The following is a 71,508-nucleotide window of genomic DNA, read 5'->3' as shown; positions in this document are numbered from 1 at the left end:
ATATTTGATTTTCGTTTGGAAAGTAGCCGTTGACATGACATGTAAAATTTATCCAATATAGTATCCGAATATTCTTTATAATCCAATCGAGACGAGCCACCTTTTGGAAGTCATGATTTCTCTCTCATGCCTGGCTATGCACGAGGCAGAGATCTGCTCCATGAGTAAGATCACAGCGCAGGAGCATTCCGACAGGAGAAAATATTTTAAAGCAGGAATCCAGGAACATATTCTGATCATATGTAGCTTGCCACGGGTAGGGAGAGAGAGATGGTACTTGCATGCATGGAATGAACGACCGATGAATTACTCGCCTCAATATTAGCTGCGTTGCTAGCGTTTTAGGCAAAAAATATCAAAACAAAATTATAAACTTATTATATTCTTATCAATTCAATCATAAATCTTTATATTATAACAATTGAGTCCTAAATAATTTGACTATATATTCTCTCTTGACAATATTGGCCATAAATCGCTAACATGAATGCCAATCATTCAATATAACACGATTAACACTGAAGTGGACAATTTTTACAATTTTCTTAATTTTTCTGATTTTTTTTTTTTTTTTTCATTTTTCTTTTCTTTTCTTATTCCAACTTTGAACCAGTGACCTCATCAACCATAGGTGATGTTTGTGCGAGGGCCTCCACCCCTCATCAGCCACGGGCAACAGCCTCCACCTCCTCGTTCGCCATAGGCAAGGACATTGGGCCCTCATCCAAATCAAGAAAGGGGGTTGCAACCCTCATCTGTTGCAACACCCTTGATTGGTCTAGATGAGAGCATGGAGGCCCTCGCCCGTGGTCTGCGATTGCATCGACCCTCACTTGGATCTTGGCGAGGACATGATGCCCTTGCCTATGGCCAATGACAGTCACGACGCCTTGCCCAGACCAGGCGATGGTTGGCTATCAACCTCGCAAGCATAGAATTGTTTTAAAAAAAAAAAAAAGGGAAAAGAAAAATCATAAAAATTGAGAAAAAATATCTAAAATATTTAAAATTTATTCACATCGATACTAGGCGTACCATATAGGATGGCCATCATTTATGTTAGCAATTCTGCCCAAAATTGGTCAAGTAGTTTATATTAATGAATTGTCAAAAAATTTAGGACGAATTGATATAAGTATAGTATATTTAGAACTTTGTTAGTACCCCCTAGTTTTGTTCCTGATTTGTCTTAGAATAATATTTAGAGTTTGTTTGTTTTAGAAAAAAAACTGTTAAGGGAAATTGTTTTCTAACTTTCCGATATATGGATGACAGAAAACTAATTGATCTACATGATGTTTCCTTGGATTACAAACAATACCTAGATTCAGGGCAAATGAGTTCCCTTTCTAGCAATAAGAAAACCACTTCTCCTTGATGTGTTTTTTTTTTCATTGGAGAACTACATGAAAATGAAAAATATTTTCAATAGACATTAATTATTTTTTTTTTGGTGACCCAGGATCCGCCGAACCCGACTTTCGCTTACACTAATTGCTAGCCCACGGCCTGTATAGTGGGCGGCGCACCTCGGATTAAACGTCAATACTTGAAGGGAAGCTAGTACAGGACCCCACCACCATGACTCCCCACTTAAGACGTGTTAACAGCTACAGAGTTTTGACCTTATGACCTCTATGATGAAGTGCCCAAAGCTAAACCAACTCAGTTGCCTACCGATGGGTTAATTAGTTTTTATTTGTTTAGTGATTTAGGGGAAAAATTTTCTTCTCACCAAAAGGAGAAGTTGTTTTCCTCAATCTAAACTTATTGTTATTAGCCAATACGTTTTGCATAGATCAATTAGTTTGTATCATTCAAATATTGGAAAGTTGAATAATTTTCCAAAACTGGTTTTTCTTCAAATAATCGAGCCTTTTTGTAGTTCATTTTGGGCAAGAAGATTACTATGATTTTTTTAATAAAAAAATATGCAAATAAAATTTTGTAATAATAGGAGAATTGTTTAAAAAAATTCTAATCCTATTACATTTTCGCTAATTTAATTATAAACCTTTTAATATTGTTAACTGAGTCATAAATATTTTTATGTTTTGCCAATTAAGTCTATCCGCCCAATTTTGATTGTAAATCACTGGCATGAATGCTAGTCATCCTATTTGGTACGATCGGCATTGAAGTGGACAAATTTTAATAATATTTTAATATTTTTTGAATTTTAAAATTTTCTTTTCTTTTTAGTTTCCTTTTCTTTTCCTTCTTCACTACTTTCTTACTATGGCTGAAGCAAAGAGTGCCATTGAGGCGAAGCAAGCATGCATGGCTGCTTGGGCGTGACCTCTTGTTAATGGTGATTAAGTTAGATAACTGGCAAGGAGCGCCATTTCCCTCTTTTGATTTCTTTGTTTTGGCTAACTTAATTAAATTTTACAAAGTGGTGTCGCCATATGACCGAAGCTCGAGCACGTTTTGCAGTTTTCAGGCCATTCGCACTCACTCCCCGAAGCCACAGCTACTGGATGGATCGTATTTCGCGCGTCAGTAGTGCCATGAGTCGTGTACCTCTCAATTTTCAAAGGGCAAAGGCATATCATATCACCCTTACCGAAAAAGAAAAAAAGGCATACCATATCATGATGAATGTACTGAAAAAAGGCCACAGGTCATAACGCACTCTTCGTACCACAAATCCACTTTAAAGTTGACTTATTCGCCCGGCCAATCCGCGCAATGGGTGCGAAATAATTGGATCCAAATCACCGGGGGATAGCCCGGTACAGGAGTCAATGATTGGAGGGCATGGTGATGATCATGCTGATCTTCTCTATATATTAGAAATTTACGTTAGAGATTTTTTTCTATGAAAAATGCTTGCTAACCAGACCGTTACTCTTGGCAGAGTAAAGGTGTATAAAATACAATATTTTGCCAAAAGTAAGCTTAAAGGGAAAAAGTTCAGAAAATTGCAAATAAAATGATATTTAGTGGATTTAATTTTCTATTACATTTTAAGGTGATTTATCTTTCACGTCAATCTTCAATCATATTTTAAAGAATTATACTTTCATTACTATTTTCCTTTTATACAATTTTAAAAATCTAAGTTAGTAATCCATTGTTTCAACTACGTTGAACCAATTGAACAGTAATTATGATTTTAATAGAACTAATTAAGAACTTACTGAAAACGGTCATAGAACCAAGTTCCAAATATGATTGTTTGTGTTATACAAACATGCTGTGGTGTATCAGGTTACACGCAAGAACTACAGTCATTCTTTCTATTGCAAGTATTGAAGGCTATTTTCTTTTATTAAGTTTTTTTATTGTCTATGTCAATTAAATCGCAAGAACACGGTGGTGAATTAGTTTCAGACATGTGACAAGAGTATGATTTATTTTTTATTTTTGAGGCTATTAAATGAATTTTAGATTATATGACAAGAGTTACTTAGTTCGATCGTGTGCAAGATAGTGTTCCTTGTTTGTTGCAAGAACTGTCATAGACAAAAAAAAATTCATATAAATGCAAAAAATTTAGAGACTAAAATATCAATTCTCAAATTTCACAAAATTGTTACAAAATTAACCAAAATTTAATTTGATGGAATTATGGATGTAATATTCTTCATATTGAAATAACTGCATATATTTCTTTTGATTTACTAGTAAAAAGCCTTAAGTCCAGGTAGTGATCAAACTTTGTCATCTGTAGTTTATACGAAACTAGTGAAAGATGTTTGCAAATGAAAATCAGTATATATAGAAAGCTAATTACATTATTTAAATGTTGCCGGTTCCCATCATTTGGAAAGGAGTGTTGGTAGCCCAAAATGCACCGTGGTTCTCCTGGAGTAACAGTGCCGTTATCTTAACATAACCAATTTCTTATTAATTAAATTGAACTCTATTTCATCCCCCCACTCCCTCAATCATGCCTCCAATTCCAAAGTTTTAGCTTTTAACTTTCCTCTTTCCTTTTTCTTTTTCTTTTCATTTTCATTAATCAAGGGGAACATGTACCGAGATCAGACAACCCGGAGGTTCATGAAACACCCAGCAAGCTTAATAACGTCGTTGCCTTGTTTTACCTCAACCAAAGATCACTCGCGACGTCATTCCCTTTTCTCAAGGGCGTGGACACCGTGGACAGCTTCATGAAGGTCTCCATGGGCTGGAACGCTCTCAGTTCGTGGCCTTGAATGGCATCGCATCCTAAGAGCTCAGGTCTTCCATGGCGTATCGACCTCAACTCCAAGTCAGAATACTAGGGCTTCTTTATCAAGGAATGGCAATTTGATCATTTCAGTTTTGTCAGGGTAGGACTGAAGTTTGAAGCCTGGTTAGGGGATGCAAAAATGGCGAAGCCGGGAAAAGAGGGGCGTCTTGATATTTAAATCGTATGGGAACCTGGCCAGATTCGGCCTTATTAACATGACTTCTGCTCGAGATTAATTAGACTTGGGCTAATACTAGAGAGATGAGCCCATGGACTAAGCCCAACTAAGAGCACTACAGGGCGCAGAAGATAAGTGATGAAAGCCCAAAATCTTGAAAAAAAAATAAAATAATGCAACTAAAATACTATTTAAGTTTATTTACTCCGCGTCATTTTCCCTTAATGATCCGGGATGCTTTAAACCACATGGGCATATTTGAGGTTTGATTGAAAGTTGAGATTTTTTTTTGACATAATAAAGCCCATGATAGAATCGAAATTGTACTTAGGTTGAGTGCTTAAAAAGAATCAAGTCACATAAAATCTAAGTTTGGACTGTTTCAAGGTCTACTCCAAAAATCATAAGAGGTTGAAAACTTGTTCAATCACAAGAACCAACAAGTGCTATGAAAATAAGGAGAAACCAACAGAAAGTTTTTGAGAGTTTCAATAGTCGACACGCAGCCAATCACTCAACCGCCGCTCAGTCGAAAATCTCGTGGAGGTCCGAAAGCAAGCCGCGACCCGACTCCGGTTCGGGCCGAAGCTCCGTTAGGAGAGGCCCACATTCCATTCGGGTCGAATCCGGACGATCCGTCGGGCCGGGTCGTGGGGGTGGGAGGAGAGCGCAATCCCCAACCCGCCCGGAATTTCAAAAACGGAGCGGCATTCATCTCCCTCCCTCCCTCCCTCTGCATCATACGAGGCTGCAGAGATGGAAGAGGCTACGGAGATCGAGACGACCGCGGACTCCATCGACGGCCCCCTCATCTTCCACCTCGTCGCCGACCTCCTCGGCTTCGTCCTCTACATGCACCAGCAGATCCCCTCGTGAGTAGCCCCTCTCTCCGACGATCCAACCCTTGCTTCTTCTTTTTTTCGCTTCCTTCTTTTGATAATCGTTTTCATTCTTTGAGTTGCACTGTCCGTTTCGCGTTGGGTTTCTAATCGCTCGTCGAAATTGCTGCCGAGTCGATGCTCGATGTTGGATGCTGCAGTAGTTCAGCTTCGTTCCTGGATTGATCGAGTTCCGCCGCGAAGAATTCGTGCGAAATTAGTTTTATTCTGCCGATAACTCATGCTGGGTATCTGTAAATGGCAGGATTTTGCAGGACATGAGCCTCGAATTCGATTCGATGCGTAGCGAATACGCGGAGATGGTACGTGAGGATGAACACCGACTCTTTGCCCTTCGACCCTTTTCAGCCTCGGTTAGTGATTTCCCCTAAGCAAGTTCGATTTGTAGGAGGCCGAGCTAGCGCGGAGCGGAATGAGAGCGTCGTTTAGGAGGAAACATAGCGGAAGGATGAGGGAACTCAAGCGGGGATTTAGGAGCTCGGAGAAGCTGATGAGCGCCATCTCGAGTCTCCAGGATGCCTTGCGGCTCGTGATTAGCGAAAGCCCCCACGTCCGGGAAATTCTTCTGATTCTCGGAGGTAGTCCGTTGAGGCCTCGGTATGTCTACCGATTGTGCTTTTCGCATGGGAAGATGGTTTCGAGAGACGCGAGTGATTTCACCAAGAACAGGGCGGCGGAAGTGCTTTCGAGAAAGGTTGAGCTTTAGCTTCTTCTTAAGTTCATCTTGTACTTGGACAGGACTTAATGTCGTATACTTAATTGAACAGGCTATTCGGGCATTGGTCTCTGGAGGTGCAGGGTCTGGTGGCTACCCAGGTAGATAGGTGACCATGATCAGTCCATCAAAGTCTGGTTGAGGTGATGATGCTGCATCTGAAGAATCTTTTCTTTTCCTCAATTTGAATAGGTCCAACGAAGTTGTTCCTCTTGGTCAAAGCTCCGACTTCTTTTAATCAACCTTCGTATTTTCTTCCAAAACGTGACTTCAGATACAACAAGAAGGTTAGTGTAATGGGCACTCATCTGCTTTCTCCTTTCATGCTGTGGCATTTGAGGTCGGGTTTTGAGCTTTGATGAGTTTTCTTCTTCTCTGCTCCTTACCCTGTTTTGGCCTTTCCAGAAATTGGCAATGCCTAGAACGCCAAATTGAATATTGCAACATAGATGGGTCCTGCTATGGTTGTATTGCAACCAAATAACCTCTTTCTTTATCTGATATATAGCATCTTTATTGATTTTATCTTTCCATCTGATAAATTAATAGCGTCTCATGCCTATATGCCATGGAAGATGAACATAGTCAAACAATGTTTGTATTAGCTTTAAAGTGGGTTTCTCCACTCATAAATTTGCTGCTCAAAGCATTGGTGTTGTCATTGCCATGCAGTGTTCCGTGTCCTTTGCTGCTTCTCTCATGTTTTCATTCTTTATTTAGGTTTCTTTTTATTGACACAATTTTATGGGTGATCCATTTACAAATACCGGTTGGTTTTGGCAGATTGTACCATTTTGCCTACGAATTAAGTGCAAAAGCCAACAGCAGGAGAGAACTGAGATTAATGAAGATCCTCAGACAGGCATGAGTGTTAGCTTGAAGGATTGCAGGTCCGACGATTTGATTTGGTACGTGATAGTTAAGTATGTTAGAAGTGACACAAGTTTTTTTAATTAATAAAATATTTTACTCTTTTTTATCAAAAGTTATGGTGATCCAATGTGCTTCAAAGTTTGAAAAGTGGTGATGGAATAAAAAGGGGAAGAGAAGGCTGAGGCAATGATCTCATCAATGAGTATCTAGAACTTGGCTTGAAAATGTCTCTGTGTCTGGCTTTATATCAAGCCCAATAATGGACTTTAGTCGTCAAATAACTCAGGCCCTATTTTTTAAATCCTAAAGCTTTGGTGCTTGTGAATAAAATATGTAGCTGTTTAGTTAAGTCAGCCCAAGTTAATGGTTCTCACTGCTTCAATTTCTTCAGGGGGCATGAGCGAGCAACATGACCTAATACATTATTATTTGGCTTAACATGGTAGTTGCTCCTAGTTTAGTCTAGCAAATTTGCAATGGGAATAAAAATGAAGGAGCAGAAATGGGAAGACGAGATACTTTAGTTTGGATTTTTAGGGGAAGTGTGCTGTTCTATGAACAAGAGTGTCCACATTCTTGTATTCGAAGGAGCACCTTACCTTGTGATTCTTTTATGTGTGCATTGCAGGTTCCAATGCCGGCATGTTATAAAGGGTCTCGCGTCCACGGTACCATCGGCAGAAGAATGATACAACTTATATTGAGAAATGTTGTCCATACATGTCAGTCCTTCTTCAGGGCCTCTTTAGTATAGGCCTGTTTTACCTTGATGATTGTCATGACCCATATCTGGTATTAATTACTTCTACACCCATTTTTGGTGTCTGTGGTAATCTGGCTTGGCATGATATTGAGCTTCTTCCTCTTTTTTAATTTATTGCCTAGTAGATAGCTTTGTACAAATCCTCATCTTCGGTGTTAGTTTCACCCTGAATTCCATTTCTTAGCTATGCAAGTTTGTTCGATTCTTGATTTCTGCAGTAGACTGCCTCTTCTTCTTTTCCTTTCTATCGTGTTTAAGAATCAAGAGCGCAACCAACCAATCATCAAATGTGCAAATCCTCAGGCGAGCAAATCATCACTTAGAGCCCGTACTTGTATCTCATGTTGAGACGTAAGTGACTTGGACTGGAATGAGGCCGCTCCAATTCATTTAAGGTGTTCAAGCAGCAGCGTGGCCAAACAGGATAGAGTTCCTGTCTTGCTTGCTAGATGCTCAACTTGGTTAGAGTTACCTGAAGTAATCAGTTTCTCCACTTGACAATGGCTCATGAGTTTTAAGGAAACCTTACCGAGATCCTGATCAAATACTGTTGGGGTACTTTATGCACAGTTCTCTTTTTCTGGTTTTTGTAGCTTCGAAATTTTTCATGCTGATATGATAAAAGTTTGCCCGGCTTCTTGACCATTTTCTTTGGGCATGCATCTTTCTTTTATTTTCCTCTTCTTTGTAGTTGAAGATTCAGTTAATTATGGCAGAGCATAGTGGTGGTTGCATTTCGTAGCTGGTATGTTCCCATTAGCTTCCTCATGGTTTTGCCGTTACAAACAAACACTGGCGCATACCGTGGAATCACATGGGGTCACGAGTAGGAACCGTCGAAGCCAAAAGAAGAAAAGCTATTGTTATTTTATCCCGCATGTTTTGGTGAAAATTTTATGCGTGCTGCGTCATTACTATGTTAGATTACATTTCGCGAATACTACTTGATCTGTCAGAAGGTACTTATGTTGTACATGCCTACACAGAAATCGTCCGAAATGGTCAGTTCTTGGTGCATTTTTGCCTGATACATGACACCTGATGTAATTAGGAGTCTGTGTGGGGAATGAGCTGTTGAATTGCTCTCTTTACCTCAACAATACTCGCCTTCTTCCCATTGACATTTTCCTTTACCTGGAGTCATGGACAGAATGATCAGGAGCCATTCAAGACCGAAAGAGCCAATCAAAACCTAGAACTCTGAAAATGTAAGAGGGCATTACCTTGGCTCTCAATTCGGCCACGAAGAACCCGTTTGTCAACGAGGATTGGACCGCCGTCGTCTCGATCCTCAGATCTCGGAGCATTTGCATTAGGTCGAGCAACAACCCTTCTCTATGCGGGCATTGGAGCTCCAACAGTGCATCGCTCTCGATGATCGACACTTGCACGCTAGTCTCGGATGTCGGGGGTGGGAGAGGAGGTGGCGGCGACTCCACGGCCTTGGGCTTGGCCCCGCTGCCGCCCTCGACGATCCTCATTTTCCTCTTGTCAGACCCAGACCCAGGCAAGCTTGCTCGGGAGGACCGTTCTACTGACGAGGCCGCGCTTCGTAGATCCTTCAAACTAGTCGTCCTCTGCAACTCTCCTTCCTTTGTCCTGTGGTCAGCCTCCATTTGTCGATTCCTCGCCTCGAGATCTTGGATCTTCTTCCTAAGTTGCTTCACATATTCTATGGTATCCCCCAATATGGAGGCCTTATCCATTTTGGTCACGAACGGCACCAGTGACCTCAGTATAATGAACCTCTCGTTGAGCTTCTCGCGGCGGCGGCGCTCCGCCAGGACATGGTTGGCGCTGAGCTCGTCCTGCGGGTTCCCTTTGCGGAACCGCGAGCTGGAGTCGCCGTCCCGGGACTTGGGCGAGTTCTCGTCGCGGTACTTGGTGTGCAGGAACGGTATGGTGAACAGGATGTACTTCAGGAGCCACTGGGAGGTGCCCTCGGCCGGGACGTGGAGGAGGTGGTCGGAGCGGCTTGTCCACTTGGAGAACGCCGATTGGGTGGAGTAGGAGACGTAGCTGGTGGAGTCGGCCCACCGCGGCTGGTTCTGGAGGATGGTCGAGACGGTCTGGGAGTAGTGGGTGTCCTCCTGCGACAGCTCGTCTAGCGCCGGAGGAACTGCGCATCCATAAAAAAAGCATGAGAAACGACACTCGATCTAAAAGAAATGCTAACGGCGGGTAGATTTCAGAGAAATTTTCGCAGGCATTACGAACAAATCGTGATTAATTTTTTCATGATTAGCGTTGTTGGTACCCAAACTCGTTTCCCACCGACCGACGTGAAGTTATTATTTTAATGATCAGCTTGACAATCCAATGCGAAAAGTGAGATCCTCTTGAGGTCAGTGGGCCACTGGAAAGTGACCCACGATCTCTCCACCTTCTCTTCCGGTGGGATTAGGTGGAGTTTCGCTGGTAATAATTAAAGCAGAGAAACTTAGGTAAACCGTGCACGTGTCACGAGGATCGATTCATCCTTGTACGAAAACGATTTGATTTTTTCCCCTTTGTCCCAGAAATTAGATTTAAGAATGTTGGATTGGCGCATGAATCAGTACTCGCGCATTGAGCGTAGGGACATTGGCGTAGGACGCGGAAGTACATGGGACGAGGCCATTTAATACAGGATGATGAACCATGTGGACTTGCCATATCTAGGTTATTTAAAAATTATAAATGTTGAAAATGCATAAACCATAATAAATGCAGCATTTGGGTCTACTTAAGTTTTGAAAATTAGATTGGTGCAATGTTCCATACTCCACATGGGAACTTGCACTTCATTAAAAAAAAATTATCTTGTTTTACCTAAAATTGTACGGGGTTGCAAAAAAATAAAATGGAAAGATCAAAAATATTTCGAAATTTGAGTTAAATTTGAATTGTAAGGTGAGGTTTGGACTTCTATGCTAGATGCAAAACACTTTATGTACTTACAAAAGGATCTTGCTAATGAGTGCCCAGGATACTTGCTATAACATACTTGCCATGTAATTCAAAAGGTTAGCTAGGAAAATTTTGGATCACTATAAGGAAAAGTTTTTATTGCTAATGTGTTGATCATCCATAACACAAGAAAAACGGCGCATTGAAAATGTTGACCTTTCTAAGTAAGGCTTAACTAAAATATCCTATGAAATATAAGATTTCTCATTAGTGTCTAGTTGTGTGCATGACTAAGGTAGAAATGCATTTGAGAATCCCATGGAGAACCTTCACCAAAAGAATTTATCGTGCCCAAATTTTACTTGTATGTGTCAGAAATTGGGAGGACTAAGAACATAATTTACAAATTTTTACTTTGCAAATGTCCTATGCATATCAAAATCCGAGCGCGTGCGGTAATTTTTGTTTTTTCTCCCCTTTTTACAGTTAATGGTATTCTAAAGATCAGTTTCACAGATAAAGAAGTTGGAGGTCGACTATAGCATGCCACAGGTCCCAGGACATTGACCTATTTCTGTGTAAAGTTTCGGTGCATTAGACAGACAATCATTCTATCACCAGTGGCCCCGCTGGCCAGTGAGGTTGGGTACCTTGTCATTCCATGCACGGCAAGTGCAAAAGCAATGTGATGATTGAACCATGCAAAGAACGCAGAATTCAACTTCCAACTGCAAAAGTTAGATGATTTACCTGACGGCGGGGTTTGAAGGCCACTCCTCGCTGGATCCTGCATCATCTGCCACCTCCGGGTCGTCTCGGCCCGGAACGAGTCAACCTGGCGCTGGTGGTCCGCGGCCGTCGAGTTTATGGTCAGCATGGGGAAGTCCGAGTCCAGGTTGTTTGACCCGTCGTCTGGCGAGCCGAGCCGGATGTCCTCAGACATCTCGAACTCACTGGGCTCGGCGTTGTTTGCGGGCCCTGCGCCGTGAGGGTTCTGCGCTGCCGCCGCCGCCCCCTGCCGGCCGGTCTCGGCCTCGGAGTCGGACTCTCCCTCCTCGTCGTCGTCGTCGTCGTCCTCTTCCTCCTCATCCCCTTGGTTGGCTGCAGCGGGTGGATCGGCCGGGGCGTAGGAGGGGACGGGCGGGGAGTGGAAGCGGTGGTGGCCGGACGAGGTGGCGGCGGGGTTGGAGGTCGAGTGTTCGGAAAGGGCGGGTTTCGGTGGGTGAGGGGGGTGGTGGTCAACGAAGAAGGTTTTGACGTGATTGACGAGTGAAATGTCCTCTTGAACCTGAAATTTCACGAAAATCGAAGCATTTTTCAAGGCCGTACTACAAATATTCAACTATAAAATAAAGATCAATTGCATGTGACGAGGGTCGGGATAGGATTCATTGACATTTTGTTAATGGAAATACTTTGCGATTACCCTTTCCGTGGTGCCAAATTCCACTACGCCGTCTAGAAGAGGGATGCAAACCACGGTCTGCAAAATTCGTCAAACGGAGAAAGTCAAGGTAAACTCTCATGAAATTTGCATCCGAAAAACGGAAAAGTAAGGGAAAAATAGGTAAAAAAAAATTAACACTCGAGATCTTACCTGAATACGAGCACTCTGGTGCAATTGCAATAGAGACCGAAGCGGCAGAACGACAAAGGCCAAAGAACACAGTTAAAATAATGCAAAACGCGCAAACTATATGCATAAATAGATATTATTTTCTTCAGAACCATACATAATCGTACATTATTATCTCACAAATACACATGCACAACTTCAATCCATACCTTTGCAAGAATAGCTCTCGAAAAAGTCTTGCTATCAACCTCATTAGCTCCGGTGAGCCACGCATGCTGCCTCCTCGCGTACGCTTTTCCAGGCAAGCTGCATGGTAATAATTATTTTTCACTTGTCAAGTAGTTCGAACATCATCGAGATTGCCTCTTTTTCGACAATTAGATACATGAAGCAGATGAATTTCATTAAAAAAAAAATCAAGATTCCTACATGGGTTTTCTCGAGGATTTGCAAAATTGATTTTTGCATCCTATTCTTAGCGTCTACACTCGTCGGGTGTGATTTCTAGGGGAGTCAGTGTCGAGAGACCAATCAATGCTTCCCAACGGTTTAAGTCTCAAGACTTATGCAGACTTCGATAATGAGGAAGTGGCGGGATTTTTAGGAACCCACACACTAATCGAAGCTTCATTTTAGTGACTCGACAGCAAATTGCATAAACACCATGCCCTATGTTGTGGAGTGTGCAATCAGTTGACCTCACTGAAAAACGACGAGAACTATATATGTAGTTTTATACAGATCTTGGTCTCGGGTACTTAATCAGCCCTAGTAAACTCATGGTCTCCGGTACATGGAAATTGGAAACATGTATAAAAAATATTCGTTCAAACACATCACAAGAAAAATATTAGTATTAAAAGACCACGTCTGTCATTTCCATTAGAAATTACATGAGCATTGGGATGATCACTGAGGAAATGATCAAAATAACCTATTCTAGATAGACGAACATTCTAAATAAAGAATTATTAGACGCTTAGAGTCTTTTTAGTAAAAAGAAGATTATTTGACAACTGAGTATCAAAAAACTCAAATACAGATCTATTCAAGTATCATGTAATACATTTCACATCTTTGAAGCTTGTATATATATGAATCTCCAAGGAAAATATATCTGTGCATGTTTTCACTACTTATTTCTTGCTATGTACTCTACCAGCCTGAGAAATTTGATTTTCGTTAAGCTGGTAAAGAAATTAATCTCTTTTATAGAAACTCAATTACAGCTTGAGTTACCTTCTCCAATCAAGGTAATGGAATGACTAGTTATTACATGGATTATATATACCTATGAACAAGCTAGAAACATAAACTCCATCAAGTATTTGCAAAAATGACCCATATGGTTCCCCATATACCTAACCATATTTACACTTTTTTTTTTTTTTTTTTAGGATTGTTTCTTTTATAACAGGGAGCTCACCATACGCGCATGATTTCAAGACCCCTATGATACTGCACCGATCTCGTGGACAAAGTGAAACGTGAGCCAAAACCGGTGACTGTCCAAGCTCTTTCATTTTAAATCCTATAATAGAAAGCACTCTAAAACCTGTAAGTTCTGAGGGGATTCTAGCTGCACGTGAAAAATGGTTGATACCCCATTGTCGCTTGACGTTTTCCGAAGGAGTAGAAAGAGCTTCCCTCAGCAGACAAATCTAGAAGGAAGGCCCAACTAACTCTCTCTCTCTCTCTCTCTCTCTCTCTCTCACCCCTGCTAATAATCTATATCAGCTGCTAGTGTAACACTTTTTTCGTTCCGAAACGACAATAATGTTACTCATTCACTCGCTCAGCTCGAAGGAGGCTTAGGTTTGGTTTCCGAGAGCCTTGGAGTGGTCACAACATCAACTGTTCAGACATGGAAACGACCGGTCTGCTATTTGATAGGAAAGTGTTGTCCATCGCATTACTTCAATCCACTTTTTTTAGGTCCCGACTTCCGAGTACGGTCGGTGTGCTCATTTAATTCCAACTATTTTGGTTTTGTGTGTGTGTGTGTGTGTGTGTGTGTGTGTGTGTGAGCCTCTCGTTTTTATTTTTGTCTGTCACTGAACAAGGGCGGAGTTGGGCGGTTAGCCCATTATTTGTCTTCGCAGTCCTTTTATAGCATGGAATTGAATTCTGCGCCTCTCCCTACCATAAATAGTCCCCCTATAACTTAACAGAAATAATTGAGTTTTCAAGGCAACGAAGGCGGGAATATTAATTCTTGTTAAACATATGTTTCGAGAGATGTTTTAAATTTTAGAATACTGACCACGTTCTTCACAAGAACAGTCAATGCGTAGAATCTACGAAGATATGCGGTGGTGTAACGAGTCAATCTTATTGGAAGCCTAGTAACTTTTACATTTGAATTTTGAAGAACCCATCTCCTATTTCTTCGTTTGCGTTCTCAACGCATGGTATGTACACAAAATACGTTCTTGACCTGGAGGGTTCTTCTTTTTCTTTTTTTCTTTTTTTGGTTTTGGTCACAGGAGGAGGGGTTTAATGTTGGAAACCACCGTATCTATCTAAACAATGTGACAAGGAGTGTACAAACAAAGGAGAGAATCTCGCATTCTGTCAGCAACTTCTATTTTATCTACTTTTCGCTTGCAGTGTTCCCTCGCTACACAAGGAATTTCTAACGTTCTAAAGCAGATTGCAAAAGATGGAAAAAGAGGAAGAGCTAAAGGAAACAAACACACACACATTTCAACTTTGGTGGCAAAAGAAAACGGTAATTAATGAAAGCATTAATAATGTGTAGCATAATTAGATAGACTGTTCAAAAAGAGTAGAGAGAGAGAGAGAGAGAGAGAGAGAGAGAGAGAGAGAGAGAGAGAGAACTTACCCAGCCCCAGGAGGAAATGAGAAGGAGACGCACATCAAGTAGAACCACTCGGTCTCGGTCAAGTCCTCTGGCGAGAGGGCCGCACATGGGCGGCGTGCCGGCTGGTTCGTCTCGCCGGCGGAGAGCGACTCATAGAGCTCCCGGAGCTGCTGGCTCCGCTGGAGGGAGGCCTCCTCCGCGCTGACTTCCATCGGCTGGACGGTTTTTCGGGTCTTGATCGGCCCATTGTAGTACCCATCTCCCCATATCAATATCCTAGTTAATTAAACCCAATTACCATTAGAAACACATATTGCGAAGATGATTTTTCAAGGAAACCCGCTGCTGAAGCTAATGAGAATTGGTTATGTCATCCGTCAAATCAATAGTGAGAAAAGATGAGATCGGGACGGGTTAATAACTCAGTCTTGATGAAAGAAGTTAATGAAGGAGACGGAAAAAGAAAGTGGTTTACCCTTGTTGGGGGCAGATTTGCCAGAAGAGACTGTAACTCCATTTTATGGATTGCACGGCGGACTGCAACATGGACTGAAGCCGGCTGCTCGGCGGGGTTGCCATGTCGTACCGCCGACCAACACTCTTACTGGCTGGCTTGGTCTCTCTCTCTCTCTCTCTCTCTCTCTCTCTCTCTCACACACACACACACACACACAAGTACTCAGCTTAGATGTGAAGGAAGTAATAAAGGAGGGCAAGAAAAAGGCAAAAAATCAGACAGAGAAGAGAGAAGGAAAAAAAAAAAAAATAGTGTTGGATTACAAAGACATGTAAATAGAGAAGGGAGGGAGGGAAGAGGGAGAGAGAGAGAGAGAGGGGAGAGGCAAACGTGTGAGATTGGATTCCAAGTAATCTGATGCTTTATCTAACTGACAAAAAGGAAGAAGAGAAGGTAGATAGATAGCTCCAGAGAAAGAGAAACAGAGGAGAGATATTAAGAGGTTGAAGAGAAGGTAAACATGGCACCCGCAGAGAGAGGGAAGAAGAGAGAGAGAGAGAGACCCGCAGGTGACGAAAGAGAGGAAAAGGTAGATGATGACTTTGAGGAGAGGACAGAGAGTAGCCCAAGAATCGCCAACTCCACAACTTATTATCACCTTATGATGACGACGCCGATCAAAGGATTGAAGGGTCGTTAGCTCCGAAAGTCGACCGGTAAAAAAATAAAAGGGGAAACCCAGAAAACCAAGAATTGGAGAGACAAGAGAGACAGAGAGAAAGTAGTTGGTCGTCGTGGGTTTCACTTTGCTAGGGTTTTTATCATTTGACCGGATTCGAGCGTCGTGCGTGCGGGGAGGGGCATTGGAGGTTTTGACTGGTTGGTTCACCGGACAGCTCCCACAGCTGTCACGCCGCGGTCGCGCGTGGGCGACCCGTCAGTTGGGCCACGCGCCCGCGCGTGCGGTGCCTTGTCCCTGAGGGAGATTAGGTGGCGAAGACTGGGCGTTGGAGAAGAAGGAGGAGCAGACACTTTCTCTCTCTCCTCTCTCTTCTCTCTCCTCTCTTTCTTTCTTCTATTCTATGCCCTCTTTTACCTATATTTCCTCAACGGCTGATCAAAGGCCAAGACAATATTCCGCACGTGACTCATAAATAGTGTCTGACCAAAGGGTGGCAAGGCAGACCTTGTTCGAGATGCGGAGATGATTGCTCCCTCCCTGTTTGATTAATGTCTTCAACTAATCAATGGATTTCGTGATGTAAAGTGGAACTCGTTTTTTTATGTGATTTCAATTGGATCTTTTGGAGAGGGGGAGGTTGGGTGGTGGCTACAGCCCACGAGGGTTCGTTAAAAGTACAGCGACTCTTCTTAACTCCTCCCTTTGTAGTCATGGGACTCTCGCAAGCCTTGACGTGTATGCGTGCGCAGCCTATTGCCACCAAGGTACGGCCCGTTATTGATGGTATTCATATACTAAAATCACGCCTCCTTTGTCCAACGGTTTGAACTTTGTGAAATAACCAACGGTGGTTCCATGTGACTTTTTAGCCCTCTGAAATTTGAGAGGGTAGTTACTCAAAAAGTCATAGATCTAATGTATGAATGTCAATTGTACCCTAGACTCTCTGATCTAAAAAGTCAGCTTCTAGAACATGTAAAATAGATTTCAAATTTCAAAAATTGAAAAGCGTGTTCTAATGGGTAAGTTTTAAGTAGACTCGGAACCCAAAATCTAGAATCTAGAACTTGAAATAAGTTTTTGTGTTTTTATTATTTTATGTTTTTGCACGATTCTGTGGTACTCCATAACGCCCAATAAGGAGTAAGTAACTTGAAATTACTAGTATGAATTTACATTTCTAACAATATTCATGATTAAGACTTTTACTTTGTTAATATTTTTTATAATTTTTATGTGTCTAAATATGAGTTGTGATAAGTGGATCGCAGCCGATAGTGATTATTAGATGTTATGATTTACTATAATAATTTAATTAAGAATACAAGTGGAATCTAGATAGACCTTGGAACCTATGATAGAGTAGATTCTAAGTTCCTAAATATATGAGGTAAGTTTCAGGTTCAAAAAATTAGGAAACTTGTTTGATGAATAGGTTCTAAGTTTCATATGAAACTTGAACAGAACTTAGAACACAAAACTTAGAACTGCTCACCACTATAGTTGAGTCCTAAAACTTTTGAAGATTTGATAACGTAGTCCTTCTTGCCATAATTAGCTAGAAATCGCTGACGCAGCAGTTTGCTCAACGCTGGCTACCTTATGTAGCACAACTAGTACTAATGTTAATGATTATTGCCATTTTTCAATATTTTCAATTTTTTTTCTCATCTTCCTTCTTCTTTTTTTTTCTTTTTCCATTGATAGTAACGCCCTTATTGGATATGGTGAGGGTCTCACTTGCTGTATCTAGTACCAAGACCTCGCTATTCTCTAGCTCTACTAAGGGCGACCTTCGCCTATGGCCAACGTGATGACCAACAAAGGAAGAAGGAAGAACAATAAAAGAGAAAGACTACCACCTTGGTGGCCGTGATGGTTTGGGCTCTCTACCCCTCACAAAGGGGAGGATTTTGAATCCCCTCACGGTTGCTTGGGGTCTTAAGTGTGACGTCAAGATGGTGGGTTTTCCGCTAGTGTCACTTTAGGGTTTCTTTCGCCCGGTTCACACTGACATAGGGCTCCCTAGGTATCAAAAAAATAAAAAATAAAAGAGAAAGTAACAAGGAATAAAAATTCAAAAAGTAACAAAAACCGTCAACATCAACATTTTCTAACAAAAATTAAATGGAATAGCTACTTTGACAAATCGTTAAAATGTATATGACTCATTGGCCAAATTAAAAATATTATGATTGAATATAACTTCTGTATAATAGGTTTAGAGATTTTTTTGGGTAATTATCCCAAAATTTTATCCATTTAATAATTACTACCTATGTGTCCTACCATACCTAATATTTAGGTGGATTTTTAATTGGCCAACATGTGTGCACAGTGCACTCGTTCTTCCTTTCTTGCCGGAATATGTATGAACTTGTTGGGTCCTCTAAAATCTAGTGAAAAAAATTCGATTTTCACTATATCCTGATAATTGACATAATTTGCCATTTATTAAAGGGCTCGGATACGGTTTCTTTACCTCACCTCGTAACTTGACTTTGACAAAAGCACCACCCCACATGTTGGAAAAGAATCACACACACGCACACCCCATCAAAATCCTAATCCCCAAACCTTCTCTCTGGCGGTAACAGCGACTTGATCAGGACATGAAGACGGCTAGCGTGTAGTAGTGACAACAGCCGCATGAAGCCGGAGGAGCTGCTTGGGGATGGCGGGTAGAGGAAGAAAAGAGGAGGGAAGAAAGGTTGTTGTGAAAAACAATAATGAAAACATGAGTCAGAAAATGAGGAGGTCATGTTAGTCGTTTGAATCCAATAGGCTGATATGTCCATAAACGAGTGAGCAACCGGATCAATTCAACTCGAGAGTTGGACATAAACGGCCTCATCCGATCGGTTCAAATTCAAACCATGTTAGCCTTCTCATATGTCAGAAATTAGTTAAATTATGGTCAAAGAATCAAATTGATAGAAAAACTAGGGTATTTCAATTGATGTATTACTAGTAAACCTTACGTTTGTGATAGATTTTTGGGAAAAAATGATAGTAAAAGTGCCAAAACTTTAATACACTGCTCATTTTAGTGTCAAAGTTTTCACTAGTTTTTTTAGTACCAAATTACATAAAAAAATAATAATTATTATTTAAGTGTTTCTTGCGACAACTTCTTGTCAAAAGTCCTACATGGCTTTCGTAATAAAATGTTTAATATGGCATGGCTTTTATATATGAAAAAAGGAGTGCAACATGGACTTCTGAGGTGACCAGCTTGGCTAAATGATGCCGAATGGATCTTCTCTAAAAACAGACAGATTTCTCTTTTGTTCGTTGCTACGTTTGCTTGCTAGTCTCTCTCCCTCTCACTGTCATTGACGGTTCGAAGTCATCGGTCGTCGACGCACGCTCACTTGTGTGCCATCTCTCTCGCTCTCGCTCAGTCACTCACTCGACGAACATCATCCTCTCTCTCACTTGCTCAATTGGCATGGGAAAAAGCTTGGGTTTAGCAGTCTAAGGAAAAATTGACGCTCGAATCTAAGAGAAAATTTTGGGGCTCGGTACTAGAGGAGGAATCTCATAACAGATAAAAGATGAATGATTTAATGTGTTTGGTCCATGGAATCTTATCCCAAGATTCAACTCAGTCCAAGATGTTCTTCTTAAGCTTCTGAATCCACAGTAACAATAATACTCACCTTTGTCCTTGCTTCATTAAAACGAAGCTGCTTGTCCTCTTCTTGCTCTCAATTGCAAGATGTAGCTGTTAATTTTGGGGGAAAACCGAATTGGGGTTTCAAATTTAGGAAAAGGCTTCATTGTTTGATTTAGGGTTTATATTTGGGGCGTAACATGTAGACGACATTATATCGAGATATATATGTTGACTAGGCATGTTGATGAGCCACATTGATTGGAATGATTAATTGATTGTCCATAATCCATTATGAGATTAACAGTTTATTATAAACCACACAAGAAAAATTCAATAATATGTGGTTCACAATATTTTATTACTTTCACAGTGACAAAAAAAAAAATTATTGTGTTAGGAAAGCTCTTAATAAAATATCAATATGTTTAATTTCTGGCAACTCAAATTGGAGTTGACACTCGAGTGACGTTCTTTTTTTTTTTTTTTTTTTAATTTATAAAAGTGACACTAAAATAATTCATCGAAAATTCTCGGCATCAAAATAAGCAAAACTTATCGACGCTTTCAGTGCCATTTTTTTTTATACATTTCTCCACTCGATTGACTTTTGCCTCTAAACTATTGAGCTTTGGCAGCAACCACAGCTGGATAAAGTCGAAAGAACTCAGAGTAATCTCTTGGGATTTGATGACCGTAATCTCTTGGGAAATGAAGAGGCTTGCTTAGCTTAAGGTTTTCATACGTGTCTTCCGGTTTTGTGTGAACTCCTAGTGGAGGCCAGACCAGAGTGTCTTCTCCAAGAATGGAGGCAAGTTGCTGCCCGGACGTGGATCTTACTGTGCTTCTTGGTGTTTGGTGTTCTTGTATAAATGTCCTAGAGATTCGGTTTATCTTTCGGCAGAGCATAGCATAGCTTAAAAAAGTTCGTTGAAATTTTACTCTTCCGTTGACCTAGCAAATTGGTATAGAGTCGATCGTTTTAATGTAGCAATACTTATAGCCCGTTTGAGTTGGTTATGGAAATGGAGTTAGGCTCCAGTGTAATAATAAGCGCGATATAATATGATAGAATTTATATTAGCTGTTGTGATGATTGATTTAAGTAATGTAGTAACTCTTCAACTATATGATCTCATGAGTAGCATATGCTATAAGGAGGATATAAAATCACAATTCCGAGGTACCACTAAAATCAGAATTATGGAGAATACAATATTTATCACTTTAATAGCCAATCGTGAGTTAAATTCCTTATACACACACACATATATTATAAACTATTACACTTCGTTACATCAAATGTTCCTTTAATTTTTAGATCATCATCACACACACATAATTAATAATTGAGATCATCATCTTATTATGTAATATTACATTTAATTGAAAGTTTAGATAACCATACTTATGAATGAGCAACTCAAGTTAATTATTGTATTTCAAATATATTTCTGAGAATACATAACTGAGTTTTTTTTTTTAAAGATAACATAATTTATTAAATTAATTATTACTACTATTATATATATACTCATGATTCGTGATTAGCTATTGTATTGATTTCATAATATATGTTTATGTCGAAATAATTGCTGTGAGTATCATTATCATTATACAAATAATATAAATGAATGAACTATAATTATATATATATATATATATATATATATATATATATATGTATATATCTCTCTCTCTCTCTCTCTCTCTCTCTCTCTCTCTCTCTCTCTCTCTCTCTCTCTCTCTCTCTCTCTCTCTCTCTATAGTTAGTATCATCCAACATCTGTCGGGTGCGCAAAAGGAAAGGGCCGGGTATTTTCGGGATTAAATGTTAGAGCCAAATTATAGTAGCTATTGCAGGTTTTGCAGTAACATGGATTACATAGAAGCAACGATTACTGCTAGCAAGCATTGTAATAATAATCAGTCAGTTTATAATAAACATGTAATGTAATATTCATTATCGTAGTCAAGGGTTCGATCTGGTCGGGCTACCGAGCCTTTTATCTCTTCATACAGTTAATAAATTGATAAGGGTCCCTCTCTTCGTCTTTCCTCATTCTCTCAAATCCCTCCTCAATCCTCTTTGACTTGATTGAATTTCGGGCTCGACCGAAACCCGGCCCAGAATTGGTCCTGTCCAATTCAATTCGGGCCGACATATCTTGCTTTTTGTTCGGGCTATCCATTCGTGCAGAGAGACACGAGTCCGATATGGTCACAGCCAGGCTTGAATTTTACCGGGAGCCCAGTTTTTCTTTAACAAAATAACTTTGCCGACAGGGGCTGAGGACGGAAACGCCTAAAGGATGTGTTGACTAATCCTAAGACGACATTGCGTTATAAGCTACACTAACGAGAGGAGGAGCCCCCATTGGAAGCCCAGCTTGATCGGCGCGGTGTCAACCCTAATGGCAAATTCGAGAGACTCTCGAGAGTTTCAAAGGCATTCCAAATCGAACTATAGACAGAGTAGAGAGAGCTTCGGGATTTAAATGCAATCGGGTGAGTAGATTCGGTTAGACATATTTGTGTGGATGAAAATCTGAATTGAAGGGAAGTAGGGCTAGTAGATCAGGTCCACAAAGTGAGAGGGGACTTGTTGTCATGTGTTTGCGATTGTGTTGGTGGCACAAGAAATCTCTTATCACATTGAGGGGAAATGATCGCTTAATATATTTACTTGTCTTATGACTTATTGATTTAATAGTTTCAATAAACATAAGTATGATCGGATGCGTGGACAAGCTCGGATTCAATCTCACTCTTCAACTTCTCTTGGAATAAGGGTGGCTCCTTTATTGCTAGTCCCATCACATTTCTTGGACGAGTTGTGGAGCTTGCACAAGTTTCTATTTGGGTCTGATTTAATCTGGTATGTTATGTTAGATGATAATTTTTTTGAGCGCTTCTTTGAAAGGATGCTTGTCATGAGTTGTCCTCCAACCAATTTTGCAAAAGGAACCAACGTGGAAGCGAACTGTGCTACATGATATGGCCAGCGGAAGTCATCAACCTCAAACTAGGTTAGTGAGGGTCACCTTTGCTTAGGCAAGCGTGGGCCACCCTCGCCAAAGCAAGTGAGGGCAACCCTCGCTAGCTCGCCCAATCTAGCGTGGCGGCCCTTGCTTTAGGCTAGCAACCTCCACCAGCCATCAATGAGGCCCTATAGTAGCCGGTGAAGGGAAAAAGGAAAAAGAGAGAAAAGAAAAGGGGAAAAGTGAAAAAAGAAAGGAAGGAAAAGAGAAGAGAAGAAAAAAAATGAAAAAATAATAATAATTCAAAAATATTAAAAATATTATGAAAAAATTTTATGTCGGTATCGGCCATACCATGTAGAATGGCTAGCATCTACATTAGCGATTTCTAGTTAAAATTGGCCAAAATGAACTTAATTGATAAAATATGAAAAATGTTAAAACTTAATTGACAAATTAAAAAAATTTAAGACTGAATTAGCAAAAATACAATAAATTTTTAACTTTTTTGATGATTTTCTTATTGGACCATATGACTCAAATGATGGTGAAAGATATCCATAAGATTCACAAATTGATGGTTTTCTTAGTTCGATTAAATTTCCGGATTCGATAGTGTCACCTCTAGAATATATTGAGGCTGGTTTTATTAGACAAACCCATAAGTCGACATATGCTGTTACATAAATTTTTTATTTTATTATGTTCCGATGCTAGTAGAAAAACAGAATAATGGATATATCTCAAATATAAGGGGTGTTAAAGTTTTCGGAGCGGCAGGTGGTAGATACAAGCACAAATAAATTTTGCCGAGGTCCCGTCGATGGGCACTATGCAAAAGCCAAGGTTAATTAAAGTCAAGAATGAAACTATATGACGGCCAGAATTATTTTCTAAGTGAATGGATACCAATTCGCTATTTATTTAATTTAATGGCAAAAAAAGAAAAAAAAGAAAAACTACGTATTTGGCTAACTACTCGTCTGGAAAAGAAAAAAAATGCTAACTTTGCACGAGAACAAAATTGGGCCTTTTAGAGTGATCAAGATGACTATTACTTGCTACTCGCTCTCAAAGCCCAACTATAAGCCCATGAAACCAGGCCTGGTCAGGAAGTGTAGCTGGCGTGGCCGGCCGAACTTGCAGCGGCTCATGCTGGTTGAGGACAACGACAACTTTGCGGCCATGGCGAGGCGGCGACGGTGGATAATGGTGGCTCCCTGGTTGGTGCTTGGCCTGCAACACCGGTCGTGCTCATGAGAAATGGAGGAGGGCAGTCCAGGATGAATAGAGAAAGGGAAAAGGAAAAGAAAAGAAAAGAAGAGGACAAGAAAGATCAAATTTAGGGAGAATTGATATGTCAATCTCTTAGGAGGTGATTTTAACACGAAAAATTTCCCCATAAATTTAGAGGATCCCCGCGTGCTCGAGCATAGTTTTCATAATTTGTGAAAAATTTGAGTAATATAAAATTTTGCCAGGAATGTATGTTTTGACCATTTCTTTTTTTTTTTCAAAAAAAGTTTGCAGCAAACAAACCATTCATAATTCAAGTTCAAACATCCAATCATAACATGATCAACAGTGCATTAATTTAAAAGTCTCACTCCCCTCAACTTTAGCGAGGATCAATTTTTTAATCCGACAAGAATCGTGAGACCCATAATTACCACCACATGGAAAGCTTGTCGAAAGCAATGAGATTGGTCTTTTCCAACGCGTTTTGCAACGCGTTATTTTTCACTTATTTAATGTTTAAATTTGTGATTGAACTTGTCTTTTATCCCTATCCTCATATCGTTTCTATATGTGTGTGTGTTATTTTTAATGAATAATTTTGCTCGCTTTTCCAAGGCTGAATTTATCAAGCCCGAAGACTTGGATCGTTCCCAAAGGCAAAAAAAAAAAACAAACAAAAGGCAGGCTCAAGCCTTTCAAGGCTCAAAAACAGTCTATTCAGATCGAGCAGCCCGGACTGCGATTTTGGGTTCTCAACCTCTTTGTATAAGTCGCTCGAATGGTTGCTAACTTTGGTTTAATATGTGATTTAGTTTCTGAACTTCAAATTTATTCAATATGGTCAATGAATTTTAGCTCAATGTACATTATCATCCTTGAATTTTTAATTTGCTCATTGTCATAATTGGACTTTTGGTATAAGTTCAATTTAGTCCATGAGCTATATAAAAATGTTCAACATTGTCCCTAAACTTTTTATAAATGACAGGTATCGAACATTGACTAAATTGAACATGTACAACAATTTCAAAGATCACATTAAATAAATTAAAATGTTCAAGGATGACATTATACATTGAATTAAAGTTCATGAGTCACATCGAATACATTTGGAGTTCAAATATCACATTAAATATCATATCAAAATTCACGGACCGTTTGCATCAAAATCCCTTTGTCTTTTTTAGCACACCATTAGCAGGGAAAGGTCTCTATAAACTAGTTTTCTAAAATATCTGGTCCTCTCCTATATTCCTCCATGAGTGCATATTGTTCTATCATCCAAGGGTCCCCACGTGCAAAAAAATAAAATAAAAATGGGAGGCTTCCTCGCACGTCCAGGGCAGGGCACTTGCGTCCAGGGAACGATCATCGATGGAGAGCCCACCAGTGCTTGCACGGATCAATTTAGCAAAATGCACGCTTTCCCTTCTTCTCACATTTGGCAAGATACTATGTAACCTCAGTGGATCACGACGGTGAGACTTGAATATACGGGCGATTTTCTTCTTGGCTATCATAACATGTTGGAAGCATTAAGTTTCCAAGCGGCAACTACCCAAGTTGTCGTGTGCAAATAAGGGAAAGTGGTTAGAGCAACTTATCTGAGCAACTCCCCCGCAGATAAAGGTGCACGAACACATAGTGGTGTCGCCACTTATCACTTGTCCTCACTTCTCACCTATTTTCATGGCTTGTCACAAGGAAGAAGAACAGAAAAAGAAGCAGAGTAGCTGCGCTTGTTCAAACCCTCATTGAGTGCATCATCTCGTGACATGAAGGGGATCGAGCTAACGATGGGAGTTACATGTGTTTGGATGTATGAAATTTGTTAGAAAAGAAGCAGATTCCCCAGGCCCATATCATTTCGTTGTCTGTTGAGAAAAAAGTTATACGAGAAAGATGAAATTAGTTGATATCGATACATATGAGGAGGATGACAATCTAATATATACACAAGTATTGCGTTTCTCGAGGACAGTTGTCGAAAAAATTCTCAACTTATTATATAATAGTAAATTCAATCTTAAACTTTTTAATTTGATTAATATAATGCTAAATCTTTTTTATAATTTTTTGATATAATTATTCTGATCAATTTTAGTAAATAATTGTTGATATGGACATTAATCATTCCATGCGGTACGGACGGTATCAACATGGATTTGCAATTCTTGTAAATTTTTAGAATTTTTTTTTTTTTTCCTTTCCTTTTTCTTTTTTTCTTTTCTTTTTTTTTCCCTTCGCAGGTTGCCAAGCCCTCAATAATGGCCAGTAGGTCATTGCCCACAGTTGAAGGTTGAGATGCCCTTATCGGATCTAGGTGAGGGCTGTGACGTCCTCACCACCCATAGCGAGGACCTCTAGGATAATGCACAATTCCAAAATTATTGAAGAATACTCTAGAATACAAGTATGAATGATTCCAAAATTATCTTCAAGAACATTCGAGAGTTTGTTAATTAACCCTAGATATAAGGAGGATCCTAGACACTCGTGGGTTATCCTGTAGCCTCTCCGGTCAGTTGCGCTCCATCGTCACGAACCTCCCCTCCATGGCAAATGCACCTTCCGATCAGTCTTTTTCTAGGTATATTTCCTCAAAGTCTTGTGGTGCATCCAGAAGCATTCGCTTCCTGTACTCTCCTTGTAAGAGACGTGTCGATCACCCCATCGCATTCTCTCCAATCTTCTTCCCGGTCCCTCACCAAGAACATGGCCTGCTATTTCATACTTTAATGAGAAAATCCAGAGATAGAGAGAGAGAGAGAGAGAATACAGTTCCTCTACTGTTGGAACCTGGCTGATGACTGTGAATCAACTAGATTTGGACAGACATGAATGGGGCCAGGAGAAAAGCTGCTTTCCCCAGACAGAATCAAGAGCTGCTAAATTTGCAATAAAAAGGCGTACGGACGGTGAAAATCCGTGCCACGGACTCGGAAAAGTCTAAAACTGGTCAGGTCTCGTGATGGTTCGTACGCGGAATCATCCGAGTGCGCCTTCACGCCGGCGTGACGTCGCCAGTAAAAGCAAGGGAAGGGCAAAATGAATTTTTCTTTGTATTTTATAGGAATTTTAAAATGGAAGGGTATTTCTTTCTTCTTCTTTTTTTTATGCGGCAATCATTATTATCTTATTGGCTTTTCTTTTTTTTGGTAAATATCTTATTGGCTTTTTGGTTATTAGTTGGATTCTAAAAAGTGGCATCACCCATGGGTACGTAAAAATAGGATGCCCAATCAGTGCACCTGAAAATTATTTTATAAGACAAAATGAATTCGCATAATTAAACTTAATGATCGTGATAAATGCCGGATGAAATACAATTTTGATCTCGTTCTAAATATGAGAAAGCTCTAGTTTTTTTGTTGTAAATAATCGGTGCATAGTAGGGGTAAATATGGTTACAGGATTGGATTTAGAACCTGAAAATCGATTCAATGAAAACCTATAAGTTTTAGGTTTCAAAAAATAAAAAATCTATTTTGATGGGTAGAATCTAGGTTTTTAATTGGAGGAATCTGGAATCTGGAATCTGTAACTTATAACATAGAACTCAGAACAATTTTTGATGTTTTTCTTGATTTATATCTTTGCACGATCTTACAATATTTTATACCATTCGATGATGAATATACATTTTGAAAACACTGGTAATGTTTTTCGCGTGTCTTTACGATGAGCGAATTGTAACAACAAATAGTGGTCATTAAAAGTTTTAATTCACTGTAATCGTTCAATTAGTAATATATATGGAACCTGGATAGACCCTGAAATCAATTATAGAACCTATGACAATGTATATTCTAAGTTTTAGAATATGAAGGGTAGATTTCAGATTCAAAAAAATGAGGAACCTGTTCCTACGGGTAATTCTAGATTCTATATAGAACCTATATGGAATCTGGAATTGCTTATCCTTGGTATATACATTACTCCATGGACCTTATAAACTAAGCAAGACATGTTTAGAAGCTTAAGTAGAGATGACCCCATCATGTGAATGTGTACACTTGGTAGTGTGAGAACACTAACTTGTATTGTCGATGAATTGACACACATATCGATCTCACGACGTGTGATGGAATGAAATTTTAGAACTATTGCAAGACTAAAATAAACAACAATGCAATGCATTAGCATTATATAGCATCAACTATGCTATTTTAGAGATATCAATGCTATTGTAAGCCAATTTGCAGGATATGATCCGTCAAGAGATAAGAAATATTGAATTGAGTAGATCACGAGTTAGAAAAGTTTCCAACGCTAGGATTAATAGTCTTGTAATTCAAATCTGAATTGAAAAGTTCTCCATTGCCGAATCTTCTTTTCCACTTAGAAATTCAATGGAGTGAAAACATTCCTAAAGAGCTTGCTTGAAATTAAATTCAAGCGCATATGATGCTGTGAATTAAAATGAAGATGATGCTATAACCTGCTTTTGAAACACTTAGATTGCATCTAAAAGTTAGGAAAAATTTAAGATGGGATAAAAATTTTCATATCCTACATGGGGAAATTGTCTAAAAAGTCTTAAATCTATTATACTTTTACCAATTTAATTATAAACTTTTAATTTTATCAATTGAGTCCCAAATCTTTTCAATTCTTGCTAATTGAGTTCATCTAGTCAATTTTGGTCAGAATTCGCTAATGTAGACGGCAGTTACATCACATGGCATGGTCGGTGCTGACATAAACATTTTTAAATAATTTTTAATATATATTTAAATTTTTATGTTTTTTTTTTTTCATTTTTTCCTTTTATTTATTTATTTATTTTGGGTTTTGGAGGGTTGGCAAGGTGGCCTAACCACGCTCGCTAGCTTTGGGCGAGGGTGTCGTGGCCCTCATCGATTTTGGGTGAGGGCTCGCGTGCCCTTGCCTTGGCTTGGTGAGGGCTTGGCATCACTTGCTCGCCCTAAGCCATGGCCGTGACCTCACTTAGGATCGGTAAGGGTCACCAAGCCCTCGTTGGGTCAAATTTGGCAAGGGTGTCACGCGAAGGCTCGTGTGCCCTCGCTTTAGCCAGCGATGGCGTCATGACCCTCATTCATAGCAAGCAAGTGGCTCAATGTCCTTGCTTAAAGTTGGCGAGGGTACCGGCCCTCTCCTATGGCTAGTGAGGGTTTTCTAGCCATCCTTGTCAACCTTCTCCAACCCCCCTCCCCCAATAAAAATGCAAAGAAAAGGAAAAAAAATCATAAAAAAATCATAAAAAATTAAAAATTATTTTAAAAATCCACATCAAAATTGACCATGCCATGTGGGGTAGTTCCACATTAGCGAATTCCAATTAAAATTGGTTAGATTGACTCAATTAGTAAGAAGTGAAAATGTTTATAACTCAATTGATAAAATTGAAAAGTTTATAATTGAATTGACAAAAGTACAATAAGTTTAAGGTTTTTTTGGCAATTTTCCCTATCTAGTGTTTAGGTCTTACTTAAGTTAGGATAAAGTCAGATACAAAAATGATATAACCCTGGAAAAAATTATCCTATGAGAAACGTAGGATAAAAATATATAGGACTTCTAATATCCATAATGAAAAGTTATTTTTCTCGCATAACAAACTCCATAGATTAATAAAATTAAAAAGATATTTCAATATAAATAAAAATTCATGGATTTCTATTATATCATATCTAATTCCAATCGGATTAGAATTCTAGATGACCAAACTTAGCCTAAAATAATAACATCAAACACCACGAACTATTTTCTTATATTAAGTCTCTATTTGTTTCATGAAAAATAAATGAGTTGAAAAATATTTTTCTAAAAATTATTACTAATAAAAATGAGCGAGTGAATAATACTTTTATCATCTAAGAAAAAGTTTAAAAATAAAATGTTGTTGATAGTGAAAATATTTTCTATTGACTAGGATTTAGAAGGAAAAATTCTCAACATAGAGAGGAAATTTGTCAACACTATGGATGAACGAAATGTCTAGACACTCGAGACATGGTTGATGAGGGCATTCTTTTTTTCTTTGGGGCCTCTAAAAGAAAACAATCTAGTATATTTTAGCTACATAGAATCAATGGGAAGTATGCATGGTTGAAAAAGAAGAAGAAAAACCATCAAAGTTTTAAACTTATTATAATTTTGTCAATTCAATCCCCAATTTTTGTTCCTTTTTATTGATTGAGTGTTAAAACGTTTACATTTATGCCAATTCAGTACATTCAACCAATTTTAGTTGAAAATCGCTAACATGTATGCCGACCATTTTACATAATATAGTAGGCACTGATGTTGATAGTTTTTAATAATATTTCAATATTTTTCAAATTTATATATTTATATTTATATATATATTTTCTCTTTTTGTTATCTTTCCTTCTTTCTTTAGCTAGTCGCAAGACCTCAATGACCAGCCGAGGTGAGGGTCAACTAGGTCGACCTCGCTAGCCTTCGACAATGCTCGCTTGCCCCTGGCGAGATCGGCCTCACCATGGCTAGGAAAGGCCTGACTCGTCAGCCATTAGTGAGCTTCACCATCGTTGGCCCTTGCCTTTGGTTGGTCGTCGAGCTCTGACAACCGACTAAAGGAAGAAGGGGAAAAAGAAATAGAAAGAAAAGAAAAAAGAAAATAAATAAATACATTCAAAAAGATTATTAAAAATTATCTACGTTAGTGCCGGCCATGTCATATAGGATGACTGTAATTTATATTAGCAATTTTTGGACAAAGTTGATTAAATTAACTAAATTGAATACTTATGTGATTAATGATCCCATGAATGAGTTTTGTATGGTAATAACAAATCACTTGTTGATTTAGTGATGCGCTATTAAAAAATATTATCTCTCTTAAGGTATGATAGTGCAAAATTGCAATGAAAGAGATGTTGACTTAATATCTTAATGAATTTCATATCCACTATTGATAGTGTATTAAATTGCAGTATATGTTGACACCCACATGATCACCCTTTATATATTAGTGGTAGAAGACAAAACCGACAAGGATTGCATAGAAAAACATTCTCAAAATACAAAGAGAGGTATTGAAGCGTTATAATAATCCAACATAACCAATTTTCGTATTTAGTATCCCTAATTCATAGAAGATAGAATTTGGTGCTTTATTTGGGTGTCTAATCAACCCATAATTGATTAGTGGTTACTTCAAAATGAAACTTTAATTATGAGATTGAATAGAGATCCCAAGTTACGATTGCTATGGATTTGGGATTGCCCATTCTAGGCAACAACACCATCTCTTTAGTGAACAACCATTGTGTTCTACTACTAATCCATTAGCTTTCCCTTGGTAGTTTACCTCAAGGAATGTCGTGACAATATGCACTTGATGGAATCACTATATAAGTGTGGAGTAAGACCACTCCCATGAGAATTTTGGCAAAATCCCTGAAGCACATATGATTAAACTAGGCACGTGCATGGCTTATTAGTGCCAAATTGCGTTGATCGACAAAAAAATGTGGGGGTGTAATGAGATTGGTGAAAATTATAATTCACTAAAAAATTCTTAATTCATAAAGGTGTCAAACTTCACCAATAATTATGTGAATTATATTTCATTCTTTCTAGATCCGGTTCATGGAAAGACATTAGTTTTGATGCATTACATTCAATTGAGTTTAATCCAACACAATTATTTTCTTCTCTTTCAAAACCTTATGAAATATGTGGGGGATTATTAAATATTTCAACAATCATGAAAATTTGAAATCCATTGTTTTGACACCCTTTAATTGGGAATTCCAAATAATGGCTTGAAATACTTTCATTTTCTCAAATGAGGGCTCGAAATGGATTTTGTTTCAAATAAAGACTTGAAGTGGTCAAATCATCTCAAATAAGAGCCTGTAGTGGAACTTATTTCAATTGATGGCTTGAAGTGGCTATATCAATTTTAAAAAAAGACCTAACCTCTCTCGGACCAAAGGGCATTTTCGTCTCTTTATTTATTTTTCTTTCATTTTTCATTTTTCTTTCATTCTTCTTTTTCCCCCTTCCCTCTACTAGCCATGACAGAGGTTGTCGGACTCAGGTGAGGGCCACCCTCATTGGCATCGGGCAAGCCTTGCCCTCATCGGTGTCGTGCGAGGGCCGTAGGTGAGGTCGACCTCATTCAACATTGGAGAGGGCGAGGGTCGCCCTCACCAGAATTGGCTTGGGTGACCCTCGCCCCACCCAGAACAGTTGATCGACCCTTGCCAAACGCTAGCCAGGGCGGCCCTTGCCGGGTTTGGCGACCCTTGCTTGAGGTGAGCGACCTTCGTTGGTCATTAATGGTGATGGCCGGGGAGGGAAGAGGAAAAAAGTAAAAAATAAAGGGAAAAGAAAAAAAAAAAAGGAAAAGTTTTTTTTTTTTTAAATATGGTTACAATTATTTTTACCAAAATACCCTTTCTTCGATAACCAGAATGGTCGCCGACCAACCAAAGGTTTTTATTTGAGACGATTTGGCTACTTCGACTCTTATTTGAAACAAAATCCACTTTGGGCTTTTATTTGAGAAAATGAGGGTACTTTAGGTTATTATTTGGAATTTTCTCCCCTTTAGTTTGATGACTATATTTTTTTTTTGTAACAATTTGACAGCCATCAATTTGATGAAAAATGGCTTGATTTTTTAACTTAGTGAATAATGGATGACGTGATAATTGGTGAAGGATAAATGGCATGATTTTTAAATAATACATCTAGTAGGATTTAATTTGTTTCTTAAAAACCCTCTCTTATTTGTGTATAAGTAAAATCTACAAACCACAATCCAAATAAAACACACATAAAAAAGAAAGTTCTCTCTTATCGTTTCTTTTCCTTCTTTCTTTGTTGGGTTTACATATAATTTTATTTTATTTATTATTCTGTACTGAATAGTGTGGAAGGTCTATTATATCCTAAGAGATAGTCGATAGAGCCTACTGCATCGAATTTCATATTTTAAGGGGTGAAATTATCCTTAAGGATAATTCTTGCATGTTTTAAGAGAATGGATCTTATTTTAATTTTCTCCAAAATTTGCCAAAAAAGTTTGACCTAGAGAGAGAGATTCTCCAAAATTTGTCAAAAAAGTTTGAGAGAGAGAGAGAGAGAGAGAGAGAGAGAGAGAGAGAGAGAGAGAGAGAGAGAGAGAGAGAGAGAGAGAGAGAGAGAGAGAGAGAGAGAGAGAGAGAGAGAAGTTTGGATGTATTTGAGGGGCAGTTTGGTCTTTTTATGTTGTGGATCTTGTCTTCACATACAAATCGGAGTTTTAAAGTTTGGATGTATTTGAGGGGCAGTTTGGTCTTTTTAGGTTGTGGATCTTGTCTTCACATACAAATCGAAGAGTTTTAAAGTTGAGAATGTAAATAGACGTGGAAGATGTATTTGAGGGGCAGTTTGGTCTTTTTAGGTTGTGGATTTTGTCTTCACATGCAAATCGAAGAGTTTTAAAATTGATAATGTAAATAGATGGGGAAAGTAAAATCAACGATGGTTCTTGAAAAAAAATTTCTAAAAGAAAAGTGCCTGATCTTTTGTCTATTTCCCAAAAGAAATATCATTATACTTTTCAAAAAACCGGTTTCTGTCAATATCAAAACGATAAGCTCTCCCAAAGTCTCACGTTCGAATAGGCCAAGCACTTTAGAGCCATTCACACATGGTCACTCGCCAGATTAGGACGTATTGTCTGGCTGATTTGATCGTGAAATAAAGATTTGAATGCTTTACCTAATTAATTTGACTATTCTCCAATCTCCTCCGTCGAAGTGGGTGGTTTGAGCACCCCATCAGTTCGTACCTTTTCCGTACACAACAAAATTAATCATGATGAATAATGTCTGAATAAAATATGGAACAATGTGGAGAATTTGCATTCCACTTGCCCCGTTTACACTTGGTGGCTGTAATAAACCTCAAATTTTCAATGAGATGAAGTTTCGAAGATGGTGCGAAGTGGAGAGTACGCTTCGATGAAAAAGGGGGTTTTCTCTTCTTTTATGATTATATCAGATTCACTGCAAGAAGCTTTTGCAATAATCTATGAGGAACTCCCGTGGGTTGCGTATCATTTTCATAGATTAACAGTGCTTAGTTGGAAGCCGGTAAGGAACTTGCAAAACTACTAATCTTGGTGGACCAACATGACTAGATAAGTTCAAAATGAGCGTTAAAAGTGCATTTAAATCTTAATTTGAGTAAGAAGGAAATCAATGTCCAGATCGAGCTTAATTGACTCACATTTTGAGATTGATTCAAACTGATTTAATTGAATTGACCCAATCTGCCGTCCATCAAGGGCACATAGTTATGGGAGAAAAAGAAGGTCACTTGAGGATCGTATATGTGCTCAGGGGCGCGTAGTAAGTCAGAGAGAGAGAGAGAGAGAGAGAGAGAGAGAGAGAGAGAGAGAGAGCATGTGGTGATGATCTTGGTTGTGGCGGAGGGTTGGTGAAGGAGAAGTATGGAAGTGGTAATAGGCTAACGGAAGCGGCGATAACATGGTGGTCTAGAGGAAGAAAAAGGAGAGGAAAAAGAGAAAATATAATTAAAAAAAATTATCTCCATTTTGAAATTCGATTTGCCTAGTACATGTCACTTAGTACTTGTCCTATTGCAAGAAGTTTAAGAGAGAAACATTCTCAGAAATATCTCATCATTTAGGTATCTTTTTCCGATGATCTTATGTAGGACTTTCTTTTTTACACAATTCACACATGCATCTCAGCATCATTCTATTTATAGAAGCAATCGGATTTCTCTAGAAATGAAATGATATTTTAGCGGACAATTTGTCTGCCAATGATAATTGGATAGATGATATCTACCATTGTGTTTATGCAAAGACAGCACACCACTAAAGACGTTCCATGCGCAACAAAGGAGCAGCAGACATGATCACGTAAGAACAATAGCGAGTGGCCCATCTGGAGATAGCGTTAGCCCACTAAAGATTTGCAAGTGCTGTCACTGACTCGTTATCGGCCTCACTATTTTAACTTCACTAATTAATGATTATAATTCGTCAGTATTCTTCATCTTAAATATGATGGTTCAGCAAATTGGTGACTTCCGTCCCTTTACTTGCTTCCAGGCACTTTCCAGGTTAAATATCATAAATGATTAAAGCATAAGGAACATAATCTTTACCTTTTGACTCATGAAATTTCTTTTTTTGATATAGCATGATTGTGATGAGATAAATTAAGGCGTAATCTTTCTTTCCTATGTGGATCGACAGAGGTCAATAGTCAACTTACTTTCGCCAGAAGATGAATTAATTTAGATCTGCCAGAAGAGTTAGAAAACCTAGATTGATAAGGGATGCTAGTGATATTTGAGATAATTCGTCGCAACTGGTTCACTAAGATGCAGCTACTCATTAAAATTTAAAAACAAAGATTCATTGCACGAGTTCCCTGTTTAACCTACTAACTAGATGATGCCTCATCACTTAGATAATTTAAACACTATTAAAAGTTTTGGATATTTAGATAAATAGTGTAATTACGTCTGCTTCACAAGGTGCATTTCCTTTTCTTATAATTAACTATTAATTTTTTATTACTGGGGAAAAATTCTAGACCGATCCCATTTCTTCATATTAGAACGACTCAATTTTCCAAATTGTCCGTGGCAAGGGAGCATCACCCTAGAAGCATTCTGGGCACATTTTTGTAATTACAAAAGTATGATGGACATGGGTGAACTTGGTAAGCTAGGCGCCACATTGGACACTTGATCATATAGATTTTCTAGTCCAGTCAAATCGGCGACTCTAATGCCTATCTACTTTTATCTTTTGTGAAATGGATAACATCAAGTTTTGCATTTTCTTGTGGTCATCATGACATTAGAAGGGCAAGATCAGAGCCTTTAGTGGTCAAGACAAGTGGAAGAGGACAAAAGTTAAAGGAATAGTAAATCCCAGGCCAAAGAAAGCACAAGGAGAAGAAACTAAAAAGAATAAACCTTTCAACTAATATGCATAGCAAGTAAAAAGTTACCAGGCAATCGGTTCTAGGATCGATAGATTCCGATCTGTTAAGGTCGGCCCTTTCGAACCCGACTTGCCAGTTCCAAGGTTGACCTTTTGAACTAGACCTACATTTTTCCACTTTAATAATATAACTATTGGTTTCGGAATATAGACTATGTGAACAAGGCATAATGGTTAAGGCATCGATGAAGTTTAGGCTTCCCACGTACGAAACCCACTCCATCTTTTTTATACTTTTCTTAAAAAAGTAATAAAAAAATGGCTGCTAAAAACCGGTTCAAAGCTAGTTCCCCAATTTAAGCTAGTTTTATTATTAACAGTATTTGATGATTTACATTGCAATGGACTAGGTTGGAAAATGACTAATGAGATCGTTAAGGCATATTTCACATTGTCGATAACAAAACCACAAGTGTAAAATTCATTTAATTTGGTAGATTCTTACAGGAAGGAGGTATAATTTGGTAAGGGTGCAATTCATATTGCTATACCTTTCGCTACATAACCTCAAGGATTTATGCAATGAAGATGGTACAAGAACCTCAAAGAAAAAGAAGCAATGGACAAATCTAGTGGACTAATGATTCCACATTTCGATATCGAATACTGCAAAAAATCGGGGCACAGACGTACTCGCCGATGTTGCTCTCTCCTCCTCGATCCTCTGTACTAGCGCCAAGCCACATAATCACGCACATACTGAGACGTCCCACATGATGCGACATCGTTACCACTCATGCAACCCTTAGCACACACAAGTCAATTACAACTTAGACTTGGCTCATTTTGCAGAACACCTTAGTGTGGTTGCGTCAGTCGCGTAATGGTCCCTGCTTGTGAGACCAAAATCATAGCTCAATGGACCGAAATGCGTGCGGGGTCTTATCTTGAAAACCCTACTTGCAGAAGTTCGGCAAATGTGAAATCCAACTCTCGAACCAAAAGCTCGATAGTGATTCGATGCCATTCGAGCAATCAAAACATTTTGTGCGCGGGCGAGCGCTAGATGCGAGTGCTGTGACAAGACCATCGTCCACATAACTGTACCGAGGAAGGTACAACTCGTGCCACGCAATCGTGTTCCACTACGTTTCTGTCACTAAAAGCTTTCGCGAATAATCAGATGAATATATGGGGCACGAAAAATTTTCTCCCATGTTTCACGTTATTGGGCTATTTCCTTTTGGAGAGAAGTGCAATATAGGGCTGCGTCCACTACGGAGTTTCGAGATATAAAGTTATATTTTTATCTGTCTTGATTTTTTCCTTTTAATTTATCCGTGGGAGAGCTTTGTGCATATATAAATGGACGATCACCAACTCAGATTCTCATCACCATCAACCAAGTGAGCATCAGAGGACAAGAGTAAAGAAAGTTAGGAGAGGGTTGTGCTGCACGATGAGCTCTTCCGTGGTGATCCCGATTCAAGATGGAGGAGAAGGGGCTGCTCCGAAGACGGTGGAAAAGGAGAGCCTTGGGAAAAATCTCTCGCCCGTCGCGTGTTTACTGAGAGGAATGAAGGGCGAGCATGACGTGAGAAGAGTGGTACATAGTATCAAGGTCGGGGTCGCGCTTGTTTTGGTCTCACTTCTCTACCTCCTCGATCCGCTCTACAAACAAGTCGGGGAAAATGCCATGTGGGCTATCATGACCGTCGTCGTCATCTTCGAGTTCTATGCAGGTTCGGTACCAATTAGTTTGCTATAAATTAATGAACTCCTGTGCTCATGATGTTGTTTGATGCAAGTTCTAATGAGATTGATTGTACAATATATCAGGGGCGACATTGAGCAAAGGATTGAATCGCGGGATGGGGACTATATTGGGTGGCGGGTTGGGGTGCATAGCGGCGGTGTTGGCTCAAGAGATTGGCGGGGTCGGGAATCCCATTGTCATTGGCACGGCGGTATTCATCTTTGGTAAGTCATCTTTGGTAAAGACATTCAGAATACTGAAATAAACGCGACTATGCATTCTGATCATGGTTCAATAAAATGCTAATCTCAGGTGCTGCGGCTACATATGCTCGGTCGGTTCCTAGAATAAAGAAGAAGTACGACTACGGTGCCATGATCTTCATCCTCACCTTCAATCTGGTGGTTGTGTCCGGCTTACGAGCTGGAGAGGTCATGGGAATCGCCCGCCAACGCCTCTCAACGATCGTGATGGGGTTCTCGATCTGCATTTTCACGAGCTTGCTCGTCCTCCCTAATTGGGCTAGCGACGAACTTCACATATCTATTGCCTCCAAATTCGAGCACCTTGCTTTTTCGATTGAAGGTAATCAAATCGTGACTCCATTAGCAATACGAGTTTAAAATATCTCATGACATGAGGCTTGAAATGTCACATATGATTGACTTTTATCTGTCGACTTTAATGGCAGGACTACTGGATAAGTACTTTGAGGTGGTGGTCGATAAGGAAAGCAAGGCCGACGGAAGCTTCAAAGTCTGCAAATCGGTTCTGCATTCGAAAGCAAAGGATGAGTCCCTGGTAAGTATTCTTTCCCCTCTTTAATTTCTGAATCTGCTGTGGCTGGGTCGATTCATCTCAAGCTTACTCTAGCGTGCCCTTTCGAACTCGAGGATTTACTGAATTGGTGATGCTATTGCAGGCGAATTTTGCGAAATGGGAACCGTGGCATGGGAAGTTTGGGCTATCTTATCCATGGGACAAGTATCTACAGATTGGAGAGCTTCTTAGGGAATTAGCAGCCACCATTGTTTCACTTGAAGTTTGTATTCAGTCTTCTAGACAGGTACTTCACCTAACCCTCAACTATCTTCTTCTTCTTCTTCTTCTTCTTCTTCTTCTTCTTCTTCTTCTTCCTACAATTGTTTTTCTCCCCCTAATTTCAACCGAGAAAAAGGAAGAGAAAGATGAGGAGCGTCATGATTTGAATTCATCACGTGGCTCTAATACCATTTTAGTCGACAAGCAGTTTTTTCAAAAAGTTCAAACCGTTCGAGAATATATATATGTATAAATATATATATGTATATATGTATAAATATATATATGAATGAATGAGAGGATACTAAGATTTTTCCATTAGAAAGCAATTTAAAACATGGTATATAAACTTGCAGTAATTTAACTGAAAAATGTAGTGATCCATATTTCTCAATGCTATAAATATGGCGTGGAGTCAATTTCATCATCTGCTGGCTGACATTGAGACGCGCAAAGTGGACTCATTGTTTCGACCAAAAAAAAAAAAAACAAACAAAAAAAGTGGACTCATTGTCATTCGGTTTCAAATTCCAATACACAGAAGTCCTTCCTTCGATTTCGAAAGTTTCTTGTCTTACTGAACCAATTATTCATGTTATCAGCCGACCGCCGATCTAAGACAGTCAATCAAGGAACCCTGTGAATCGGTCGCGTCATCCATAACGTGGACTCTCCGGGAGCTTGGAGAGAGCGTCATGAAGATGAGAAGATGCCAATCACAAGCACTGCTCTTGCCAAAGCTCAAGTCAACAAGGCTTGAACTGAGGCACTTCATGTCTCCCTCCAAGCTCGAGCATGCGTGCGACTCAGGCGAGGATCTCGCTGTCTCGACCTTCGTGTTTTTACTCACAGAGATGGTGGAGAAGCTGGAGGGGCTGGCGAAGGAGGTGGAAGAGCTCGGCAAGCTCGCTGAATTCAAGACTAATGATCTGTAGTCGGAAATATTTTATGAGGATCGACTACCCAATTAATTATAACGACTCAAATGACCATTTTGCCAATTGTTCGCGCCGTGTTTCTCTGTGTAGGCATACATACAAGGAATATGATTAGAAGAAGAAAAAACTGGTGTATGGTACTACGATATGAACATGAAAATGGTCGCGATCGTGGAACCTCTTTGTAGTTTTTGTGAGTGCGCGAAGACGTCTGATTAGAAATTCTAACCTTGTAATCTCACCAATGATGAAGTGATACTATTTGTTAATATATATACTCTTGGACTGCAGCCAAACAATTTATAGTTTTCGCTACGAACTTGAGCCTATTCGAAAATCGTTTCTAGTGCTGAAAATGAAAAATTCAGCAATAACCTCACCTACCCTCGAGTTAGCAAAATTAGTTGGAGTGTCGGTAAAAAAAAATCAGGTGAAGAGTTGGAGGTCATCCGTTTAAATCCCCATTAACTACGTGAAAACTCCTTAAAGTTATGGTTACTTGCATATGTAAAACGTCTAAACTTAATTAGTTCACGTGACCTTGAGGATTTTCATAAGCCTTTGGATAAATGGGTTTCTAAGCTTGTATCTCTAGATTTACAAAGAGAAGTTCCGTGGTTAATGAATTTAAATTTCGTTGACAACCTATTTATCATATTCGCTTAAAAGATTAAATTAAGAGAGAATTGCAATTAATGTGTTAAGTAAGTAAGAAAATGGTCACTTAATTCCTTCACTTAAAAGAACTAGTTAATGATAATTAGAATCTTACGGATTATATTGCCAAAACCTATCAAAAGGTATCACAGTTCCATGTTCGGTAGTAAATGAATAACATTCAATGATAAATTTTCAATTACAAAAAATAAATTATTTTTATTCACGCACTTCAGATTGTCAACATTTAAAATTCAATACGTAATTTTTTAGCTTTTATGTTTCAATTGGATTTTCTTAAATAGCGTTCGAGATCACTAGTTAAGAAACTAATTAAGGAAATTTTGACAGTTGTCAATGTACTAATCACTACTACATGATATGAAATCAATGCTTTTAAAAGTGAATTATTCCAAATCGAATATGCTTAGCAAGTTCCTTGAGAGCACTCCATAATCCTTTTTAAAATTTATTAAAGAAGCTGTTAGTTTGGCTTCTTATAAAGTTTCCTTAGTATTAGGTATTGACATCCAAATGCTACTGGTTCAAACTTCATTGCCATTTACAAAAAATAAGAAAATGCCAAAATTTTGGGATGCTTGCCAATTCATTTGCCTAGCTCATTTTTGCAAGTTTTTAGGTCATTGCACTTAGGTAGTCTAAGGCGACAAAACGTTAATCTTGTAGCCTTTCGAAGGATTTACCAAAGTGGATGACAAATATTGGATTTTATTCGACCTTTGAATGTGCTCTATGATAAGGCGAAAGAGATGGATTACTATAGATGAATATATGGCGCACTTGTAAGGTGATTGGCACTATTTACCAATCTTATAGTCAAAAGGAGAAAATAACAGCAAAGTAGGTATCTCCGAGAATTCAGCTTAGAAAAGGAACACGTTAAGCAAATCAAACTGTAACTTTCGAACCGTCACTTTCGAGCCTCGAGAGTTCTGGACTGAACATCATCAAACCATCTCAAAACCCATCATGATGTCCATTTAGAAGCAGGAAATAATTCTACCACGTATGACCATTCGAAGCACGTCGCGGTAGCCGACTAGTCCCGTTGAATCATCAGTTCTAGAGAAAACAGCACAAACTGAACTGCTCATTGGAATAACGTGATCTCTTATATTCACTAGTTCATGCTCTGAGGAAAAATCAAATAAAGAACTAAATAAATGATTGAGTGATTCACTTGGTATTTTAGGGAGATGCGTGTAAGCCTTTGTCTTTCATTCAAGGTTGATTAACTGCTATTTTAACAGCAACCTTAGGATAAATTAATTTCTCAATAATTCACCGTCGGTGTAAACGTTTATATTTTCACATATTCGCTATTGATGGGGATATCAAAATTATCTGGCCCACCTGGCCTGAACTAAGACCCAAAAATTTCAGGTATTTTCGATTCGGGTGATAAGCAAAGAATTTTGCCCTCGCGCAGCCCTCTCCTTCCATCCCGCTTTGCCCTCGACAGCCCGACTTCACCGAGTCGGTCGATCTCCATCTCGCAGCTCAGCAGCAGCCAGTTCGTCAGGTCGAGCAGACAAAAGCCGGTGCCGCAGAGGACCTGCATGTGACACATCCCGGCTCGTCGTGGTGCTGCTTGCATTAATGTTGTGGATCCTCGAGCGTGGCTGTCGGTGCCCTTGAGCAATGTTTTTTTTTTTTCAGCGAGTCAAGACCGAGTAAAATGAAGATAGAAAATGAATTGTTTATATGGGTTTGGAGCTAGTAAACTAAACGGGTTGAATATGGGTCTTGCGTAAACCCACATACTCATAGAGCCATATAAAGTTAGGCTCAAATGTCAAAACCCATTTTCACCCGTTCGCAAAATGTTGAGTCACCCACTAGCAACTTGGCCCACTGAAAGTGAGTTGAAATATGGGTTTCCATCTCATATTGACACCACTAAATGGATGGAGGCATGGGATACTGCCCTCGAGTGCCCTCCATTTTAATTGCATTATCAAAATAAATTAGAAAATAATTCAAAGATTATCAAGTTGCGAGGGCCCCACCGTTGGCTTTTCATTCTCTTCAGAAATGAGAACTGTCGCTCTAAGACCCTTCCATCAGAATTTTCAATATCAATATATACTTAACAAATAGCAATATATAAATACAATGAGTATCGTATAATTTAAATTAACATTCAATTTTTCCTTTGCCCGCTTCCTCAATACAGCGTGTCAGAAAAGACAGAGGCTCATAAATACAAAGTGAAAATTTCCCAAACTTTTCCTCGTCTGTTTTCATGTAGCCTTGATAATTACTTTCCCACACTTTTTCATCCAACTCTCTATCTCTCTCTCGCCGTTTCGAGAGAACATGAGCGGCTGCGGCTGCGGCTGCGGCTGCGGCTGCTGTAGAGTTTCTCGATCCTGGATGTCATGAGGAAGATGATCCAGAAATCTTGCCTAGTCCAATTGAGTTAAATATGTAGTCGGATTAAACATGAAACTTAAAAGCAGTTCTTTTATTTTGTTCACCTTTCTTAGATAGTTGTTTCCAAGTAAACAACACTAAATCGATTACAACAGAAAATATAAACAAACTACAGTACACGTTACATCACGCATTAAAGTAATTCAAGAGGTTAGAAAGTCCGACATGTCAAGTTTAATGATAAGGAGATCACTTTGTGAAGTTGGAATTGTATTTGGCAACTTTTTTTATTTTTTTTTAATTTGATATAAATTCTTATCGTTCTCGCCGGATGGCCACTTGTTCCGAGTGGAGTACGCCGTCGAAGCCATTCACAAGGGCATTCCACGGCTCCAACATCTTCGTTGTCTTTGGCTCAAGAAGAAATCCAGGACTCCGATTTTGTATAAATTTGAGTAATATTCACCTTCACCTTGGCTTTGATAACACGAATTTGTGCCGCTTCTGCTTATTCTCCTCTCCATTACAAGATTCAGCCCTTAATTTTGCCCCGAAATAGTAGGTTTGAATTGGGGTTTTAAGGAGAAGTGAATTTTGGGATAAATCGGCAATTAGGGTTTGAAGAAGAGGGGAAATTTGGGGCTTTTCCGCACATAGCAACGTCATTTCAGGGCTTTTTCTTTGAATTTTGCCATGTTGGATATGTAACAAGCCATGTCAACTAGTATTATGTTGAATTTTTTGCATTTCAAATTGAAATTGACACTAAAGTAGTCTTTTTTAAAAAAGTGAAATCTAGGTGATCCAATAAAAAGTTTTGGTGCCAAAATGAGTGCCGTATCAAAATTATGACACTTCTAATATTCTTTCTTTCCTTTTCCATCAACTCTCTCTCTCCACACTTCAGAAGAACTTGAGCGGCAACGGCTCTAGAGTTTCAATGGAGCTGACTTGAGGAAAACGTCCAGAAATCTCGCGTAGTCCAAACGGATTAAATATGTTGTTGGATTAAACATGAAACGAAGAAGCAATTCTTTTATTAGGTCTACATTTTTTAGATAAATGTTTAAAGGTAAACAACACTAAATCGATTACAAAAAATGAAATAATAAACAACACTACATCACATGTTACATTACACATTAATGTAATTGAGGAGGTCACAAAGTCTGACACGTCTAATTTAATGAAAAGAAGATTATCTTGTGAAGTTGGAATTATATTTGACAACTTTTTGTTTTTTTTAATGTGATATAAAGTTTTGTCAAAATAACATGTTTAAATGAAAAGCTCAAAATAGGTTAAATCGATGGGTTAGAGGTCTTTAAGATGAGTTAGATATGGATGTATTTTAGTAATGTGGGCCCAAACTGGTATACTTGGGTTAAGATTGAGTTAGGCATGAATCACTAAATATATATATCCATTTTTCACTCGACCCAACCCACCCATGACAGGTCTTCTATCAGTACATGTGATTCCTAAATTTTTCGAATGCATGAATGACCTTTTAGTTGAAAATTTAGAAGTCAATGGCAACCGTTTGAAGACGGTTCTTATTTGTAAATTACTTCCCAAGACCTTCAATCTGTCTGAATGTTATACACTTCATTTATGATGGCAAATTACATTATGTGGAGCAAAGAAATGATGATGATGGCAGCTTGGAACTACAAGAACAACAATCACAATTGATCAATTTGTTACATCTTATTTAAGTTGCACAATTACCACGTCCAGCTTTCATTACGAAAAAGCACTCATTTATTTAAAAGGGGAGACGCGGTCATTTACACATGTGAAGGATGAAGATTGGTGGAAGAGAAGCGCCAAGCTTTTTACAAGGGATTAAACGTATCTACTCACTAAATGCATAATCTTCGGCAGTCTTGAAATTGAAACTGAAGCCTGATGCTGTAATGACAATCTTTATATATCCTTTCCAAATTGCATCCAAACATGAGGTGCAACCTGCATGAGAAAGCGTCCCGTTACACGCCTCAAGGCCCGTAACATCCTTTCTGACCTTATGTAAACCGGTGATGACAGCGGTAACTTGTATCCGCCACAAAATCATGCAAACACTGGAGAACACTCTCTACAAAATACTTATAGCTGCTGAATGGGGAATATGTTCCTCCATTGCATATTTTGCTCGCCAGAGTCGTGTCAGGATTGCTCCTAGCAACACTGCAAATAAAAGAACACCGCTTATTGTTGAATCAATCCTTCGAATAGAGGCCATTTGTTGCCTTTTGATTTTGTATCTATAGCTAATTAGCTTGGCTATATAGACGGTTTGTTCTTAAATTCAACTCCTGAAATTTTGGTCTTGCCAATCACTAGCTTTTACCAGTTGTGAAGCGCTTCCTTAAACTTCATCGAAGTTCATCTTCTTGTGCAGGACTCATTGTTGATCATTCGGCTGGGAATTTTTAGTTGACTGTGAAACTTTGATACCCTGTCCAAAAGAGCACATATGCGAGAGTACCTCGTTGATGTCGCTTGACTTCAACGAATCGGAAACTTCAGCGCCATCTGTTCTTCTTTGTTAAACAGACCATGACGATCGAGAGAGGAACATCGACTCGAGACCCCAAAATCGATAGGATATGAACAGAGAATTTGCTTTCAGACACCGAAATTGATAGTGGCTCTCACTTTGAGCACAATGCACTTTCTTGCCCTCTTAACTTGCTTATCACCACTCATTCAATTATAACACAAATAACCAAATATTTCAAAAAATAGAATAATTAACAACTTGATCTGACCATACTTCTTCATGTGTCAAACATCCGGTTGCTTTAAATTGGGATCTTATCGCTAGATAGCTCATTATACTAAGCGCATCTATTAGGACCCTTGGCCATTCTAGCACTAGTGCATTTAATGGGCTATCTCTAGTGCTCATCAACTTTGCGGCTTGTGGTGGTTCATTGGCTCTAATGCAATGTCTCACTATGCCTTCTTCCTTGCAAGATTCATTGAATAGCTTTGAGCAAATCTTACGCTAATGTCAATGGCACATGCTTGATTGTCTTGTCGGGGCTCACACCCATCAATGTCTTTATGATACTACCATACATTTTGAATTTTGTGATTGCCAACACCCACAACATCACACTCAATGTTACTCCCCAAGTGTACTGATGAGTGTTAAATCAATTTCTATTCGGTGGAAAATGTGAAATGACAACTACAATCCAAGAACCATACATTAGATAATAAATCCTTGGTGACAAACAAGACATAAATAGCACCATTTGAGTTAATATAAACTGCAACTGCATCATCATCTATTGACTTAGCTCTAATTCCCTTACCCTTCATTTCTAAACTTTGGGTGATCAATTCTAAGATGCTCTATTTTGCCATAGTTCCAACAAACAACACCATTGGTCTTCGACTAATTACATGTATTTATATTTTTACAACTCTTGCTAACACAAGTACTAACTCCTACTTTACCTTCACCTGATAAACTAGTTGGCATGGGTTCATCTAAATCTATCATAAGGATTTCCTCACTCATTATCAAATTGTAAACCACATTAAACGTCAATTTCCTAGACCTCAAAAAACTACTGATAGTAGTAATAGTAGCACTCTAACTTTCATGCAATGAAAATATTAAAGTGAAAGCACGTACCTTATTATCAAAATTAATCTCAACTAAAATCAATTAGCTTATGACTGCATTAAATTCGTTGATATGACTTACAACCATTCATCTTTCCCATCTTTAAGTAGGTGGACATCGTATTGAATAGACCATAATAAAAAGGGATTTTCCTGTACATGTTTGACAGCATAAGACGTTATAGGACAATATTAGGAAAATAATACCCAATGCTCGTTTATTTACTAAATCTCAGTAAACTTGCTTCATTGACTCTTGCTTCTCTTAGACATGGTAAATGCAAGTTCCTATAATATATATAATCTCAGTTTACATATCAAAAACCGAAATCTTTCTCATCATTGCTCAAATTCAATTTTTTGTCTTCTATCGCCATTGATTCGCTTCAAGTCAACTGACTATGGCTTTGATATTAATTGTTATGCAAGCAACCAATGGAACATAATGATAAACAAGAAAATAAATTGAATTCTAAATTTGTGTGCTACAGTGTTTTCCAACCTCAGTTACATCTATAGAGTCACTGTTTCCGTCACGGTCTCTCCCTAAAGAACACAAGTGGAGATGCGCTACATACTAGCTTTGACGATCTTAGATTGTAACTTCAGTTGTCGTGCCGACAACATCTGCCTGCGACACCTCGAGGTTGAACCGTTTCAAGCGACAAAACCAGGTTTTGGCTTCTTCTCGATGCAAGGCCCCAAAACCAATGAAAAGTATCTTCTGCTCCCCAGTAATTGCTTGAAGACAAAACACCCATGAATATACTAATAATTTGAAGCCGTGCAGCCGAATCCAACAAGGAAATAGATTCCTCGTTTTGCCTATTTTGCATCAAATCACCGACTTGTACATGGTTGGATACAATGATATCATGATAATGAACACAATAATGTCGAATCAGAACTTTCTGTTTATAAAGTGAAAATACATTTTTCTTGTTCCAAACGATGAAAAAGATTTTTTTTTTCTCATTTCTATGAGTTCGGCCAAAACACTGAAAAATGCAATTATTTTCCTAAAAAATGACCTCTTGAAGACCAACTTTCAAACACATCGAGTTTTTCACAAATAAACAAAAATGTTTGTTTTGTGAAAAAAAAAAATATTCTATTGTTTAGTAATGTACCTCAAAAGAAGAAGTAAGCAATTTCCGGATATCAGGTTTCAATTTTGAAAAAGTCATCTGTTGCGTTGTAAGATTTATAAATGTTTTAGGCGAAATTATTCAAAAGATCTTTAAAACGATGTGGGTGAGACGGAGGGAGAGAGAGAGATCGGTCAGTCAGATTAATTTAGGATAGTCGCTCTTCAATTACAAAACGCTTTCCCCTTACATGATTGTTGAGTCACTTTCCACTTTTGTGCTGTGGTGATTTCCTTAGATTGAAAATGGTCTCAACTTGGCCATTTATTTTCTATATACCAAACACTTGAAATCAACGAAGACATTTTCCAAGAAAATATTTTTGGTGAAACAAACATATCCTAATTGTAATACTCGATTCTTCTTGAAAAAGTTTCGTGATTTCTTACTAGAACAACTAGGCTCGATTTAGGTGGCCCAATCAATCAAAAGGGGTATTCGAGTGTCATCAATTAATATGAAGACCATTTGAGTCGAGTAGTTATAAATCATTTTCCCGAGCCATTTTTCTAATTATAATGTGATTTGGAGCTATAAAATTTTATCAATAATATTCTTCACCACAGGGAATTTCAAATTTCATCATATTCAGCGCAAAAATAACAACGCTTTGCTTTGGAACTCCAAGAGTAAGAGTAAGAACCACAAGGACCATTTGTCTTATATCTTTATTGAAATCATAACATTTTCCAAGCCCTACCTTCACTATAAAATTACAGTAAGTGTTTATCACTCATTTCAAAGGGAAAACACAGCCGTTCACACACACACGAGAATGAAAACTTGGTAAAAGGAGCTCCAAGCTCCTTACGAAGAAGTAATTACGGCTACTCGGTAAATGGATAATGTTCATATCGGAATCTGCAATCTTTTAATTGAACTTGAGCCCCGATACTGTACGTACAGTCATCAAATATGTATTTCCAAGCTTCACTCAGGCAAGTGGTGCAATCCGGATGAGAAATCGCGCCATTGCATACCGCATGGCCGTAACATTTGTTGTCATCCCCTGTGGACTGGCAGTACTTGTTATAACCCGAATCTGCCGTAGAATCCATTAAACATTGGAGAACTTCATTGACGTTATAATCGTAGGTACTCCATGGCGAATATGTTGCTCCGTTACATATTTTGGTCACAAGAGTGGTGTCGGGGTTACCCCTGGCAACATGATAAGTGAAGAAAATCGCACTAGCGATTGCTGCAATCCTTCGAAAAGTGGCCATTTTGCTGAATCTTAGTTTTGCATCTATGGCTAATCAGTTTCGCTATATATAAAGGGGTTGTTCTTGAATTTATCTCCACAAGATTCCACATGAGGTGCGTCAGAAGAATCCTGGCAGCAATTGTTCTACCTTTTTCTGTTGTTTTGTGCTATTGATTCTAAGCATTGGCGCTTCCAACTGCGATGACGTCAGAAATGCTGCCTCAGATTTTATCGAGGTTCGCCTTCTTATGCTGAACTTATCGTCGACCATTCGGCTGGGAAATTTAATGGATTAACCCGCGTTCATCGCATGCCTTTGTCAAAACGACAACCACAGTAGTGATCCATAAAATTGTTTCTACAAGACGTTTCTCAAGACAAGTAAAGTTCTATCCTTTTTGTCCGAAAACACTTCGTATTTTGCAGCAATTAACATTGAAAGTGTACTTCTTGTCAGCAGAGGACGAGAAAGTTGGAGTTGGAAGGGACGAAGTAAATGGTCCTATCAATGCATTGTTTGTGCATTGTTTGGACAATCTACAGTGGGCTATTAAATTTCTCTCAGGCAATGATTTCTATCAATGCATTGCTCAGTTCTCTTTTGGAGCCATGTGCCATTTGATTTGGAAGATGAGGAACAATATTCTATTTTGGAACCAAGCCTTGTTTGTGCCGGCTTTGAAGAACCATCTCGTCAAAGTCATCAAGGACAAGGCCATGACATTCAGCAATGTTGCTGACACATCAAGAAATAGGAGGATTCAAAGAAGTTGGGGTCTTGATCCCTCTATTTTTCCTTTAAGGTGTCAGTTTCTTCCCTGTAATTTGTTTTGAGGGCTGCCGTTGTTTGACTTCCCCTCTCTTTTCTTTTTTTTTTTCTCGGCACCCTTCCACTCGTTATAGTATGTTTGTCATCATGATGCAAGTTTTGTTGGTGTCGAGTCTCTTTTACTGTAAAGCTTTCTTGGTTAAAAGTCAATATATATCTTACCTTACTAAAAAAAAAAAAAAAAGAAACGTAAATGGTCCTAAAATCATAACATATCAAATATTGTTATGACAAGATGTATGCAAATCGCCATATCTATATACGCCTGGTAAAGGTTCACCCACACTGTCGCAGATTGCCCCTCTCAAGTTACTATGATTGTGTCTGAAAAAAAAAAGTTACTATGATTGTGTTTTCCCTAAATTCGCACGACAAAGACCTGGCAAATGTGAAAAACATGGAGTCTTGGTATTATTGATGAGATGATTACAGTCTAGAAAGGAACATGAGCTAGACTCGAGGATGAATCGGAACTGAACCCAATAACACAAACCAAAATCAAACTCATGAGAACTAGAGATTGGCATAATGAAAGCAATGAAACAAGAACGTGAACTAAAATAACTAAATCTTGCAGTTTTATCGAGTAAACGTGTCTTCTTCTCTTCTATGACACCCTTCTTATAGTCATGAATTTTAGGATCTCACTTCCACTATCTAAGACTCTTTCCAATGTTCTGGATGTGTTTCCATGGTTTTAGATACGTCGCCTCCATTGAGATGTGGACCTCATTTACTGGTATCAATTTCGTGTCACAGGTTTGGTACCCATACCACCACTTCTCCACGCATGCTAATTTGCATATGCCATGTGTCTGGTCAGTCTCCACCACTCCTATATTTTAGAGATAACATTTAACTAGAAAATAACTGTTCTCGCAGTCTTCTCAAACTTTAGTTGGTTTGGCATCATGCCATCCGTTTCTTCATATATACCAATTCGCTTCGCCACTTGCCCGTCCACAATCTGCATCGCTATTGTATTTTAAGGATCCACGATCCATGATCTGCACATCCCGAGATTCCAGAGTTGAAACCGAATTGCCTCGTATTTCTCTTTTTCCATCTTCATTGTCAGAGTTGGTTAAAGTCGATCTCGCACACGTCGTCAAATCCCCTGTTAGTCAAATCAATGCAAGTCACAAACTATTTGGCATAATTATATGCCAAGGCGACAATTACCGCTTGTCTTATATATTTATTGAAACAATACATTTACCGAGTCCTACTTTCACGGGAGAATTATCAAAACATTCCTAAACTTATTACAATTTTCCAAATTTAGTCCTATACCTTTTTTTTTTGGGCCAATTTTGTCATAATTTTTTTGCATTTATGCCAATTTGTTTCATCTCACCAATTTTGGCTAGCTAGTGCCGACGTGTCAATTTTTAATAGTTTTTATTTTTTTCTATTTCTTTTTGTTTTCCCTTTTCTTCTTCCTCTGGCCAATGAGGTCGAGTTGCCTAGCAAGGTGGGGGCTAGCCTCATTATTGGGTGAGGGCGAGCTTCCCCAATGGACGGCAAGGTTGACTTCACTAGTCCTAGCCTCTGGCCGATCTAGTGACCAACCGGATGACGAAGAAAAGAGAAAACAAAAAAAGAGAGAAAGAAAAAATTATATAAAAATATTTTAAATAATGGCACGTTAGCGTTAGCTGGCCAAAATTATTCAGATGGACTGAATTGATATAAATGCAAAATGTTTATGACTTAATTAGAAAAATTATAATAAGTTTATGACTGTTTTGATAATTTTCTCCGACTTTCACTCTAAAACTATAGTAAATTGCGTATCACTTATTTCAAAGGGAAAACACAGTCGCCCACACACACGTGAGAATAAAAACTTGGTAAAGAGGAGCTTCAAGCTCTTTACGAAGAAGTTAATGTGGTACTCGGTAAATGGATAATGTTCATATCGGATTCTGCAATCTTTTAACTAAACTTGATCCTCGATATTGTGCCTATAATCATCTAATATGTTTTTCCAAGCTTCACGCAGACATGTGGTGCAATCTAGATGAGAAATCGTCCGATTGCATGCCGCATGGCCATAACAATTTTCGCTATCCCGTGGACTGGTAGTACTTATTAAAACCTGAATCTGTCGTAGAATTAAATGAACACTAGAGACCTTGATTGACGTTATACTTGTAGGTACTCCATGGCGAATATGTTGCTCGATTACATACTTTGGTCACAAGAGCTGTGCTGGGTTTACCCCTCGCAACATGAAAAATGAAAAAAAAAATCGCACTGAGGATTGCTGCAACCCTTTGAAAAGTAGCCATTTTGCTGAAGCTTAATTTTGCATATATAGCTAACCAGTTTCGCTATATAAAGGGGCTGTCCTTGAAATTATCTCACAAAATTCCAGATGAAGTTAGTCAGCAGAATCGTAACACCCAAAATCGCTGCCTTAAACTTCATCTAGGTTCGCTTCTTATGCTGAACTTATTGTCGGACATTCGGCTGGGAAATTTAATGTATTTACTGGCAGTCTAAGCATGCCTTTGTCACACCAACAACCAAAATACTAATACATAACAATTATTTCAACAAAACTTTTCTTAGGACAAGTAAAGTTCTATCATTTTTGTCCGAAGATATCTGGTAATTTGCAACAACCAACATTGGAATTGTACTTCCTGGCAGCAGCGGACGGAGGAGTTCCAGTTGGGGGGAACGAACACAAATGCTCCTAAGATCACGACATATCAAATGTCGCTTTGACAACATGGCATATGGACAAATTCTTAGGATGAATGCAAATCACCATGTCCAGGTACTTTGGGTAAAGGTCCATCCACAATATTGCACATTGCACCTCTCAAGTTACTGCGATTGCGTTCCCTAAATTCGCCAAATGAATCTTAGCTCCCTCGATAAAGACTTTTCAATGAAGACCAAACTCGGAATTGGCAAATGTGAAAACACATGGAATTCTTGTATGTTGATGAGACTATAACGGTCTAGACAGGAACATGAACTAGACTTAAGTATAAATCGGAGCTAAAATGACAACACGATCAAACTCACAAGAGTAAGAGCTTGGTAAAATAGAATAAAAGAAACAAGAAGTCGAATTACAATAACTAGATTTTGTGATTTGGTTGAGTATGTGTCATTCTTCTCATAACACTTCCTTTCTAAAGTTATGAATTTTTACAATTTCATTCCACTTTCTAAGACTTTTTCCAATGTTCTAGACGTGTCTCCCATATTTGGGACATGGGCCCAATGGACCGGTATCGATTACGAGTAGTTGTCTATGCTATCGTTTCTTCACGCATGGTCATTTCTATCTATCAGGTATCTAGCCACATTGTCCAGCACACCTATATTTTAGGGATAACTTCGACCAAAAAATAATCGTTCTCACCATTTTCTTGGACATTAATCAGTTTGGCATCATGACAACCATCTATCCATAAATACTAATTCGCTTTTGATGGGAGAACGATAATAATTCGAACAATATCGAATCAACGTAGCGGAATAAAATAATCTCCCCTCTTGTGTAAACCTAATAGGAATCGATATAATAGAGTAAAATAAATACCAAGCACGTGAACACAAGACGATTTTTTACGTGGAAAACCTCCTCGATGTGAGGAGATAAAAAACCACGGGACCGGAGTCCACCCGAAAATCTTCACTATCAATACAATTGTTCTTCTCTAGCAAATACTAGAGGTACATAGCAGCAAACATCTCAAGAACATAATTCTTGGCAATACACATGAACTTCACAAGAGATCAAGGATAAATCTGACCAAAAACGCAGGTTTTGATCAATCCACGAAAAACCTGATGTAGGGAGCTTCAAACGAAAATCAAATCGTTCAGATTCGAGAAAATTGCGCCACGAACATGCTGACAAAATTTCAGCTCAATCGGACCACGAATCGACCTCCGACGCCAACTTGATGTAAATAAGATATTCAAACCCAGGATTTTCTGCTTTCTTTTTTCTTTCTTTTTTTTTACGTTCTTTATCTCTTTATATAGATAGTGAGAAACCCTATTCTCATATAACTTATTATATGGGCTCAAGCCCTTTTTGGGCTTGCAACTCATCCACATAGGAGTGAACCCAGCTAACAGCTTTGCCACTTGCCCGATCGTGATCTCCATCGCTCTTTTATTTGAGGGATGTTATTGACTAGAAAACGTATATCCTCGCACTTATTTATTTAATTTTTCCCTACTTCTAATCGGCTTGACATCATGTTCACCACTTTAACCACATGTATGCCAGTCGCCGATGGCATGTGTCTCGCTATGATCCGCGCATCGAGAGATTTCAGAGTTGCAGCCCAATTGTCTCTCCTTTTCTTTTCCCATTTTGGCATCGTCGTAACTGGTCAATGTCGATCTTGCGCACATCAATCCTCATGCTGATTAAACCTATTGCAAATCACAACCTAGTTGCCATAATTATTTGTCTAATTATATATATGTGGCATTAAATTCATAAATTATGATTGACTATTAAAGTGTGATTATCATGTTCAATCTTATTCTTATTTTAAGGGTTACTTTGAATATTCTGATGCCATTTCCCCATTCCTACACGTCATTCATGAAAGAAAACAGCCTAGCAAGTATCATATTACTTAAAACAAAACATAATATAGTTATAATAGCTCTACTATATTACAATGTTGCAGCATTTTACATTATGACTTTACTATGTAACCAAACGATCTTCCAAGTACATTTCCTATTCCTTATCATTTTTCCGTTTTGTTTTCAAATATCCTATAGCTAATCAAATAACCGACCGACCAAGGATCGGTGGATCGGTCCCTAACTTGATGCACAAGTCGAAGTTGCAAGTTCGGTTCCCTAATCTATCATCGGTCTCGAAAAAACCCTGGTTACTCTAATTTTGTTGCTTCGGGTCAGCGTGCGGGTAACGACTAGTTCTAAATCTTGAAGAAAAACCCTAGCGGCCCAGGCCCAAGCCCATTTAGATTCTCTTTTGCTTCTTCTCCTTCTTCTCTCTTCCACCTCAGAGACCCGCTCGGCTAAGCTCGCAGCTCACCGCCGCACCGCCGCACCGCCGCGGCCCCGCAGCCCTTACCGCCGACGCCGTCGCCGTCGTCGCCGGAACTCAGGTACCCAGCAGTCCGACCGTCTCTCTCTCTCTCTCTCTTTTTCTTGTTCTCCATCTCGTCCTCCTCTCTCTCTTGATGTCTAGCGTGGGTGAAGGGGCGGGTTCTCTCTGTTTTCGTAGTGTGTGTGGGTGTGTTGAAACTTTGGGAATTCGAATTTGCGGTAAAGTTCGAAGCTTGGCATGCGGGTGTGTGATTTGTCTTTCTGAAGTTCGAAAGAGATTGTGAATGTGGAATCATGCTTTTTCGGGTGGGTCGGTTGTATAGTTTGGTTTCGGAGACTCCGTGATTGAGTGAAAGTAAAGGCGAGAAATGATGTGAGAGGCGTCAATGAAGCGAAGGAGCTTCCATGGCCGAATGGAAACTTATGGCTGGAATTTCCCATCCCTTGGTAGGGAGGTGATTTTCTAGGACAATTCGTTATCCGTCCTTCTCGGAGATTGGATGTTACTAATGTCCATCTATTTCAGTTTGTGCATAAGTGGTCATCAGGTAGATGACTAACCCGGAAACTTAGATCTAAATAGTTATATCCTCGCTTTATAATTTGTAGTTCGACCCCATTATTTCTACAAAGACAATTCAATGTTACACCGCGAGCTAAATTATTATGTGTACGTTCTAGCGTTTTGGGCTACTTATGAGTTCCTTAACGTGATACGTGTTAATCTGACAGACTGTAAGTTTGTTTCCGGCTGGAAAAAGGTGGTTTTGGAGAGACACCATAAAATGTCTTCTATACGATGTGGAAGAAATGCCATTCGGCAGATTGTCCGAGGCGCTTCCGTCCGGAGTTCTGATGGTGGAGTGCATCCACTCTTCCATGCCTGTCAAGGAGTCAGATACAGGAAGTTGGAAGTTATACTCACCACGGTGAGAGGATTGAAAAACTGAGTTATTGCCTTTTCTGTTGAATTCTTGGCATCTATATAGGAACTCCTTTTGTATTTTTTCAGAGCATAGAAAAGCTTGGAAAAGCAGGTGAAACTGTGAAGGTTGCTCCAGGATATTTCCGAAACCATCTCATGCCCAAGTTGTTGGCTGTCCCGAACATTGAGAAGTTTGCTTATCTCATTAGGGAGCAGCGCAAGGTCTGTTCCAGTCTACACTAGTGAAATTGATAATTTAGCTAGTTGCAAATGTGCACCCCCATTATCCGCATTAAATAAAAAAAAAAAAAAAAAAAAAAAGACTTCATTGAGAATAGATCATGGTTCTGTCATTGTTCCTTCGTATCTGAATAATTAGCAGATCACTGATAATTTCTTTAAATGAAACTTATCTAAATCTGAATAGTTAGTAGAATATACTTTTCGTATATTTATCAATGAGCTAATGACGTTTCTCTTTTAATAATTGGCAGATTTACCAGCCTCAGGAAGTAGAGGAGGTCAAAGTAGTCACTGAGACCGTGGAAGATAAGATGAAAGAATATGAGGCAGCTGCAAAACGTCTAGACAATGCACTGCTGGTTTGTAACCGATCTTTGATGTTCTTCATTGTGGTGATAAACGACACTCATCATAAATCAGAATTTCAGATTCTCCATTTACGCAAATAAACTTTTATCCAAATGCTCAGATGTATTTTTAGATAAATCAAGTATGAAGAAGCCTTGAGAATCTTGAGGGAGCGTTGTTTAATGCGTAGGTCTAATCTCTTACTAATCTTGGATGATGGTCAAATATAGATCAGATTCAACAAGAAATTTCAGTATAGATTGTGTTTGGTTGACTTTCTGTTATGTATGGAAGACACACGATCATTACCTGTGAATAAGTTTCAGATCTCTTTCGATATTACATTAGGATTACTTGCTTTTGACTTTCGTTTCCCAGATGGCTTATTTATATGGCTTTGTGTAGGTTCTGAGAAGGTTCATTAATGTTGAGAAATTACGTGCGCGTGCTACAAAAGATGAGCCAATAGAATTGAGGTCACCTGTAATGAAAGAAGAGATTGTCTCTGAGGTATGTCACTGGCTCCTCTGTCCTGTCTACAAAAGTTTCTTTGTCATATGAAAAGTAGTTTGCATCTTGTTGTTCACTTGGCATAACCATTAGCTAAAATTATGTGTATTGAAGGGGGATGTTTGGAGCAATTTATAGTATTCTATCAAAGAATAGTTGATATTGAAATGCAGCTTTCAGTGTTCTTAGCTTATTTGTATCATGTGAGAAAGCCTGTTGAGTTATGAGCCCCTTGTGCCATTAGATTAATTGTTTCAAACCAATGCTAGGCATACTGATACTGGTATTCAAAATTGGTCTACTAAGTAATGTACTAGATTTGCAAGTTTTCATCAAACTAAGTCAGCCATACTCAAGGCTCAATAGGAGCCTGTCACCTGCATCACTTAATATACTAGTTTTGCAAATCAGTCTTGGTGTACCTAGTATTGTTCAAATGTTTCAAGGTGTACACTGGTTTATCAAGCAAAACGGGGAAAAAAAAGGATGACGCAATGGAAGAGGTTGTCGGTTTTCATTCACAATGCATACTGATGATTATGTGTGGAATGGAGATTATATTGCAACTTTAATTTTAGGAATCGATTATACATGATTGATCATAAAGACACGAGCTGTTTCATCTCAAATCTATTGGTATGACGAAGAGTTAGGAGAACTATTGCTAATTACTCTAGCCAGGATAGTGAACATTGCAGTAATGTTTATTAGTCGAGTAAGCAGGGAAATGCTGAGATGACCTTGGAGACCATTCTTTTGATGCTCTTTGATCATATACTTCGCTGCCGAGTTCCAGTGAATTTCATTCGCCATTATCTACCTACCCATTTGTATGTGATTGGAATATCACCATGAATGAGAGGCTTGAAAAGTAAATTATATTTTTATGGTTAGCCTCTGTCCTCTCACTCGATGCAACCATCTGTACTCTTAGGTGGCAAGGCAACTTTGCGTGCAAATTGACCCTGAACACCTTCATTTGCCGAATCCACTAACAAATGTGGGAGAATATGAGGTGCCCCTACGTCTGCCAAAATCCATCCCTCTCCCAGAGGGTAAGATCCAGTGGACCCTTAATGTCAAATTACGGTGCAAATGAAGCCGACGCTTTCAATTTGATGACATTCTCAGGCATTTTCTTTCGTGCCCCAAAATTTGTATTGTGAACGAGCACTCTGAGGAAACAGGTTACTCTGTATCATTTGTCTATTTGCTGCTGGCTGCACATGGAATTTCTCTGCGATCATCAATGGATTATTTGCTCCCTCAGTATTCTGGTTCCCTTCTGAGAGCCCGTTTCTTTACATTTCGAGGAAGAATTTAGATATTCTTGTAATTTCAGGAGATTATGAAGAAATCATATATGAACGGAGTATCAACATTTGAGAATTCTTAAAGTTTCGAGAGTTGCAGATTTAGAAAAGGACAGTGTATGATTTGCAAAGTTTAGATTAAGTTGAAAGTAAAAGTTATGTGAGTTTAGTTTTCTATTTCATCTCCTCTTCAATCATGTTAGGGCAGGTTTTTCTCATTAAAGTTTACTGAACTATGTGAGAAAAGTTAACGTAAGTTAAGAATATGGAAATTTCAATTTTACCATCTAAATTGTAGCTTGAAATAATCATTCGTATAGAGTTTCTATAGATTAATTCAGTCAAGAATTTACTTATATGTTCCACCATTCTATATTCTTCTTATATGGTCGTAACAATTACTTTTCATGAGAGCAATTCATTTTATGTCCTCGAAAGGAGAACTCAAAATTCTCTCGGATAGGTTTCACCGGTCAACAGTACTTACTAAAAATTCTTGAAGACTGAATCGCATGGCACTTGAAGCTTCACAGATTAGACCAAGGCATGCTAAGTTGCCAAGATGAAATACAGGGCCGTCGAAACATTTGAAGAAAGTCTCCATGAAATCACTTGGACTTTTAGATAATGTATTTTCCATTAGGGCATCGACTAATTGAACCTTAGGAACCCTTCCTTCTTCACGGGAAAAGTTTCATTACTTGGTGTTATAACGATTGGACCAGATGGCCCAATCTCACAAAAACTACACACAAGTACTTCTCACTTATTTCAAAGAAGAGATATAGCAGTCTCCATGTGAGTATACATTTATGGAAAGGAGGAGAGCTTGGATCTCTTTACAAAGAAGTAAATATGGCTATTTAGTAAATGGATAATGTTCGTATCGGACTCTGCAGTCTATAAGCCGAAGTTGAGCCCCAATGCTCCAGTGACACATCCTCTGTCCTATCCAACGCCGCATACAGGCATGCGCTGCAATCTAAAGGAGAAAGCGCCCCATTGCGTGCCGCATGGCCATAAGCATCGTCGTCATAGTCCATGCATTGGCAGTACTTATTGAAACCTGAATCTGCGGTATTCTGATATAAGCACCGGAAAACATTCGCGACGTTGAATTTCTATTGACTGAATTGTGAATATGTTTGTCCGTTGTATATTTTGTCCACCAGAGTTATGTCCGGTTCACTCCTTGCAACACTAAGAATGAAGAAAATCATACTTCTGACTGCAGCAATCCTATGAAAGGTGGCCATTTGGCTGAGTTTTGATTCCGTGTCTATGGGTAATCAGCTTGGCTATATAAAGGTGCTGTTCTTGAAATTATCTCCACAAATTTCCAAATTACTTTAATCAGCAGATACGAGGGATGCTTCCTTGACTTCTATGGAAGTTTAACTTCTCATGCTGAACTTATTGCCGATCATTCGGCTGTGGAATTTAGTTGATAAACCAGCGGTGCACAGGGGTCGTCCACCCAATGAGAATAATAGTAATATATACTACAAATTCAGCCAAATATTTTTTTCAGTACTGAAGTTTTATCATGAATAAGGTTTTCATTGTTGATACCTAAAATTTAGCTAAAATTAGGGGTTAGTCTGACTCCTAAACAAAAAATATCGTTTACATAGTTTGCATTTGCATTTTATCTAGGTCATGCATTGCACATGCTTCTCATATAGCCATCCCATCGCATCTGTGTGCACAAGCACACACGGAATTACCTCCAATGGATAACCCGCAATTACATCCTCTCAATCTCTATCTTAAATTTCAAAGGAAGAAAAAGAGAGAACACCCACGGCTACGTTGGTGGGATAAAATCAAATCTTGAAAGGGAAAAGTCTTGATGTTGAATCTTTCTTCGATTCAAAATTTTCACGAGAATCGCCATCGCACTCTTAGCTTATTTTATGGTTATTTAATTGAAGATTACGGCCCTATTTAATTGAAGAAGAGCTTGTCTCTGAGGTACGTCACAGGCTTCAGTTTCCTGTCTACAATACTTTCTTTGTCATATGAAAAGTTGTTTGCATCTTCTTGTTCACTTGGCATAACCGTTAGCTAAAATTATGTGGATTGAAGTGATGTGTATTCTATCAAAGAATATTGGATTTGGAAATGCAGCTTTTAGTGCTCTTTGCTTGTCTGTATCATGCGAGAAAGCCTGTTGAGTTAGGAGCCTCTTTTGCCATTAGATTAATTGTGTCAAACCAATGCTAGGCTTACTAACACTGGATGGACAAGGTTGTCTGTTTTCATTCACTATGCGTACTGATGATTACATGAGCAGGAGTGATCTTCGCGCAACTTTCATTCTAGAAATCCATTATACATGATCGGACATAAAGACACGAGCTATTTCATCTCATTTCTGTTAGCACGATGAAGAGTTGGGAGAACCATTGCTCTGTTACTCCAGCCAGGATAGAAAATTTGCAGCTATGTTACCACTTAGTTCACTGTGCAGATAAATTTTCTTGCCATAGAAGTGGAAACCATTTGCTGCACTAATCACCCCGGCCCTACTTATTAGGGATGGGCACAGGTCGTGGGGAATCTGTGTCCTCCTGTGAATCAACCTATCTACACATTCAGAAAAAAAATTATATCTTTTATTCCATTTCATGTATAAATATGAAATAGTAGTAATAATAATAACAACAGTAACAACATAACTTAAGAACAATTTCTTCTCCTTATAAGCTTTGCTTTTTATTGAAGACGCAAGCTTGGAAAGACCGGCATTTCTTTTTCATATTATCACTCGTTGACTAATTTGTGGAGGTTGGAGCTTGTTTGGCTTTGTACAATCAACCAATAAGGCTCATATTTTTGACCAGATCCACTCAATAGGTCCTTCTTCCTCTTCATTAAAAAGAAAATAATAATGAAAATGTCAAAGAACCATCGTGGTATTAGTGGTTTTTTTTGGAGAAACAATTACTTCATCGACCGTGCCCTGCCAGGCCCCGTCGCCCTATGAAGGCAAAACCATCTCGACGTGGCTACCCCTAAATTTAAGTAAGAAACTTTCCTACCCTTGTCCTTTAGTGAATCCTAAACGAAAATGTGCATTCATCTTCTAATTATTAGTATTTTATATTGGGGATAATAAAACAAATAGTCCATAATTTCTCAGTCTATGACTAACTCTGCAATCCTTTGAAAAGTGGCCATTTTGCTGAGTTTTGATTTCGTGTCTATAGGTAAATCAGCTTGGCTTTTTCAAGGGGTTGTTCTGGAAATTATCTCCACAAATTTCCAAATTACTTTAACCAGCAGATACGAGGAATGATTCCTTGACTGTATCGAAGTATTACTTCTTATGCTGAACTTATTGCCAATCATTCGACTTCGGAATTTAGTCGATAAACTAGCGGCGCACGTGTGTTGTCGACCCAATGAGAATAATAGTAATATATACTACCATTTCTGCCAAATATATTTCTCAGATTACTGAAGTTCTGTCATGAATAAAGTTTTCATGAATAATATATATTATATTATATTATATTGAGGGGCTACAACCGAAAGGATAATAGTTAAGTAGGACAAGATTGAAGGCGGAACTTTTTTTTGTTAATCACCTCTTTTTGCCTTTTGGAATTGTCGAACGTCTAAGACAAATGGGCACTTGCCATGAGCTTTAGGCTCTATGAAGGCAGCGTTCCATTCGAATTATTTTGTTTTTTAAAATTTTTTACCAAACGTTATATTTGACTGCAGAAATACGTTGGTGTTGGGAAGAACCCGGGAACAACAATTCACGACAAACTAAACCAAATCGAGGATCAATTTCTCCCCCAAAACTAAACCAACCAAATTCAACTTAGCCCCATCAATAACTAGTCATATGTATATCCACACAATATGCAAATATAATGCCGAAATGAAAAGTCAACAAAGCGAACAACAACATCAAGTTTAATGTGGAAACTCAATGCGGGAAAAACTACGAATCGCCCAAAAAAATGATACAATAAAGGCTTGACATAGGCATCACAAGCTCATTTCCTCACTATAAAGGTGAATAAATATAAATGGGGTTAGAAAACTCTAATCACGGTTAGAGAATTTGGAAGCTGTTCTCGAGAATGAAAATAATTAACTCACAGCCCTCGATCTCACAAATAACAAATTCAAATTTGAGCCAATTTCGTCAATGTTTGGCCTTCGAATGGCAACTACAAAATTGTAGCCCTCTTCTTGGTTTTCTCCTCCCCTATTCTTCAATGCTCTCAGGTGAGGGGGCTCACTTTTTCTTTCTCTCTCCTCACTTGCTTGGGCATGCACAAAGTAGCTCCTTCTTTTTGTTCTTTTTACTTTTGGACTTTTCTCGTTTTTCTTTTCTTTTGTTCAATGTGTTAGCTAGGTTCCACATGAAGGTGGACCTAACCAACAAATCTCTCCTTCCACCTCATGTGGGAAGACCCATCATGCTTGCTTTCCTTCTACAAGAATCGAGTTTCATAACAGGCAATGCCTTAGTCATCATATTGGATCCATTATCATCGGTGTGGACTTTCAGATCCAATGATACTCGACATCAACATGCTTTGATCTTGAATGTAATGCTGGATTCTTACTAAGATAGATAGCACTCATGTTATCACAATATAAAATAAATTTCTTTTACTTCAAGCCCAACTCTTGTAGGAATTTTTGCATCCATAAGAGTTCCTTATGTCCTTCAATAATAGCGACATACTTTGCTTTAGTTGTAGATGAGGCATATATTTTTGCAATCTTAATTGTCACAAAAAAGCTCCCCCTGGAAAGGTCATCATATGATCTTATGTAGATTTCCGAGAATCAACATCACCGGTATAGTTTGCATTTGAGTAGCCACTCAACGCAGACTTCGTATTCTCATAACATAAGCAAAGTGTAGAAGTGTCTCTAAGATATCTCAAAATCCATTTAACAGTAGCCCTATGCTCCTTACCTGGATTTGAGAGAAACTTACTCACAACACCAACTGCTTGAGTTATATCGGGTCTTGTACAAATCATAACATACATTAAACTACTTATGGCCAATGCATAAGGAATTTTCTTCATCTCTTCCTTCTCTTTCTCACTTGAAGGACACTCATTACTTCTTAACTTGAAATGGCTTGCAAATGGAGTACTTACCGATTTATGTGCTTATGTTGAATCTTTCAAGCACTTTTTCAAAATATCTCTCTTGAGATAGCCAAAATTTCTTCTTCTTTCTATCACGAGTAATTCTCATTCCTAAGTTTGTTTAGCTAGGCCTAGGTCCTTCATTGTAAAAACTTTACTCAACCGATTTTTCAAGCTCTCGATTTTCTTAGTATCATACCCAACAATCAACATATCATCCACATAGAGTAAGAGAATGAGAAAATCATTATCCCATAATCTTTTCATAAAGACACAAAAATTGGAGATGGTAATCTTGTTTCCATTAAGTACTTGTTCTTTAAACAAAAAAAAAAAAAATGAAAAAATACCTGTTCTATTGCTCGTTGGTGGGTGGGGTGGGCTGGCCTGGGGGATCTTTTGTTTGTTCTTAGATAAATAATATTCTTTTCAAAAGTTTAACAACAATATTAACTTCTTCTTAACTCAATTATATTTTGAATTATTGAAAAATCTTTAGGCCCGTTTGTTTACATTTCGAGGAAAAAGTTCTTTTTTTCCTTTCCTCGTCAAATTTGGATGTTATTGTAATTTTAGGAAATTATGAAGAAATCATATATGAATAAGGCATCAACATTTGGGAATTCTAAAAGCTTCGAAAGCTATTGCCTAGAAAAGGACAGTGTATGATTTGCAAAATTTAGATTAAGTAAAATGTAAAAAGTAAAAGTCATGTGAGTTTAGTTTTCTATTGGATTAATACCATTTTTTTTAAAACCACAAATTAATACATCGATGACAAATTTACTCTAAATTAAAGACAAATTTATTATCTGTTAGTTTTCGTTAATTTTTATAGTCAAATTACTGAGTTGGATGACTTTCAATTTGGGGTTTACTCTTTATTTGTCACAACTATACTAGTTTTAATCCAATTTAATGGAAAAATAATAGACGATATATTTATCATAAATATGTAGTTTGGGGCTTGTGGTAGTCAAAAAACTAGTTTTTGATAAATTTGTCAAAGATGTAACATGTTGGGGTTTTTGGTGGTAAAAAAATTAATAGAGAAAAATTGTGATAAGAGTAGTACTAATTTGGGGTTTTTTCATGCTATTTTGTCTCCTCATCCATCAAGATAGGGCATTCTCTATTTTCTTGTTAAATTGTTAGAGGTCATTGAACCATGTGAGTAAAGTTAACGTAGTTTATTAATATGGAAATTTCAATTCTAACATCTAAATTGTAGCTTAAAATAATCATCCGCCTAGAGTTCCCATAAATTAATTCCCTCAAGAAATTACTTATATGTTCCACCATTCTATATTGTTTTATATGGTCATTACAATTACTTTCCAAGAGAGCAATTCATTATATGTTCTAAAAAATATAGAAGGGATTTACATCAATTTAATGATGTGGCAAATTGCTCTAAGATATTGAATATGATACGCTTGTTCAAATGGCTACTAACAATCTAGTCTCAACACATCTACTGGTGCTTGAATACTAATGTCTAAAACAAGCTTCATATACAGGTTTACCACAATTTTCTTGAGGACTAAATCATATAGCACTTGAAGCTTAAGAAATTAGACCAAGACATGCTAAGTTGCTGAAACAAAATACAGGGCCCGTCGAAACATTTGAAGAAGGTCTCCATGAAATCACTTGGACCTTTAGATAATATAATTTCCATTAGGGCATCGCCTAATTGAACTTAAGGAGCCCTTCACTCTTCATGGGAAAAGTTTCGTTATTTGGTACTAAAACGATTGAACACGATGGCCCAGTCTTACAAAAACTACACACAAGTACTTATCACTTATTTCAAAGGGAGATATAGCGGTCCCCATGTGATTATAGATAATTGGTGTTGGGTGAGATTCGGGAAACAGATTCCCAAAAAGGTGATTCGACACAAACGTAGAGGAAGCAAAGCCCAAGAAATTCATGAATCACCGATCCTAAGGCACGTCACATAAACGAACGTACCTTGTTTCCACAGACTAAACCCCGGTGTTGCGAATCAAAGAGGATAAACCACGCCGTTCTTCAGAGGATAAACTGTTCTTTGGGAGAGAGAACGTGCGTCAGAGAGCGAATGTCAGTCAGAGAGCGAGAGAGCGATAGGATACGCAACCCTTCAATCTATTATTAACCGTCTCTCTGATTTTTCTTTATTTTTAAATAACTTCCTCCATGGGCCCTCAACTCACGGGCCGGGCCTTTTGGACCCAACATGGATGGATGGGCCAACTCAGGCCCATAAAAAAAAAAGAAAAATCCATCAATTGGGATAGAGGAGAGCTTTGGAGCTCTTTACAAAGAAGTACATATGGCTATTCAGTGAATGGATAATGTGTACCGGACTCTGCAGTCCATAAGCTCAAGTCGAGCCCCGATGCTCCAGTAACACTCATCCTCTACCCTTTCCAACGCTACTTGCAGGCATAAGGTGAAATCTGAAGGAGAAAGCGCCCCGTTGCATACCGCATGGCCATAACAATCGTCGTCATAGTCCGTGCATTGGCAGTACTTATTAAAACCTGAATCGGCCGTAGTCTGATATAAACACCGGAAAACATTGTTGACATTGAAACTGTATTGACTGAATGGCGAGAATGTTTGTCCGTTGCATGTCTTGCTTACCGGAGTTACGTCTGGATCACCCCTTGCTACACCGAGAATGAAGAAAAACGCAGCTATGACTCCTGCTGCAACCCTTTGGAAAGTGGCCATTTTGCTGAGTTTTGATCTCTTGTCTATAGGTAAATCAGCTTGGCTTTATCAAGGGGATGTTCTTGAATTTATCTCCACAAATTTCCAAATTATTTTAACCAGCACATACGAGAATGCTTCCTTGACTTTATCGAAGTATTACTTCTTATGCTGTAACTTATTGCCGATCATTCAGCTACAGAATTTAGTTGATAAACTAGCGGTGCACGTGTGTCATCGACCCAATGAGAATAATAGTAATATTTACTATCATTTCAGCCAAACATATTTCTCAGATTACTGCAGTTCTATAATGAATAATATATATTATGTTACGTTATGTTATGTTATATTGAGGGGTAAAACTGGAAGCATAATAATCTAGTGCTGACAAGATTGAAGATGGAATTTTTTTTTGTTAATCCCCTCTATTTGCCTTTCGGAATTGTTGAAAGTCTAAGACAAATAGGCACTTGCCATGAGCTTTGGGCTCTATCAAGGCAGCGTTCAGTCTGAATTGTTTGAAAAAAAAAAAAACTTTACCAAACATAATATTCAACTCCGAAAGTACTGTGGAGACCCGAAGTTCCTTTAAATACTCTCCCAAATGTATCATAAAAGTTGAATTATCTCCATGCAGTCCACCCATATGAATAACATCTATAATGGGACTCTATGAGGGATACGGAAAATGCAATGGCATGCTTTCGATAACTAGAATTGAAATTGTCTATCAATTTACCTTTTCTATGCACCAGTTAATTTACCGTGCAGATAAATTCTCTTGCTAGAGAAGTCAAAACCATTCACTGCATTAATCACCATGGCCCACTCATTAGGGATAGGCATAGGCCGCAGGGAATCTGTGTCCTATGAATCAACCCCATCTACACCTTAAAAAAAAAGAAAAATATTTTATTTCTTTTATTCCATTTCATTTATAAATATGAAATAGTAGTAGTGGTAATAATAGTAGTAGTAATAATAATAATAACATAACTTAAGAACAATTTCTTCTCCTTACAGGCTTTGCTTTTTTATTGAAGATGCAAGCTTGAAAAAATAGGTACTTCTTTTTCATGTTATCACCCGTTGACTAATTTGTGGAGGTTGGAGCTTGTTTGGATTTGTACAATAAACCAATAAGGCTAATCTTCTTGACCAGATCCACCCATTTGGTCCTTCTTCTTCTTCACAAAAATAAAAAATAAAGAAAAACATCAAAGAGCCATCGCAGTATTATTGGTTTTTGAGAGACATTGATTCTACGGCAGTGCCCCACCGGGCCCGTGCATGTGAAGGCAAAACCAATCCTTTCCTTCCCTTGTCCTTGAATGAACCCTAAATGAAAATGCGCATTCATCCTCTAATTCTTAGTATTTTATATTGGGAATAATGATATAAATAGTCCATTAATTTTGACCTGATCTATAACATTTTTGTTCTCTAAACTTTTCACACAAGTTAAATATAGCCCTTGAACCATATATGAAAATGTTTAATATAGTCTTTTCATTAATTCAAGATCAAGGGCACATTAAATATTTTTATATAGTCTAAAGACTAAAGTGAATATGTTTGAGGAATACATTGCGTATTTGGCTAAAGTTCATGGACCATGTTAAACAAATTAAATATTCAAAAACCACATTACATATTAAGATAAAATTCAGGATCATTTTATATCATTTTCTCATTTGCTATCCTTGACTCTGAGGCCATGTTAATCTATCTTCAGCTTTCAGGAGGAGGAAGGGGGTCATGAGCATAATGTGCCATGAGAAAGTTTACTGTTCAAAGAGAATATGTAAAATCATCAGAAATCAGGCGACTACTGAGCTGATTAGGGTACTCTCCCTCGCCACCGAAAGAACGAAGAAACTGAGACGGAGTAAAGGAAAAACAGAGGGGGGAAGAAAAATGATCTTTTTCCATGTGTGATCAGGTCTATAGAGGAATAATAAGGAACACCGCTCGGTGAACCAAGTCTCGGGAGCAGCAGCCGAATGAGGCTGTTGCACCAGCAGCTAATCTGAGCCATACTAACATTAAGAGCATGCGGTAGGTGATACTTACAATTACTAGGATCGGAATGATTCTCGGAACCTGCGAATTTTAGATCTGCACATTGTCTCGGTTTACCGGGAGGGAAGGAAGAAAATCAGAGACTACACCAGGAGGCTCATCGGCCACCTGAGAGAAGCGATTCTGTGACAGAAGATGAGTGCGCCAAATTGTGGAAAGCTTGGCGATGAGCAAATGTTAACCCGGCAGAAGAGATTCCGGTGGACGACAATTCAGGCATTGGAAGATCGCCCTCCAAGTACTGCAATACTTGACGCATGCTTGGCCTCATCAACGGATCGGAGTGGGAACACATCAACCCGAGTTTCAGCACCAATTCCATTTCTTCTCCCACAAACTCCAACCCCAATTTCGGATCTCTTGCCTCGAGAATTGCACCTCTGTCCCAGCAAGAAAATACCCAGTCCACTAAGATCACGTCCTCCGTGTCCCCATGCTCTATCGGCCTTCTCCCGCACGCGACCTCGAGTAAAAACACTCCGAACGCAAACACGTCGGTACTCGTAGTGGCCTTACCTGTTCGCATATGCTCAGGGGCGAGATAACCGACCGTTCCCGCGACTTGAGTCGTTTGAGGGTCGGTTCCATGATGGTGTAGTCTTGCGAGCCCAAAATCTCCGAGTCTTCCATTAAATTCAGTGTCTAGCAAGATGTTGCTTGCCTTTATATCCCTGTGGATCACCACTTGCTCCCACCCTTCATGCAGATAAAGCAGCCCAGATGCCACTCCTTTGATCACCCTTAATCTTTGCATCCAATTCAGGGTGACCTTCGGTTGGTTATAGAGGTACTTGTTGAGGCTCCCGTTGGGCATGTAGTCATAAACCAGGAGCAACTCCTTTTTCCGGCGGCAGTAACCATGGAGCGTCACTAAGTTGCGGTGACGGAGCCGACCCATGCTGACAATCTCCGCCACAAATTCTCTCATGCCTTGTCTCGATTCATGGGAGACCTTTTTCACTGCAATCTCTGTTTTTGATGTGGGTAAGATTCCTCTATATACCTGGCCGAACCCACCAGTCCCTAATAACTGTTGGTCCCGGAATCCTTTTGTCGCAGTGTTAAGATCTTTGTACTTGAACCGGTGCGGGCCATAGTCCCTCTCCCAATCTTCAAGGACCTCCGCCAATTTCTTTTTCCTTCTTATCACGTAAACTAGGCCCAAGATCAGCACCGACACAACGAAAGGAACCGTCAGCGGTAACCCGATAGTCATTACTTTCGATGTCTCCTTCTTACCGGCCTGAGAAAGCTTAGGAAGTTGGGACAGGGCAAGTGCCTGAGCCTCTCCATTCACATTGAAGCTCCAACCCATAACATATTGAGAAGTTAGGAGCGAATCAATCGATGATGAGAAGCCCACATACATGTTCTCGTTGATGATTGGTGAGAGATCCCGTGGAAGAGACAGAAGGGGAGTCTTCGGTTTTTGCCCATTGATCAGAGCCAATGTGACGTGGATCAGTTTGACCGTGCCATCATAGTCCACCCAAACTTGCATTGCTTGACCGCTGATTAGAGACAAGTTGTTGAACTCCCCATTATCTTCATAATACCCCGCCGGAGCTGCCATTACTGACGTCAGCCCGTTCAAGTCGATGCTGATGTGATTATCGTTGATGTCCTGAAACTCGCTGCTCTGCATTGCGCCGAGTTCTACACTGAATACATAATTGGTAGAGCTGCTGTTGTTGGTGTAGTTGAACATGCCGAGATTTTTGCCTGGCGGGGACTTGGGGAGGCCTCTCTGTGGCGTGACCACAAAGGCAAAGCCGTTGCCTCTCAGACTTGCATACAGAGGTTGAATCGCGAAGACGAACGTGGTGGAGAAGGAAAAGACGGAGCCGTTCGGCGAGTTCTTGAACTGGACTGGGTCGGGATGGAAGGCGTGGCCCTCCTGCTGTCTGGCGTCGTTGTTCAGCTTGAGGAGGCCACTGGAGGTGATCTCAGCGATCCCGTCGAGGCTCAGATTGGCCGATCTGAAACCGTTGTACACGAAACTGGTCTCTTGAGCGTAAGTCAAAACTGCTAGCAGAGAGACCGGAAAAAGAATCTCGACGGACATGGCTCAAACTCAAAGTCCGCTTCGCAATTAGCTGAAGAACGATGCGGTTTACCAAGGCTATAAAGAATCCAAAAGAATCTTCATCTCACGGCATCAAACGAATGTCGCAAACCTTCATCCTACGTGAGACGAATTGTTCAATGTGTTGGACGTTTTCAATGGGCGTATGCAACAGTCCGAGTCGGAGAGTGACTTTTTTTGTCGAAACTAAGTCTGGGGAGAGAGATTGAAGGAAGGTAGGTGGGCTAAAATCAAAAGAACGTCAATTTTCTTCCGATGAGAAAACCGAATGGTAATCGTGCCACTTGGAACACGAAGTGTCCACGAAATTATTGGAGGAAAGACTAAAGTCCACGAGTCTACGACAAAACGGGAGAAAAAGAGAGAGAGAGAGAAGAAAATAAGGGCTGTGACTGCCTAACATATTTTATAATAAAAAACTTTCATAAAAGAACCGGTCATACTATTTAAATAAGGGAAAAATAACACAAATGATCTCTAATTATAACTCAATGTGCAATGTGATTCTTGAACTTTTGATTTATTCAATGTAATGCATGAATTTTAGCCTAATGATCAATATGATCTTTGAATTTTAATTAATTTAATTTGATCCATAAACTTTTGGTACGCGCTCAATATATTCTCCTAAACTCTATGAAGATGTTCACTTATAAACATATTCATATAGTCCAGGGACTAAATTGAGCATGTACTAAATGCTCAAGGATTACATTGAACAAATTAAAAGTTCATGTACTACATTGCATATCGAATTAAAGTTCACGGACCATTTGTGTCATTTTCTCAATAAATAACCTTTAAAAATAGATTCTGAAAAATTATAGAAAAAACTGATATGGTCTTAAATGACTTTACGTAAATTGTTAGAGATATCAGATATTTAGTAGTAAATAAAAGCTAAAAGTGAAAGTAAAGGCCAAAAACGTTTCAAAAAATAGAAAGTAAAGGCCAAAATGTTAAGACCAGTTGAGGACTCGGCATTCAAGTTTATAGATTACCATGGAGCAATGAGCCACCGGAGTACCATCTCATTCTTGATGAAGTACTGAAGTTAAAATAAAAGTCACAACTTGAATTGGATGGACTCAACAAGAAGAAAACTCGTACCTCTTTTGGATAAGTTTGACCTGTCAATGGTACTTTTCACCACAAATTATTGGAGATTAAATTGCTCCACAATTGGAGTTTCAGAAATTAGTCTTAAGACATACTAAGTCGATAAATTGAAAAACAAGGCCCATTCAAACATTTGGAGGAAGTCTCCTTGAAATTACTTGGACATTAAGATAGTGGATTTTCCATTCAAGGCGTCGACTAACTGAGCCAAAGCAACTCTTGATTCCTCTAAGAAAGTTCCACTGCTTGGCATTGTAATGGCTTGGCCCTATTCAATCGACCTAGTCCTCTAAATGGAGTATTCGAGTGTGATCATTCAATAAGATGACCATTTAGAGTAGAATCTCACCCCATGAATCTCTTCATGGCACATTTCTTAATCGAAGTAGGATTTGGAGCTATACAAATATAATTTCATCGCGACAGGGGATTTGATATTCCGTTATGTTGGAGTAAAGAATCTATAAAGATTTGGAACTCCAAGCGAGAAAAAAAATCCAAATTTGCAATGACCACTTTGCGAGGATAAAAACTTATCACTTATTTCAAAGAGTAGACACAGCAATCCACATGCGA

General features: G+C 38.7%; 5 protein-coding genes across 6 annotated transcripts; 3 read left to right on the top strand and 2 right to left on the bottom strand.

The window, feature by feature from the left end:
* The first annotated feature begins 5,068 nt into the window (after positions 1-5,068).
* LOC104457005 lies at positions 5,069-7,817 on the top strand. The gene is made up of 7 exons (XM_010071919.3): positions 5,069-5,230; positions 5,502-5,559; positions 5,646-5,951; positions 6,025-6,073; positions 6,165-6,259; positions 6,756-6,880; positions 7,474-7,817. The coding sequence occupies exons 1-7, from the start codon at positions 5,115-5,117 to the stop codon at positions 7,532-7,534; spliced, it is 810 nt and encodes a 269-aa protein (XP_010070221.2). The 5' UTR covers positions 5,069-5,114; the 3' UTR covers positions 7,535-7,817.
* A 629-nt stretch (positions 7,818-8,446) lies between these two features.
* On the bottom strand, positions 8,447-16,021 carry LOC104457006 (transcription factor BHLH42). Its single transcript, XM_010071921.3, has 8 exons — positions 15,373-16,021; positions 14,919-15,173; positions 12,283-12,379; positions 12,095-12,109; positions 11,924-11,980; positions 11,248-11,785; positions 8,832-9,727; positions 8,447-8,742 (listed from the first exon to the last, which is right to left on the bottom strand). The coding sequence occupies exons 1-8, from the start codon at positions 15,474-15,476 to the stop codon at positions 8,656-8,658; spliced, it is 2,049 nt and encodes a 682-aa protein (XP_010070223.1). The 5' UTR covers positions 15,477-16,021; the 3' UTR covers positions 8,447-8,655.
* A 21,151-nt stretch (positions 16,022-37,172) lies between these two features.
* LOC104457007 (aluminum-activated malate transporter 8) lies at positions 37,173-39,811 on the top strand. The gene is made up of 6 exons (XM_010071922.3): positions 37,173-37,528; positions 37,626-37,766; positions 37,855-38,127; positions 38,234-38,343; positions 38,465-38,608; positions 39,186-39,811. Exons 1-6 carry the CDS (start codon positions 37,246-37,248, stop codon positions 39,516-39,518), a joined length of 1,284 nt encoding a protein of 427 aa, XP_010070224.1. The 5' UTR covers positions 37,173-37,245; the 3' UTR covers positions 39,519-39,811.
* A 14,615-nt stretch (positions 39,812-54,426) lies between these two features.
* On the top strand, positions 54,427-57,891 carry LOC104457008 (50S ribosomal protein L9). 2 transcript variants are annotated; one of them, XM_010071923.3, is made up of 6 exons: positions 54,427-54,527; positions 55,201-55,397; positions 55,481-55,615; positions 55,888-55,995; positions 56,390-56,494; positions 57,429-57,891. In XM_010071923.3, the coding sequence occupies exons 2-6, from the start codon at positions 55,254-55,256 to the stop codon at positions 57,591-57,593; spliced, it is 657 nt and encodes a 218-aa protein (XP_010070225.2). In that variant the 5' UTR covers positions 54,427-54,527; positions 55,201-55,253; the 3' UTR covers positions 57,594-57,891. The 2 variants fall into 2 exon arrangements, with proteins under 2 accessions (XP_010070225.2, XP_039154877.1); XM_039298943.1 differs by having other exon boundaries at positions 54,429-54,527; positions 55,230-55,397.
* Positions 57,892-67,568: 9,677 nt separating this feature from the next.
* On the bottom strand, positions 67,569-69,871 carry LOC104430169 (L-type lectin-domain containing receptor kinase IV.1). Its single transcript, XM_010042929.2, has one exon. The coding sequence runs from the start codon at positions 69,790-69,792 to the stop codon at positions 67,825-67,827; it is 1,968 nt and encodes a 655-aa protein (XP_010041231.2). The 5' UTR covers positions 69,793-69,871; the 3' UTR covers positions 67,569-67,824.
* Between the last annotated feature and the right edge of the window lie 1,637 nt (positions 69,872-71,508).

The sequence above is a fragment of the Eucalyptus grandis genome, chromosome 8 (genome assembly GCF_016545825.1).
Source record: "Eucalyptus grandis isolate ANBG69807.140 chromosome 8, ASM1654582v1, whole genome shotgun sequence".
Classification (NCBI taxonomy): domain Eukaryota; kingdom Viridiplantae; phylum Streptophyta; class Magnoliopsida; order Myrtales; family Myrtaceae; genus Eucalyptus; species Eucalyptus grandis.
This window is presented reverse-complemented; position numbering and strand designations above follow the sequence as displayed.

Coding starts and splice junctions, on each gene's coding strand:
- LOC104457005 (XM_010071919.3), top strand. CDS start 5,115: ATGGAAGAGGCTACGGAGATCGAGACGACCGCGGACTCCATCGACGGC. Junction 5,952..6,024: donor CGGAAGTGCTTTCGAGAAAG/GTTGAGCTTTAG, acceptor TTAATTGAACAG/GCTATTCGGGCATTGGTCTC. Junction 6,074..6,164: donor AGGGTCTGGTGGCTACCCAG/GTAGATAGGTGA, acceptor CAATTTGAATAG/GTCCAACGAAGTTGTTCCTC.
- LOC104457006 (XM_010071921.3), bottom strand. CDS start 15,476: ATGGCAACCCCGCCGAGCAGCCGGCTTCAGTCCATGTTGCAGTCCGCC. Junction 15,174..15,372: donor CAAATCTGCCCCCAACAAGG/GTAAACCACTTT, acceptor TTAATTAACTAG/GATATTGATATGGGGAGATG. Junction 8,743..8,831: donor TGGCCGAATTGAGAGCCAAG/GTAATGCCCTCT, acceptor CCATGACTCCAG/GTAAAGGAAAATGTCAATGG.
- LOC104457007 (XM_010071922.3), top strand. CDS start 37,246: ATGAGCTCTTCCGTGGTGATCCCGATTCAAGATGGAGGAGAAGGGGCT. Junction 37,767..37,854: donor CACGGCGGTATTCATCTTTG/GTAAGTCATCTT, acceptor TGCTAATCTCAG/GTGCTGCGGCTACATATGCT. Junction 38,609..39,185: donor GTATTCAGTCTTCTAGACAG/GTACTTCACCTA, acceptor TCATGTTATCAG/CCGACCGCCGATCTAAGACA.
- LOC104457008 (XM_010071923.3), top strand. CDS start 55,254: ATGTCTTCTATACGATGTGGAAGAAATGCCATTCGGCAGATTGTCCGA. Junction 55,398..55,480: donor TGGAAGTTATACTCACCACG/GTGAGAGGATTG, acceptor GTATTTTTTCAG/AGCATAGAAAAGCTTGGAAA. Junction 56,495..57,428: donor AAGAAGAGATTGTCTCTGAG/GTATGTCACTGG, acceptor CTGTACTCTTAG/GTGGCAAGGCAACTTTGCGT.
- LOC104430169 (XM_010042929.2), bottom strand. CDS start 69,792: ATGTCCGTCGAGATTCTTTTTCCGGTCTCTCTGCTAGCAGTTTTGACT.